This window comes from Cololabis saira, chromosome 24, assembly GCF_033807715.1.
Source record: "Cololabis saira isolate AMF1-May2022 chromosome 24, fColSai1.1, whole genome shotgun sequence".
Lineage (NCBI taxonomy): Eukaryota > Metazoa > Chordata > Actinopteri > Beloniformes > Belonidae > Cololabis > Cololabis saira.
Window position 1 is genome coordinate 21,296,378 of NC_084610.1, and position 60,948 is coordinate 21,357,325.

Consider the following 60,948-nt stretch of genomic DNA (forward strand, 5'->3'; position numbering starts at 1 on the left):
TGAATTACCGGGGACTATTTTTGCTGATGCACCGGTGTTTTTTACGTGAGAGGAGAATAAGAGGACGTAAGTGAAAAGGAAGAAATAAGAAGAGCGAAGAATAAGAAGAACAACGAACGAGAAAATAAGTTAAGAGGTTAGTGTTCAACGTCGCTACGTGTAATTTTTAATGTGCAACACCGGTGCATCGGCAAAAATAGTCCCCAGTAATTCACTTCCGTTGTGGCTTTTTTATTTGCGTTGTTTTTTTATTTTATTTGCAGCGTTTCTTTTATTTGCAGCAGCGTTTCTTTTTGTTTGCAGCATTTATTTTATTTGCAAAGCATTTATTTTATTTGCAGCAGAGTTTGTTTCTGTTTGCAGCGTTACTTTTATTTTCAGCAATGGCGGGTCTCGGCCACTGTACACAGCAGCTTCACAGCAACTCCAACCTCCCACTTCTCATCTGGGTGTCTAGAAACAAACGAGGACAAGGCGAGACAAGTCGTGCTGAGAAGGTACTAGTGTAAAAGCGCCATAAGGTTGTAGCTGGGGACGGATCAGGTGACCTCCCATGATGCACCTCTCCTCTCTCCAACTCTATTTATGACATCATGGTTGTTGTGAACCCGTGATCCAGATCTGTGGTTCTTGTTCTCTCCTCTCTCCGGTCCTCTCGGCCTCCAACCGGTCCAGGTGGATCTGGTTCTGGTTCTGGTCCTGTCGGAGGTTTCTCCTGTTTCTCTCCACAGTCCCGGTGCTGGATCAAGACGGGGGATCGGGTCCAGGAGAAGTTCTGATGCGATCCGTTGGTTTCCTCGGCGAAGCGTTTAGCGTTTAGTTTTACTTGGTGTGACGTCTGTTTGTTACTGATCTTCTGCCCCCACTTATGTGAATCAAACGTCTCTGCAGGATCCACCGGTGTGATTGGAAGTATCGACTGATCCATATTTTACATTTAAGCTCCTTTAATGATTCAGAATTTTGAGTTTTCCACCTAAATGTTTCCGAAGCTCCGTCTGAAATGTGTTTATTTCGTCTTCCACTGCTTCAGGGTTTTATTTCGTTCTCCAGGATTGAACCAACGATCTCACTTCTACATTCACTTGATATTTTCTTTGTTTTTATGTGTCTCTTATGATGATTTTTGTTGTTGTTTTCATTTGATTTTAGGTGTGAAGCATTTTGGTCGACCCTGGTTGTTCAAATGAAGATTGATTGATTGATTATAATAATGAACTACTCATTAAATATTTTAATTCATCTACTTTTACCGTCCCTGCAGTTTTCTTTGTCCTTCGCAGCAGCAGCTTTTTTGCACTGAATATTACAGGACTAGATCAGAAAATTAGAATATTGCGATAAAGTTCTTTATTTTTTGTAATGCAAAAATGTCATACATTCTGAATTCATTACAAATCAACTGAAATATTGCAAGCCTTTTATTATTTTAATATTGCTGATTATGGTTTACAGTTTAAGATTAAGATTCCCAGAATATTCAAATTTTTTGAGATAGGATATTTTAGTTTCCTTAAACTGTAAGCCATGATCAGCAATATTAAAATAATAAAAGCCTTGCAATATTTCAGTTGATTTGTAATGAATCCAGAATGTATGACATTTTTGCATTACAGAAAATAAAGGACTTTATCACAATATTCTTATTTTCTGAGACAGTCCTGTAAGTGTCATGGAGACAGACGGGCGAGGGAACGAGCAGCGCAGAAAGACCGGAATTAATTTAAAGCGGAATGAGTGTAAACATGGTCGCGGAATTATTCTATTCTGATTTAAAATCGGAATAAACCAGCCACTTACTAAGGAATTAAGTTTAATTCCGAATGGCCATTTTCATTCAATTGTTTACCAGTGTTTACATGGTAATTTTTACTCATTTTAAATCGGATTTCATTTTAATTTTGAATTAAACTTCCCATGTAAATGCACCCAACCACACGGCTTCTCATATCACTGCTATGCAGATGATTCTCAACTCTACCTCCGTCTGTCTGTGTGGGGGGAGGATCCTACGGTGGCCGAGACCCCCCATTGCTCAAAATAAAAGTAACGCTGCAATCAGAAACAAACGCCGCTGCAAATAAAATAAACGCTTAGCAAATAAAATAAACGCCGAAAATATAAAGAAACCCTCTTGCAAATAAAATAAAGCCCGCTGCAAATAGAATAAAAAAGCCACAACGGAAGTGAATTACTGGGGACTATTTTTGGTAATGCACCAGTGCCAAACACATTAAAAATTACACGTAGCGACGTTGAACACTAACCTTTTCACTTATTTTCTCGTTCGTTGTTCTTCTTATTCCTCGCTCTTATTATTTCTTCCTTTTCACTTACGTCCTCTTCGTCTTCTTCTTCTCCTCTCACGTAAAAAACACCAGTGCATCAGCAAAAATAGTCCCCGGTAATTCACTTCCGTTGTGGCTTTTTTATTTGCGGCGTTTATTTTATTTGCAGCGGGGTTTGTTTTTATTTGCTGCGTTTTCTTTTATTTTCAGCAATGGCGGGTCTCGGCAACCGTAGGATCCACACCTCCAACTCCACTCGTCCAAGATTCAGGTATAAATGTATTTTTTAAATACATTTATGGAATTACTCTGTGTCTATTTGTATTGATTATTCTATTACTTAATACATGTAGAATAACTACAAATGCAAATCAGAACAACATGATCGATTTCACTAGTTATTATACACTGCAAAAACTCAAAATCTTAAGAATATTTGTCTTATTTCTAGTTAAAATGTCTAATTTTTAGTAAAAAAAAATCTCATTACATTTAAGACAAGACTCAAAAACAACCATTTTCACCTGTTTCAAGTAAATGTTCACTTAAAATAAGTGAAAAAATCTGCCAGTGGAACAAGATTTTTTTGCTTGTAATGAGAAGATAAATCTTGTCCCACGGGCAGATTTTTCTACTTATTTCAAGTGAAAATTTACTTGAAACAGGTGAAAATGGTCAAATAACAAGTTATTTTTCTGGTGATGACTCTTGTTTTAAGTGTAATGAGATTTTTTGACTAAAAATTAGACATTTTAACTAGAAATAAGACAAATATTCCTGGTAAGATTTTGAGTTTTTGCAGTGAGCGAGACTTCTGTGATGAGTATTTGCTGGACGTGTTGATTGATACTCTAGTTAAATTCTGTGACTTGTAACCTTGCCATACCTTAGCTTCCACTGAATTGACGCCACTGCGCTGAAGCTTGGTTGTTTAAGCCGCTTGATCTCAGTGGAGTTCAGCTGCTTGTTTGGGGGGACGGCCCCCCTGTGTCTCATTTATCAGCCGACCGCAACGACCTTGTTTGATTACACTTACAATAAAATTCATTACAGCGTCCCTGAGCACATGCAGACCCCCGTCCTGGTCCGGATCTGACCCCCCCCTGCTCCTCTTGGGGGTTGGGGGGGATCAACTCTTTACATCAACATAAATCTGAACATCTGAGGAGATGAAGCCTGACGATGTCTGAAGAGAAACCCAATCGTGTTTACGTTAGAAACCACTGAAAAGATCACAACTGAGCTGAGAATTGATCTTCTTTAAATAGTTAAGCCACATAAATAAAACTGTGTTGATGGCAAATCAAAATATACAATTTTAAAATAGAAAATTGAATCTAAAATACATTAATTGTGGCCTGTGGTGGACGGGTTTTATGTGTTATTGGTTTAAAGCAGGGGTCGGAACCCAAAATGTTGAAAGAGCCATATTGGACCAAAAACACAAAAAACAAATATGTCTGGAGCCGCAAAAAAATGAAAAGTCTTGTATCAGCCTTAGAATGAAGGAAACACATGCTGCATGTTTCTATATTAGTTATAACTGGGGGAGATTTTTTTTTCATTATGCACTTCGAGAAAAAAGTCGAAATGTCGAGAAAAAAGTCGAAATATTGAGAAAAAAGTTGAGAAAAAAGTCGAAATATCGAGAAAAAGTCGAAATGTCGAGATTAAAAAGGAAAGGAAAAAGGAAGAGAAAAATTGAAAAAAAAGGAAAAAAAAGGTCAAACATTTTTGAAAAAGCTCCAGGAGCCACTAGGGTGGCGCTAAAGAGCCGCATGCAGCTCTAGAGCCGCGGGTTGCTGAACCCGGGTTTAAACTAACGGCTGTGGCCTACAGTTCCCACAATGCATCTGTTTTGCTTCAGAAATAAATGGTGGAATGTCCTTTAAAATTTATAATCACCTGTGTATTTGAATGTTTTTCTCTTTTGTTCAACTGAAGCCAGAATATCCTGATAGATCAGAGCCAGAACTAGAAAGATAGAACGACCAATCAGAGCAGTGAGCAAAGTGATTCCCTCTGATTTGATTGGCTCTCCAGGACTTTTGGGCATATTTAATGAGCTCCAAATGACGCTAGCTACATACAATTTGTCTAGATTTTGCAGCTAAAACTCAAACTCAGTCTTAACTGGTGTTTCTTTCAGATAAATACAATAATTGATTTAATTTATCAACTGGTCAAAATGTTTGCACTTTTTAAAAATATATTCTAGCTTGAAGAATGTAAATTGGCCTAAAATTGACGACATGCTCATGCGTGGAACGGGGTCCAGGTAGGTGCGGGTTTCTGTCGATACTAAACAGTATATACTAAAAAGTATACTTTAGTTCGGCACACTTTTGAGTAAATATCAGTATTATGCATTAATTGGGACGTAGTACTCAGAGCCACACGGCACTTGCTGCGAGGGGGAGTTGTTACCATGGTAACCACTCCTGTCACAGCAGCAGTAGCAGCTCCGCTCCGCTCTTTCCCGTTTATCCTGGCCCAAACAAGATGACTTTATATTATTATATAATAATATTATTATACTTAATATTATACTTATGACATTTACGTATCACTTAGCAACCAAACACCGTTGCATTGCATTGTTGGAAGTTTCTGCTTAGCTAGTGTCATCAATCCACACTAATACATTTCTCCAGAATGAGTATGGATAATACATACTATTGAGTACGTACTAATGTTCCGGACGCACTAAAAAATCTCACATACTGTTTTTGCAAACTCATTAGGGTGGAAGTGTGAAATTGCGGACGCAGCCGTAGTGGTTCTGGTTCCAGGTGGTTCCAGGTGGTTCTGGTTCCAGGTGGTTCTACACCAACACCAGCCGTCAGGTGTGTTGGAGTTAATTTACTTCAAGAGGAAAATCAGATGCATCTTCTTTTTTCCCCTTTTAGTTTAAAACCTTTTTTTAAAATGTTATTTTCTTTAGTTCTGAGGTTTCTATATTTTAAAACCTTATTTTGTCAGATTAATCGGTGATTTAACGAGACAAAGATGTCTGCAGAGTTTCAATTTAAGAAGGAATAAGCTCTTAAAAAAAGCAAAATAAAAACCCTCAAATGCAACAAAATAGATCCTGTACAAAACACGTTTTTTCTTCTCGAACCATTTTTTTAAAGCTTTTTTTTTATAATTTGGGAAATGAAGTTAGCAAAGATTTCAAGTACTTCATGTACTCCAAATTTAAATTCATTAATGTTTGTAGCAGTATATTTTTGAAAATCTGGTGGGTTTTTGTGTTCTGTGTGTGAGAAATTAATTAAATTAAATGATGCTCTTCAATAAAAAAAAAGATTAATTTCAGGTGAATATTTGGAAACAGTAGTGTTTTTTTTTTGTTTTTTGTTTTTAATATATATTCAGATTTCAAGATGTGAGGCCTTCAAAATAAAAGCTAAAACATCTGGGCTTTAATTCTGCCAGACAGTGACAACATGAGCAGCCCGGCGTTGAGGCTGGTGTGTGTTCAGGAGGAAGCAGCAGGAAACAGGAAACATTTCCACCTTTAATTCAAAAGTGACTCCACCGCTGCTGCACATCTGTCCAGAAATAACTTAAGAGTTTATATTTACACGTGTCTCCGTCCTCCTCTCCCCTGCAGGACGGAGGGGCGGACCGGAAACGCGTTTCCCAAAACCACAGCGAGGGAGGGACGCAGGTGAGACGCAGGTGAGACGCAGGTGAGACGCAGGTGAGACGCAGGTGAGACGCAGGTGAGATACAGGTGAGACGCAGGTGAGACGCATGTGAGACTCAGGCGTTTCCTGAGTCTGGAAACAGGAGGAAGCTGCTCAAATGTTTCAGAGATTCATCCATTAATGTGGAGACGACGTCTCGCCGTTAGTCGTTATAAATATCAACTCATTCTTTTATTAGAAAAAAAATAACAAAATGAATCAAAACCTAAATAAATAAAAACACAAATGGGGTAAAATAAAGTAAAAGAAAATGAAATGATTATGATTAGTTGGTGTTTAGATGTTCTCCAGCTGTTGGAATCTCATTTCTTATCTGAGGAAAAACGTAAAATAAGAGGCTGCAGATATATTCTCCTTATTCGTAGATATTAAAATGTCCTCTGGTTCCAAAAGCTCGACAGAAACGTCTCGTAGCGTCGTGTGAATTATGGAAAAGGGAAAAAGATGATGAAGTGACCCGTCAGCTGATTACGGACGACGGCGGCTCGTTAAACGTTCGCCACGCCGGTGCTCGTTCCATCATTGTTGTAATTTTGATCATTTTATTCACAAGATGTGACTTTAGTTGATAATTTTGAGGTTTTATAAATAACTTAAAGTACAGTTATAAATGATGAAGAGCTTAAAGCTGCAGCTGAAACATCTGGGATGTTGCTGATCCGTCCGACGGACCTGGAACCGCGACTGGTTCTGAAAACGCTCCGTCTGCAGAAGCTCCCGGGGCCAAACCCCCGCAGATACAAGTCTGAGCTCAATATCAGCAATTTAGAGGAATAAAAGAAGCGTCTCCATTCAAGCTGAAGTGATATCCAACGCTGGATGTTGATGGGTTTTTTTTTAATGACGTCTGAATTCAAGAATTCTTAATTTTCTCTTGCCAATTTTTTTCATTTATTTCAGATTTTGCAAAATTTGAAGTCTATAAATGCCAAGTGTGAGTTTTCTCTCAAATGTATACGTTCAGAAATTCTGAATATTTATTTATTAGGTCACAATTTCTGAGCTTTCCTCCTAAAAACTGTGAGTTTTTAGTTTTGACACGAGTATAAAACGGAGTTTCCCCGACGGCTCGTCTGCAGGTCTGACCTCCGACCTTTGACCCTTCGGGGAGCCGCTAACGTCCTGCTCTGCAGGTTTCTCTTAACCCGGATCCTGAAGTGGACCGTTGAGACCCGACCAACCTGATCACAGTCAGATAAATTAAATTCACACATCTGATCTTCAGTCATTCACAGATAAAAGTCCCTTTTGTTTTTTTCTTCACTTGATCAAAAGTCCGTCAGAGTTGAAAAAAGTTCTGGGCTTTTACATCCCAAACCAGATAAACGCGGGTTTGGTCCACCTGTCTGGTTTCAGTTCTTGAGAAAGTCCGAGCCAGGAGTTCCGGGAGCCGGGCCGGCTCTGCCCCGGGTCCGGGGCTACGGCCGGTTCTGCTCCATCTGCTGGTGCTGGCTCCGGATGGCGAAGCGGCTCACGTGCACCGGGATGGGCACCACGATCTTGGGGTTCCGGTTGGGCTCCCCGGACTTGCTGCTCACGTTCCCGGCCTTGACCCGCTTCCACTTGGCGCGGCGGTTCTGGAACCAGATCTTGACCTGCACCTCGCTGAGCTTGAGCGCGTGTGCGATCTGCGAGCGCTCCGTCAGCGACAGGTACTTCTTGCAGTGGAACTCCTTCTCCAGCTCCAGCAGCTGCTCGCTGGTGAAGGCCGTCCGCCGCCGCCGGTTCTTCCCCCCGCCCGAGCCGGAGCCGCCGCCGGCCGGGCCGGGCGCGGGCCCGCCGTCCCCGGGGCCCCCGCCCGGCCCCCCGCCGCCGTCGCCGTCCTCCTTCTGGCCCCCGGGGGGCAGGTTGTCGTCGGAGCTGTAGTCCAGGTCGCTGTCCAGGAAGGCGTCGTCCCGGCGGGAGCCGTCGGCCTCGGCGTGGTCGTCTCTCAGGGCCCGGACTGAAACAAAGAGGGGGGGACACGTCAGATTACAGTTACTCAGTTCAATAAAGTTCAGTTCGTGATATAATTGCACTGGACTTTTTACCAACTACCTGTAAATACTTCCATACTCATGTGAATGCTGCAATCACCCATATATATACTGTAATTCAAAATCTGTGTAAATCATATCTGTTCATAATATATATTGTCATTCATTCATGTCTGACCTGCACCTTATAATAATAGTTATTTATTGATCTGCACTATGTACATATATATATGTGTGTGTGTATATATACTGTGCATCGTGTTTATTTCCCTGCATAAGCACTTCTGGTTGCCCTCTACTTTTTACATGTGCAATGACAATAAAGTTGAATCTAATCTAATCTAATCTAATAACCAAGATTCCCAAGTGAAATCTTTCTTTTTTTCTTTCCCCAAATCAAAAATGATCAGGAAACAAAAATATTTCTAAGCTTGTAATTTCTACAAGAGACTCAGATTAGGAAATAAATGTTGGTTTTTAACACAGGCCTCAGAAATAAATGTTGCTTTTTAACACAGGCCTCAAAAACTGGCTGTTTTTAGGTAAAAGCTCTCAGATAACAGCAATAATCTTGAACCTGAACTGCTCCTCTCTGATTATTTCCTCCTCTTCATATTTATCTCCTTAGTTTTTATTTCTCTTTGTCATTTAAACTGTTTTTTTTTCTTTTAACACAAAAATGGCAGATTTTTTTTAATCTTCAGTTTTTCATTCAGAAATGTAAATTTAAGAAACTCTGATTTAAAATAAAAACATATATATATAATTATTTATTGAAATAGAATTAATGTTGAAAGAATAAAAATGATCCACGCAGGTTTGAAATTAGACAGAAAACCGCAAAAGGTGTTGCGTCCGTGGATAAATCACGGAGGGTTTTATCCCCCCCGCCCCCCCCCCCACACACACACACACTCCAGCAGTGCGTGTTTCCGTGACCAGGTCCGTGTTTGGATCAGAGGATCAACGCGCTCCGCGGGGACCTTTTTGTTTTCACGCGTAATTACGCACGAAGGGGCCGCTCCGCGCGGCCTTTCCCCGTGTGTGTGTGTGTGTGTGTGTGTGTGTGTGTGTGTGTGTGTGTGTGTGTGTGTGTGTGTGTGTGTGTGTGTGTGTGTGTGTGTGTGTGTGTGTGTGTGTGTGTGTGTGTGTGTGTGTGTGTGTGTGTGTGTCTGTGTGTCTGTGTGTGTCTGTGTGTGTGTCGGAAGCTGAATCGCGGAGGTTTTGGAAGAAGAGGTTGTTTTTCTCCGATCAATATTTTCCTTTAAACACAAACTTCAACAAATAAAACGTTTTATTTTTATTCAAGAATTCGAGTTAGATTTTTTTCTTTTTTTTGTAAAACATAAATGTAATTTTTAATTGGTTTCTTTCTATATTGCGCGCGTGTGTTTAGATCGAGGCCTCTTTTAGCGCGTGAACGGAAAACAAATCCACGGCGCAGTCTTTAGTCTGAACTTAAACTTGAGTGTTTTTCATGTTTATTTGAATTTGATAGTTTTATGCATGATTTGATTTTTGATGAGGAGAATGCGTGTAATTGTTTCTTTTTTTTAGTGCCTATAAACAAACGGAATTACCTGCATTACCGTGTGTGTGAGAGCGTGTGTTTCCCTGGATAATTCTGTAAGGTTTCCTTTCTTTTATTCTAAATTATTGCCTGAGACTTAACTGTTTTTATAAATAATATCTTCTCTTTAATGTGCTTCTCAACTTATAAACTAGCTCAAACTGAATTAATAGTTTTTATATTTAATATAGATTAAATAAAACTAGGAAGAGCAGGATCTGTGTTTTCTCCTCCGGAGCCCCGGGCTCCGCCGCCGCCTCTCCCCGGGCTCCGGCGCCTGATTCCCGGCCACCTTAGCTCCATCCCCGGCCCCCCGTCCCGGAGCTTCCTACCTGCGTTGGCCTGCAGCGCCGTGTCCGTGTCGTGGGGGGGCTGCAGGGGGGGCTGCAGCCCCGACTCCCTCCCCGAGAAGCCCTTCCCGTCCTCGGCGTGCAGCGCCGCGGCGCCGAACTTCCTGGCCGGGTCCTGGTGCTGCCGGGGCGGCGAGAATCCTCCGGGCAGCGCGGCCATGAGCGCCAGCCCCCCCTGGGCCAGGCCGGAGCAGAAGCCGCCCTGCAGGGGCCCCGGGGGCCCCGCCGGCAGCTGCTGCAGCGGCGGCGGCGGCGGCAGCACCACGGAGCGGTACGGCACGAACATGGGGTACCAGGGGGGCACCAGGGGCCCCGGGCCGGGCTGCGGGGGCCCCCCGATCAGGGCGTCGATGCTGAAGGGGGGGGCGCTTCCGAGCGGCCGCTGCATCACCATGAAGGACGGAGGGGGCCCGCGGGGGCCGCCGCCTCTCTGGGGGAACCGGAGCTTCCGAGGGCCCCGGCGGACCAGCGGTCCATCGGTGGGGGTGTGGGGGTCCGGGGTCCGGGGGGGCGGTGGAGTCCGCAGATCAGCCCCGGCAGAGAAGGTCGGAGCCGGTGCGGGAGTGTGCTGTCAGTACGTGGGGGGGTCTGGGTGCTCCGCGGCTCCGCAGCTGATTGAGGTTTAAATTGCGCTCCCCTCGGTTTAACTGCGCTGCCGCCTCCCCCGGCCGCTTATTGGAGGAGCCGGGGTGACGGTGTCTGGGGGGTGGAGGGGTGGAGGGGTCACGGTCCTCTCTGAGAGCCGGGAACTCTGCACTCATACAAATATTCTGCTTGATCTACTTAAAAATATCAACTTTTTGCAGGAGATTATTATGTAGATCAAGAAAGACTAGTCTTTGTATAAACTACTTAATTTGTCAACTTAAAGGGGACCTATTATGGCATCTAATACCTATTTTAAACAGGCCTTGAATGTCTTAAAAACAAGCTTTTTATTGTTTTTTCTTAATAAATTAGAAATTCAGCCTCTGAGCCATGTCTTTATCTTCCCATTCTCTAACCTCATTATCTATGAGGGATTCTGAGTGGGCGGGGCTATGATAATGAGGCTGTGTGCTGATTGGCTGCCTGAATGACGCGATACACCGCAACGGAAAAATGGCGGAAGCTCCGGCCGGCAGATGTATTATTACACCGTGTCCTAACTGCATGCGATGTGAGCGTCAGCGACAACATTAATTCCATTGCTTTATTTTCTATGGACTGTCCTAACTGGCTGCAGCGACGCAGCACTGCGCAGCGCGACGCAGAGCGACGCGGCACGACGCAGCGCGGCGCAATTCCATTGCTTTATTTTCTATTGGACTGTCCTAACTGGCCGCAGCGATGCAGCGCAGCATTTTGAGCTGAACATTTGTCGGACGCCCTGCTTCTTTTTTCCTCCTTTCGCTCGCGTTGAAAGCCGGTTGAAAACGCTGTAGGAAACAGTCATGGATGAGGAACAGCTGATCCAGTTAGTTGAAATGAGAAGTTATCTCTATGATTCCTCCTCATTTCACTACAAAAACCTCAATAACGTGGCAGCTGCTGGAGGGAGATGGACAGAGAGCTGGAAGTTTCTGACCGTTATTTTTGTGTGTTTTGTCAGGATGCTGAGCATTATGCTGAGTTAGCTTCTGTTAATGTACTCTATCTACTGTTGAACCATTGAGGGAGGGTAGTTAGCTGTTAGAGTTGAACAACAATTAATAACAGAACTGCATATTAACGGTTTCAGTGTGGACAGAGAGCGTCCAATGTCACGCAGTGCGACGCGATAGTCGGACGCTCGAATGCAGTTACGCGGTGTTTAGTTGTGGGCGTGGTTTCACGCATCGGAGGCCAAACTATGTAAATCACTCCCGTTGTTACGTAACGACGGGAGCAGAATCTTATTGGCTCGTAGATCCACATCACACTGGACGGCTCATCCGGGCAGCTGTACAGACACTGCAGAATTTGGTTGTTTCCTCCTTCTCTGAGTTGGCAGGCTGAGGGGAGACCACTTTATATATGTTAAAGCAAGAAAAAACATGTTTTTTATAATAGGTCCCCTTTAATTGTGTTAAGTTTACTTTATTTATCAAAATTAAGTTGACTTTACTTGCAAATTAATTTTGTACATACTAAAAATTAAGTAGTTTATACAAAGACTAGTCTTTCTTGATCTACATAAAAATCTCATGCAAAAAAGTCGCCTTAATTTTTTTTAAAGTAGATCAAGAAAGATATTTTTTTTACTGTGGAGTTCTACTGAAACAAATAAAGCATGTTTCATCTAAACGTTGGTCAATCTGCCCAATAGATTAAAGTTGTTAAAGGAAAAGTAAATACAACAAGATCATTGCTTGTTGTTTGTGTGTAAATGAAAAGATTGCCTGGGATTCACATAAATACTGCTTGTTAAGGAAAAAATGCACAATGTCTTGTTTTTTGAACAAATGCTGATTAAGTTCAAAACTAGATGTTTTCATGTAAAGCAACAAACTTCATTTTTAATTTTTAATATCACAGATTTAAATATGTTATATTTACATGCGCTTAGATATATTTTTTTCAGTGGGAGCTGAGCTGAGCAGAACCCGATAGAACCCGGATCGCAAAGGAATCTTGCATATTTGCATCAAAACAGCTTCAGATTTGAGACATTTGCAGGTAAATAAACACAGAGATGAGCTGCGAAGTTCAGGGAGCCCCCTAGTGGCGGCGGGGCAAACTGCATCATCTAAAGGTAGAGACTAGGGATGTTTAGCATTAGGAATTTATCGATACCGATACAATACTGATACTACTTATCGGTACCGATGTGTGTGTGTGTGTGTGTGTGTGTGTGTGTGTGTGTGTGTGTGTGTGTGTGTGTGTGTGTGTGTGTGTGTGTGTGTGTGTGTGGACCTCCAGGTGTGTGTGTGTGTGTGTGTGTGTGTGTGTGTGTGTGTGTGTGTGTGTGTGTGTGTGTGAGGACCTCCAGGTGTGTGTGTGTGTGTGTGTGTGTGAGGACCTCCAGGTGTGTGTGTGTGTGTGTGTGTGTGTGTGTGTGTGTGAGGACCTCCAGGTGTGTGTGTGTGTGTGTGTGTGTGTGTGTGTGTGTGTGTGTGTGTGTGTGTGTGTGTGTGTGTGTGTGAGGACCTCCATGTGTGTGTGTGTGTGTGTGTGTGTGTGTGTGTGTGTGTGTGTGTGTGTGTGTGTGTGAGGACCTCCATGTGTGTGTGTGTGTGTGTGTGTGTGTGTGTGTGAGGACCTCCATGTGTGTGTGTGTGTGTGTGTGTGCGTGTGTGTGTGTGTGAGGACCTCCATGTGTGTGTGTGTGTGTGTGTGTGTGTGTGTGTGTGGACCTCCAGGTGTGTGTGTGTGTGTGTGTGTGTGTGTGTGTGTGTGTGTGTGTGTGTGTGTGTGTGTGTGTGTGTGTGTGTGTGTGTGTGTGGACCTCCAGGTGTGTGTGTGTGTGTGTGTGTGAGGACCTCCAGGTGTGTGTGTGTGTGTGTGTGTGTGTGTGTGTGTGTGAGGACCTCCAGGTGTGTGTGTGTGTGTGTGTGTGTGTGTGTGTGTGTGTGTGTGTGTGTGTGTGTGTGTGTGGACCTCCAGGTGTGTGTGTGTGTGTGTGGACCTCCAGGTGTGTGTGTGTGTGTGTGAGGACCTCCAGGTGTGTGTGTGTGTGTGTGTGTGTGTGAGGACCTCCAGGTGTGTGTGTGTGTGAGGACCTCCAGGTGTGTGTGTGTGTGTGTGTGTGTGTGTGTGTGTGTGTGTGTGTGTGAGGACCTCCAGGTGTGTGTGTGTGTGTGTGTGTGTGTGTGTGTGTGTGTGTGTGTGTGTGTGTGTGTGAGGACCTCCAGGTGTGTGTGTGTGTGTGTGTGTGTGTGTGTGTGTGTTAGGACCTCCAGGTGTGTGTGTGTGTGTGTGTGTGTGTGTGTGTGTGTGTGTGTGTGTGTGTGTGTGTGTGTGTGTTAGGACCTCCAGGTGTGTGTGTGTGTGTGTGTGTGTGTGTGTGTGTGTGAGGACCTCCAGGTGTGTGTGTGTGTGTGTGTGAGGACCTCCAGGTGTGTGTGTGTGTGTGTGTGTGTGTGTGTGTGTGTGTGTGTGTGTGTGGACCTCCAGGTGTGTGTGTGTGTGTGTGGACCTCCAGGTGTGTGTGAGGACATCCAGGTGTGTGTGAGGACATCCAGGTGTGTGTGAGGACATCCAGGTGTGTGTGTGTGAGGACATCCAGGTGTGTGTGTGTGAGGACATCCAGGTGTGTGTGTGTGAGGACATCCAGGTGTGTGTGTGTGAGGACATCCAGGTGTGTGTGAGGACATCCAGGTGTGTGTGAGGACATCCAGGTGTGTGGATTTCTGGACTCTTGAAGGTTCAACTTCCGACGTGTTCGTCTCCACTTCCTCCTCCGGTCATGAGGACCTGCTTTTACTTTTCTGGTCAATAATCCTGCAGGAATCTGAAAATGTTGTCCTGGTGGTTCCTCAGGCCAGGTCTGGGTTCCTCTGGGTTCCTCGGTGCAGCAGAGCAGACTGAGTCAGGGTTCCTTTGGGTTCCTCTCGGTTCCTCTGAGTTCCTCTGGGTTCCTTTGGGTTCCTCTGGGTTCCTCTGAGTTCATTTGGGTTCCTCTGGGTTCCTTTGGGTTCCTCTGGGTTCCTCTGAGTTCCTTTGGGTTCCTCTGGGTTCCTTTGAGTTCCTCTGGGTTCCTTTGGGTTCCTCTGGGTTCCTCTGAGTTCCTCTGGGTTCCTTTGGGTTCCTCTGGGTTCCCTCGGGTTCCTCTGGGTTCCTCTGAGTTCCTCTGGGTTCCTCGGTGCAGCAGACCAGGTCTGGGTTCTTCACAGTTCAGTTCTGGGTTCAGGTTTCCCCCCAGGTTGGATCATGTGGGGTGGGGGCGGTGTTGCCGCGGCGACGCCCCTCCAACATCTCCAACATCCTCCATGGATGTATCTGTCCTGCAGCCGCCGGTCCTGACGGCTCACAGGTAACGGCCGGTTAGTGAGCTCCATTTAGACCCCCCCCCTCCCAACCCCCCCCACTAAACCCTGTAATGGATGGCGGCGGCGGCGCCGGCCTGCATGCAGGAAAGGTTTAATTAAATCACAGTCCAATCATAATCCATGCTGTTAATTAAACTGGATAATTTATAAGTAGGAAAGAGGGAATTTATTAGCTGCTGGTGGCAGCGCTGCACGTGCACGCCCCCCGTGCACGGCCCCGGCGCTCACACACCCGCTGCCCCCCCTCGCCGCCTTCCAACCTTTTACTATTGATGCCCCCCATGATTGATAATGAGACGGAGAGCGCTGCACTATTTGTCTAATGGAGGTGCAATTAAAGGCCTTGTAAATGAGCCGAGCCTCATTTCATCTAATCTATGGAGCTTTGATTGAATTTGTCAGCGCTAATTGAAAAATACTGCTCTTTAATGTCTGCATTGCAGTTGCGGATCAAGCCGCCTTTAATGAGATCGTGTCCCAGTGACCCTGGGGGGGTTGGAGGGGCCGGCCATGCGTGTCCTTGACTCATGCGGGGGGGTCGGAGGTCATCGGCTTCCCCCTGGAATCAGATCCAGACCTCTGAGTCTCTGACTGAACCAACTGCAGAGGAAACTGTGTTTAACAAGACTAATAACGGGGTGGGCAGTCCCAAGTACCCCCCCTTAGTGCTTCAAGTCGGTAGCTGAGCTTTTTATTTATGTAGCTCCAAGTCCAGATAAACGCCGCCCCCCGTCATGTGTGCTGGTCTGCTAAGGAGACCAGGAGACGATCCAAACTCCTTTGTTTCTGTCAGCCTGTTTTAGTTTTAGTTTTAGTCTAGTCTTTGGGTCAAGCTATCATTTTAGTTTTTATTAGTTTTAGTCACGTTCATTCTTCTTTTAGTCGTGTCAAGTTTCAGTCGACTAAAAGTCTGAGCATTTTAATCTTATTTTAGTCAGAATTGTCCAGGTATATTTTAGTCTTGGTTTTATTCCTCTACGATATTGCATTATATATTTAATTATCGTTATCGTCACATGACCAGCATGTTCGTTGCGTCTCGTCTTGTTTTACTCAGGTGATAAAGGTTCGTTGACGACGATATTTAGTCATCATTTTCGTTGACCGAAGCAACTTTAGATGGATGTACGGATTGATGAATGGATGGATGGAAGGGTGGAAGGCTGGTGATGGATGAATTGTGATTTTAGTCAGAATTGTCCAGGACCATTTTAGTCTAGTTTCAGTCAAAGATTGTATTTAGCCAAACCCATTTTACAATTCAAACAAGGTTATCTTATTATTATATTATTGTTACCTTATAGACTCAAGAATACATTCATGCCAGATACAGAAGACTAATTTGAGCATACCTGTCAAGTTAGCTCCATTGGCTACCTGTAAAATTCAGAATCCAATTTAAAATTTTATTACTTGCATATAAAGCCAAAAATGGCTTAGCTCCGCATTATTTGCAAGACCTGATAGTGCCTTATGTTCCTGGCAGAGCTCTCCATTCTCGGAGTGCAGGTTTACTCGTAGTTCCTAGAGTATCCAAATGTAGATTTGGAGGACGGGCGTTCTGCTATCAGGCACCGTTACTATGGAACCAACTTCCAATCTGGGTTAAGGAGGCTGACACCACCTCCACCTTTAAAACTAAACTTAAAACCTTTCTGTTTAGTAAAGCCTATAGTTAGTGTTTAGTAAACCTCTAGCTGGTGTTGGTAAATCTCGAGGTAGTGTAAACTCTAGTGTGTTAGAGTCAGTAGTCATAGTTGCAGCTAAGAACAAGACTATAATAGTTAGTCTCAAATATAGCTTTGTGGTAGATATGCTGCTATAGGCTTATGCTGCAGGGGGGCACCGACATGATCCACTGGGCGGTGCCTCTCACCCTTCCTCTCCTCTCCTCTTCCCTTCCTCTCTTCTCCATTTCCACTTTTTATTTATTTTAAATAGCTATAATTTTTGTCCATCGCTCCTGTAGTTTCTTGTGCTGGCCCCCCTTTTTTCTCTGTTGTGCATGTTTGCAGGCCGGAGCTTCTGGAGCTGCGTGCTGGCCTGCGGTCCCAGTTCCGAGTTTGCTCCCGTTGTCGCCACTAACCTCGCGAGAACTTCCACCCAGGCGACAGCAGGTGGCAGTTCTCGCGAGGTTAGTTACAATTCAGTTTGCAGTTTCAAAATCATTATAATATTATAAAACTGGAAATTTACGGGAAAGAGGGTTAAAATACGTTAGTTTCCCAACCAAAACAGGAGACTTGACAGGAATTTGAGTTTACAACATATTTATTTTTCCACATTTCTCCCCGTCTTTTTCTTTTTCGACGAAACATTGCGTTTTCTTTTCCACGTCTATGTAGGAAAGTGGATCCAAAGATGGTTCTTCTTCTTCTTCTCCAGCCCCAGAGCAGATCCCCGCGTTTCTCTATGTAACTTTGTTTTTAATTGACGTGAACTAGAGCTCTGCGTTAACGGCATCAGCCTCTAACTCTGCAGCTGCATCTTCTGGATCTGATTCCCCGCTGCTAAAGGTTTGTTGACGATGATATTTAGTCATAATTTTCGTTGACAAAGCAAAATCCGTCCTGATTTTTTTTTTTTTTTATAAATCTCTTAAATCGTGTCCAGATTTTAACCTCTAAAAGCCCGTTAAGGCCGCAGGTCGACCTGCAGCGGTGGGAGGTTGGACCCCCGTCAGGTCCTGGTTCTCCGGTCCCTGACGGGAGTCCAGGTCCCGGACCATCATCCCTCCACCGCCGAGCCGGAGTCATTAACATTCAGAGCATTGATTGGATTTGTGATTATTGGAGCTGAGAGGGGGCTGGATTGATCGGCGGGCGAGGTCAACCCCCCCCTGACGGGGCCGACCCCCATGAAGGGATGAGTTTCTGACGAGGGCCAGGCGGCCAGCAGGGTCCGTATTGATCCTGACGAGCTGTTGCTTTCCTGTTTCTCAAGGTAGGACACGGAAAATAATCAGACCCTGTCGGAGTCTGCCGGCTCCAGATGTTTGTTGTCATAACTTCTTATTACAACAAACGCTTGTTTCTGCCCAACACTTTAGGGAGTCGACCTTCTCAAATCCTTCGTTTCCTCGATGCTGATCTTGTGGCCCGTTGACCTTGGAAGTTGATCAAATACGGCACGCAGAGCTTTTCTGAGGTTCGGTGGGAGTATTTGTTGTGAATTTAAAGCTGCTGAGGTCAAAGATGTAACGGATGGAGCCTCGATACCGTCGTTTCAGAGTAAAGTTGCCTTCGTCAACGAAAATTATGACTAAATATCGTCGTCAACGAACCTTTATCACCTGAGGAAAACGAGACGAGTTGCAACGAAAACGCAGGTCATGTGACGATAACGATGATTAAATATATTATGCAATCATAATGGAATAAAAACGAGACTAAAATGTAGATTACAGAATCAAAACTCTCTGGTTTAATGTCCATGTTTTCAGTAGTTTCTCTGGTTTAATGTCCATGTTTTCAGTAGTTTCTCTGGTTTAATGTCCATGTTTTCAGTAGTTTCTCTGGTTTAATGTCCATGTTTTCAGTAGTTTCTCTGGTTTAATGTCCATGTTTTCAGTAGTTTCTCTGGTTTAATGTCCATGTTTTCAGTAGTTTCTCTGGTTTAATGTCCATGTTTTCAGTAGTTTCTCTGGTTTAATGTCCATGTTTTCAGTAGTTTCTCTGGTTTAATGTCCATGTTTTCAGTAGTTTCTCTGGTTTAATGTCCATGTTTTCAGTAGTTTCTCTGGTTTAATGTCCATGTTTTCAGTAGTTTCTCTGGTTTAGTGTCCATGTTTTCAGTAGTTTCTCTGGTTTAGTTCTGCTGGGTGACGTTAGTCCTCAATCCCAGTCGCTGCAGCGGGGAATCAGATCCAGAAGATGCAGCTGCAGAGTTAGAGGCTGATGCCGTTAACGCAGAGCTCTAGTTAACGTTAATTAAAAACAAAGTTACATAGAGAAACGCAGGGATCTGCTCTGGGGCTGGAGAAGAAGAAGAACCATCTTTGGATCCACTTTCCTACATAGACGTGGAAAAGAAAACCCAATGTATCGTCGAAAAAGAAAGACATGGGGAGAAATGCGGAAAAATAAATATGTTGTAAACTCAATTTAGAGTCTTCTGTATCTGGAATGAATGTATTCTTGAGTCTATAATGTAACAATAATATAATAATATGATAACCTTGTTTGAATTGTAAAATGGGTTTGGCTAAATACAATCTTTGACTAAAACTAGACCAAAATGGTCCTGGACAATTCTGACTAAAATAAGACTAAAAAGCTCAGACTTTTAGTCGACTGAAACTTGACACGACTAAAAGGAGAACGTGACTAAAACTAAAATGATAGTTTGACCCAAAGACTAGACTTAAACTGAAACAGGCTGACAGAAACAACACTCGTCCAACGGTCTGGAGACTAAAGCTGCAGGAATCTGGAACGAGGCCGGAGCGAGTGTCCTGGTTGCACCTGGATCTGGTCTGGGATCTGGTCTGGGATCAGCAGGATCTGGTCTGGGATCAGCAGGATCTGGTCTGGGATCAGCAGGTTCGGTTCTTCCAGCCTCGGCGGTTCCTCTCTGAAACGCTGAGAACAATAGCAGGCAGGAGGTTTTCAGATGAGCTGGTTTCAGCTCCAGTGCTCGTCCTCGGGCGGCGACAAACGGACTCATTTCACACTAATCAGCCCCAACGAGCCATTTGACTTGCAAAGATGATGAATAAAGATGAAGCCGGCGAGATCTGGAGGGAGTTTGAGGGGAACGGAGCCTGAGAGAGCTTGATTGACAGCTGGGGAGAGAGTGGACCGACCCGGTGCAGCAGCAGCCCCTGCTGGCGGGCCGGAGGTGAACGTGACACCCAATGAGGCGCAGGGATCTCCCGGGTCCCACCAGTAATATACAGAATGCACCGATTGATGAGCGGGTTTGTATGGTGGCCGACAAGGGCCAAACGCACGGCAACGGCCTAATGCGTCTCAGTTAAGGAAAACGGCTTCAAGTACAGAAACGATTCAAATTCACAAACTCAAAACGAGGTACAAAAAGAGGAACGTGGTGCAAATGAAAAAACGTGCTGCAAAAAACAAAGACAAATGCAGCATCATCAAACGCTGCAAATAGAGAAACGATGCAAAGCACAAAACGATATAAAACAAGAAACCATCTTCAAAAGAAAAACGCTTCATAACCGGTCACTACAACTGGAAATGCTCCAAACCTGCAGGGGGCGCTCTCGGTGTAACAGCTCAATGGACAGACACACAAAGTGTTTACATCAGCCCCCGGGTCTCCCACTCAGAAGGCGCGCCGATTTTTTCCAGTGTCCAACCGCGGTACTGCAACCAAAAATCCCATGCGGCCCAGAAAGCTTTTTTCCCATAGACCGCAATAGTAAAAGAGAAGCCTCTAAAACTGTTCACAGGAACCTCCAGCTGTAATCACCGGCAATTACTAATCTTTGTATTCTATATTTTTAAGTCATGGACTTTATATCCGTCAAAAATGTTTTATAACGGCCAGAAAAGTCAAAGAAAAGTCTCTTTCTGGGCGTGACGTCACGGCCGTGTCCGTGCATTCCACGGATGTTTATATTAATATATATTATGTAATTATATTATATTAATACATTAATAATATATGTAATGCTATACATGTAATAATATACATTAATTCATATATTATATTAATACATATTATATTAATATTTGCGTCATTGCCCCGGGGCATGATGGGAGGCCCCAGAGCATCATGGGAGGTGACTCAACTGTGCATGCTCTATGGGCCGCTGTATGCGGAAGTAAACCCGGAAGTCAGAGATTTTTTCAGCGTATGCGCTGGCTGAGCAGAATGCATTGAAATGAATGGGCGGCCATTTTTAGTGTCCCATCCAGTTTTATAATACATCCATGGTTTACATCCATGGTTTAAACATACAGCGGCAGCTAGGGTTGCCACCTTTCAGAAACAGAAATAAGGGACGCCCCGATTTCAGCAGCGCAGGCGCCAAAAAAAAAGGGACATCCCCAAAACTTCTAAATTGAATAAATATATATTAATAAAAGGTGAAACTAATACATTACATAGTCTCGTTACATGCAAAGCAAGATATGTTTAACCTTTATTTGTTATAATTTTGATGATTGAATTATCTATTGATTTCATAAAATATTCTAATTTTTTGAGACTTTTTATTTGAAGTTTTCATAAACTGTGAGCCATAATCACCAAAATTATAACAAATAAAAGCTTGAAATATCTCACTTTGAATGTAGTGGGAAATAATATATTTGTTTCACCTTTAGTTGAATTTACTACGAATGAAGTTTTGCAATATATTCAAAATTCCGACCATCACCAGGTATATTATGACATCAATAAATAAGAGCATAATGTCCATAACGCTGTACATTGTATCGTCTGGTGTAAAATATAATAAAGAAACAGCTATTCGGTCTCTCTCTACATCCCGTGTGTCTGTCCATAGAGCTGTTACGCCGAGAGCGCCCCCTGCAGGTTTGGAGCACTTCCGGTTGTAGTGACCGGTTATGAAGCGTTTTTCTCTTGAAGATGGTTTTCTTGTTTTATATCGTTTTGTGCTTTGCATCGTTTCTCTATTTGCAGCACGTTTGATGATGCTGCATTTGTCTTTGTTTTTTGCAGCACGTTTTTTCATTTGCACCACGTTCCTCTTTTTGTTCCTCGTTTTGAGTTTGTGAATTTGAATCGTTTCTGTACTTGAAGTCGTTTTCCTTAACTGAGACGCTTTAGGCCGTTGCAGTGCGTTTGGCCCTTGTCGGCCACCGTAGGTTTGGGCCGGATTGGTCCTGACCCGGGATGGCCAGTAGTGGAATCAGCTTTTGACGACTCAAATCCTTCTTTTTTAAAACCACGTGGAAAGAAAACTAGAAACCTAATTGTTCGTCAGCTTAGTCGCCGGGTCTCGACGACGCCGCCGGGAGAAGTCTGGGTTTCTCTGCAGCAAAACTCCAAGAATTCCAAAAATTACTCCAAGAAAACGTCCCAGACATCACTAAACCAGGACCCTCCAGGATCTAGGTCGGGGGTCGGCAACCCGCGGCTCTTTAGCGCCGCCCTAGTACTAGGCTCCTGGAGATTTTTCAAAAATGTTTGACCTTTTTTTCTTCTTTTTTTCCTTTTTTCTTTTTTTTCTTCTTTTCTTTCTTTCTCTAAATTTTTACTTTTTTCTCAACATTTCGACTTTTTTCTCGAAATTTCGACTTTTTTCTCAACATTTCGACTTTTTTCTTGACATTTTGACTTTTTTCTCGACATTTTGACTTTTTTCTCGACATTTCGACTTTTTTCGACATTTTTACTTTTTTTTGACATTTCGACTTTTTTCTCGACATTTCGACCTTTTTCTATAAATTGTACTTCAACATTAATGTCGACATTTTGACTTTTTCTCGACATTTCCAACTTTTTTCTCGAAGTGCATAATGAAAAAAAAAAATCTTCCTCCTCTAAAATATTATTTGGATTTTTCTCCTGCCTAACCCTAGTACTCTTCCATAGATTCGCGTAACAAAAAGAGTCATGTGGAAAGACATTAGAATGCTATATTTGCAGCCGAGGACCCAGTTCTAACTAATATAGAAATATGCAGCATGTGTTTCCTTCATTCTAAGGCTTATACAAGACTTTTCATTTTTTGCGGCTCCAGACATATTTGTTTTTTGTGTTTTTGATCCAATATGGCTCTTTCAACATTTTGGGTTGCCAACCCCTGATCTAGATCTACACAGATCCAGAGGTGCCGAGGCAGCAGGAAACTCCTCATCATTACTTGGTGACACCTTCACTGGCGCTCAGCACAAACATCTAAATCCTTGTTGGAACTTTTAAAACAAGCAAAAACTATAAACTGGTCACATGGGGACCGCAGGTCTGGATCTGGACCCTAGTGGTCTGTAGAGGACCTGCAGGTCTGGATCTGGACCCTAGTGGTCTGTAGAGGACCTGCAGGTCTGGATCTGGACCCTAGTGGTCTGTAGAGGACCTGCAGGTCTGGATCTGGACCCTAGTGGTCTGTAGAGGACCTGCAGGTCTGGATCTGGACCCTAGTGGTCTGTAGAGGACCTGCAGGTCTGGATCTGGACCCTAGTGGTCTGTAGAGGACCTGCAGTGGTTGTTTTCTTGTTTTAAAATGATCCGTGAGAGCCGCCGCTGCCGCTGACAGAAGCTCACAGGTGATAACTAGGTTAGCGCCGTGGGAGACGTTTCCTGCGAGGACGCGGTGTTTCTGGGGCGGCAGGCGTCCTGCAGACAGGGCCTCCGTTCACGAGGCAGGAAAACGGCGCTCGCAGCGGCAGACGGGCGCGTCGGGCTTCACGCCGCTAATGGGAGGCGACGCGGCGGAGCCAGAGGAAAGCCCGTTTTAGCCGCCGTCTCCTCGCATCCGTTTCACAGCCGCACCAGCAGTAATTACGGCGGGAAGATTAAATAACTGTCTCTTATCGTGTGTGGGAGGAAGGTGAACATCTCGCCTGATCTAATTAGCTCTGCACCCCCCTCACACACACACACACACACACACACACACACACACACACACACACACACACACACACACACACACACACACACACACACACACACGCTCTGGTTCTCTGCAGTGAATACTTACCTGCATACTTTCAAAGGCTGAGGTCAGAGGTCACATGTCTCAGGTGGGGGGGGGGTAATAATGGTCATTAGCTCTGTCCTGCAGGGGTGGGGGGGGGGCTTTGCCAGAGGAAAGCTCCCTGAAGAACCCAGACCTGCAGGTCCTCTACAGACCACTAGGGTCCAGATCCAGACCTGCAGGAATTTTTTTTTCCTATTTTGTCCTCTTTTTTTCCTGTATTCTTTTTCCTATTTTTTTTCCTTTTTTTCCTTCTTTTTTCCTATTTTTTTTTCCCCTTTTTTCTTCTTTTTTTCCCCTTTTTTCTTATTTTTTTCCTTTTTTTCTTCTTTTTTCCTTTTTTTCCCTCTTTTTTCCCTCTTTTTTCCTCTTTTTTCCAATTTTTTCCTCTTTTTTCTTCTTTTTTTCTTCTTTTTTCCCATTTTTTTCTCTCCTTTTTTTCCTTTTTTCCCTTCTTTTTTTCCTCTTTTTTCTTTTTTCTTCTTTTTTTGCTCTTTTTTCTTTTTTCTTCTTTTTTTCCTCTTTTTTTCCTTTTTTCCCCTTTTTTCCTATTTTTTCCTCTTTTTTTCCCCTCCTGCAGGTCCTCTACAGACCACTAGGATCCAGATCCAGACCTGCAGGTCCTCTACAGACCGCTAGGGTCCAGATCCAGACCTGCAGGTCCTCTACAGACCACTAGGGTCCAGATCTAGACCTGCAGGTCCTCTACAGACCACTAGGGTCCAGATCTAGACCTGCAGGTCCTCTACAGACCACTAGGGTCCAGATCCAGACCTGCAGGTCCTCTACAGACCACTAGGGTCCAGATCCAGACCTGCAGGTCCTCTACAGACCACTAGGGTCCAGATCCAGACCTGCAGGTCCTCTACAGACCACTAGGGTCCAGATCCAGACCTGCAGGTCCTCTACAGACCACTAGGGTCCAGATCCAGACCTGCAGGTCCTCTACAGACCACTAGGGTCCAGATCCAGACCTGCAGGTCCTCTACAGACCACTAGAGCCTAGATTTCCATAGTTAGACCTCCCATCCATGAAAGCTGTAGCTACTTGTCCTGAGTTCTGAGTGTGTGGGGGTCCAGGGTCCCATTCAGGACTCGCTTCCTCTCAAACCACAACAACGCTGGATTCTCGGCGCCGAATTTCGTCAGTGGAAAATCTGCCCTTTCTCGGCGTCTTCTCTGGTTTGCTGTAAACCTGGACGGGAAACTGCCGACGCGTCTTTGGGTCTTTCGTTAAACATCAGGACTGTTTAGTTCTGCGTCTGAAGAGCTGCACATCTTCCGGGTCTGCAGAAGGAAACAGTTTCCGCCCACTTAGGAAAGACTTTGTGGCTCTAATTAAGATTGAAATCTTTGGATTTCATCATGTTCCACACGGATATGCTGCCCCCGTGTGGCCGGGAGTGGTATCACCCGCTATCTTTTCTAGAAAAAGAACTAAATAGGTTGTCATTATGTTCAACTTTCACGTAGTGGTTACAGAACATACCTCTGATTATGAACAGATTTTATTTAGCTTTTTAAATGTTGGACACATTGACGTAAACTCCGCTAACGAGTCCGCGGCAGTTCCTAGATGAAGACGGAAGTGGAGAGCCGCGTTAACCTCCGAGCACTCGGACCTTTGAAGCGGAGAGTACCGCCTCCTCTCCGCCGCAGATCCAACATCATTAACCGGGAGAGAGACAGTATGTTCCGCCACACACCGCCGGTAATGAGCTCTTACCCATCATCCCTCACGCCGTAATTAGCGGCGGGGGCCGCCCTCGACTCCGGCTCGCAGCTCATGCTCTCAACTCTGCTGAAAGTGAGTACTTTCAAGGCCGGGCAGCAACGCCAGGAGAACCAGGACGGACCAGGCCGACCACGCTGGAAAATCTTGGTAACAATCAAATCTTCATTATGGAAGAGCTCAGGAAGATGGACCGGAGCAGTAGAGCAGTCTTGTATTGAGTTCTGGAGGAGACAAGGAGCCAACGCAGGGATTTGAGGATGGGGGGGTTCATCAGGATCCTGGTGGCGCTGGTTTGGACACGCTTGCCGGGAATCTCGATGAGAGATGCATCGCAGTAGTCCGGTCTGAGGAAACCAGGGTGTGGACACATTTCTCTGCATCAGATAGGTGAGGGGGAGGACGGGACGGGGTTTGGCAAAGTTTCTGAGGTGTGAAGTTTCTCATCCATCCCTTTATCGCCTCCAGGCAGGTTGGCAATGGCGGTGAACAAGACCGAGCTGTAAAGACGGTTGTGTCATCAGCATAGCAACAGAGAGGGATTGCATGCCGGCTGACGTTGCCGAGGGGGAGTATATGTAAAATGAAAAGGGGTCCAATGACAGAGCCCTGGGGAACACCACAGGCGGCAGGAAGGGACTTGGCACCCCCCATGCTGACACATCCCCTGCCAGACAGACGGGATGTCCAGTGTCCTGGTGGAGCCGGTTTAGGAGAAGGTGGTGATCCACGGTTCGGTCCAGAACAGGGGTCGGCAACCCGCGGCTCCCTGGAGCTTTTTCAAAAATATTTTACCTTTTTTTTCCTTTTTTTCTTCTTTTTTTCTTTTTTTTCTCTTTTTTTATTATTTTCTTCTGTTTTTCCTTTTTTATCTTTTTTCTTCCTTTTTCCTTTCGACTTTTTTCTCAACATTTCGACTTTTTTCGACATTTTTACTTTTTTCTCAACATTTCTACTTTTTTCTCGACATTTCAACTTTTTTCTCGAAATTTTTACTTTTTTCTCAACATTTCGACTTTTTTCGACATTTTTACTTTTTTCTCGACATTTCAACTTTTTTCTCGACATTTTTACTTTTTTCTCAACATTTCGACTTTTTTCGACATTTTTACTTTTTTCTTGACATTTCGACTTTTTTCTCAACATTTCTACTTTTTTCTCGACATTTCGACTTTTTTCTCGACATTTCGACTTTTTTCTCTAAGTGCATAATGAAAAAAAAAATGTTCCTCTAAAATATTATTTGGATTCTTCTCCTGCCTAACCCTAATACTCTTCCATAGATTCACGTAACAAAAAGAGTCATGTGGAAAGACATTAGAATACTATAGTTGCAGCCGAGGACCCAGTTCTAACTAATATAGAAACATGCAACATGTGTTGTCTTCATTCTAAGGCTGATACAAGACTTTTCATTTTTTGCGGCTCCAGACATATTTGTTTTTTGTGTTTTTGGTCCAATATGGCTCTTTCAACATTTTGGGTTGCCGACCCCTGTTCCAGAAGAACTAGCATCTGCCATCATAAAGAGGTCATTTGTAACCTTGACCACAGCGGTTTCTGTGATCTGGGTGGAGCCAAATCCTTGGTTGTGTAGTGATTGGTCCTGAAGCTGAGTATCAGTATCAGAGATGTATTTCCTCTTTGAGTCTTAGGCCCCGTTTACACGTAGCAAAATCGGTGGCGTTTTCATGCGTTTTGGCCGTTTGTTTACATGAAAACGAAGCTCAAAGTCACCAAAAACAATCATTTCTGAAAACTCCGGCCAAAGTGGAGATTTTCAAAAACTCGGTTTTCACGTTTGCTTGTAAACGGAGGGAAACAGAGATTTAGGCTTCAGAACGTCACATTATGAGACAGAAACGTCACCAGCATCATTTGTGCGACCTGTGTTTACAATTTGTTTGGCCACCGTCAATATTTTCTTGTATTTTACCTGTTTTATATTCTAAAGTCACACTTAAAAGTAACTCCACTTCTCTGTCACTCCAAACGAAAGACTCTCGTTCATCTTGGAAGTAACTGGCAGTCAAGGCTGATTTATGGTTCCGCGTTACACCAACGCAGAGCCTACGGCGTAGGCTACGCGGCGACGCGCGCCGTATGTAGCTACGCCGTCGATTTAACGCGGAACCATATTATTCAGGCTTCACACGTGTCATTTGTTGATGTTTTTTCCAGGATTCTGATTGGCTAGCATGACTTCACGCTTCTCGTTACACTTCCCCCTGCAGGTTTGGCTGCTCATAGCACCTTAACAGCATATTTATGCGGTTTCGTGTAAACGAGGATATTTTTCAAAACGTAGAGGGGGAAATATATGTTTTTGTAAATACCCGGCTATGTGGAAACGTGGCCTCAGACCAGAGTTGAAGGAGTTGACTGTCCTGATCCAGGACTGGTATTGATGGACATGGTGGTGGAGGGATGATGGTCTGTCAGGAAGTTCAGTTTAACAGACATAAAGAATCAGAGCTGGTTACCCCCGACAACCAGCTCCTCCACCACGATGGGCGCAATCCGGGGACGGTGTCCCGGTTGGGCGTCCAGAGTGGATCTGTCCCAGTGGACGCCAGGACCTCCAGTAAGCATCATTTCCCATCAGGCTTTGCAACGCCTCGGTATTGGTAGGAACCGGAGCAGGATCTGGTTGTCACTTCCAACCCCGATCTTCTAGTAATTAATCGCAAATGAGTTGGACTCACCGCCGGGAGGCGGAGCTTAGCAAATGTTTGCTCGGTTATTTAAACTGTCACGTTCACCAGAGTTTATCTGCATCCAGGCGGTCGGGTCCTGACGTTCCTGTCGCCGCAGATGAGCTTTTATTCGGCTGATTTTCAGCACGTAGCTGTGCTGTTAACCAAATTATCTCTTAAGGACTCTCTCTCTCACTCCGCCGCTCACAGCCTCCGCCTCCGCGTCAAAACGCTGCTAATTAGCCTGTGTGTAATTTTCCTTGTTACCAATTACAGCCGCGGGGGATGAGGTGTGTGTGTGTGTGTGTGTGTGTGTGTTTACACTCGTCTGCCTCGCCAAGCAGTTGACCCACTTCCTGGAAGAGGTCCCTGAGGACTGAACGCCCCCAACGCACACGAGGAGATCAGAGGGAGGCGTCCCTGTCAGCTGATCTGCTCCTTCAGAGACCTAGTTAGAGATCTCTGTAGACGCTGGAATAGTCCTGAAAAACCTCTTCTGGAGGACTGGAATCTGACTCGCTCCGTCCGTCAGTCAGCTGATGTCAAAGTCTGTGACATCACAGGTTTCTGAGGTCAGGACGGCTCGGACCAGAGCGACGTAACGTCCGGAAAGAATAAATGTGAATGTGAAACCTAAATATTGGACTGAATCGGACTGGAATTGTTTTGTAAAGTTGAACATTTGAACCTGGAGATCAACAGAGATGAACTCGCATTTGGAGCCGGGTCCTAGTGGCCATTAGAGGAACTGCAGGCAGTACTCGAGTTGTAAAAGAAAATCAGGGGGGATGGTGGATTTTATCATATGGGGACAGATAATTTGTGCTGATTACAAATAATATAATATATTACAAATAATAGCACTGACCAAAACACCTGCAGAAATACTGCAGGAATGACATAGCAGCAGTTAAATGCAGCCTTCTGTAAGCTTTAAATATCCACTGGGCTTACATCAAATACATCAAAACACAACAATAAAAAACTCTTTTCTGAACTTATCAATATGCCTCTGTCCTTCACAGGATAAGTAAAATGAATCACTGCAAAAACTCACAATCTTAACAAGAATATTTGTCTTATTTCTAGTTAAAATGTCTCATTTTAGTAAAAAAAAATCTCATTACACTTAAAACAAGACTCATCACTGGAAAAAACAACAATTTTCACCTGTTTCAAGTAGATTTTCACTTGAAATAAGTAGAAAAATCTGCTAGTGGAACAAGATTTTTTTGCTTGTAATAAGATAAATCTTGTCCCACTGGCAGATTTTTCTATTTATTTCAAGTGAAAATTTACTTGAAACAGGTGAAAATTGTCAAATAACAAGTTATTTTTCTGGTAGTGACTCTTGTTTTAAGTGTAATGAGATTTTTTTGACTAAAAATTAGACATTTTAACTAGAAATAAGATTTTGAGTTTTTGCAGTGTACATGAGACTTTAGATGTTAATTGACATTACTAAGAAAAAAGTCGAAATGTCGAGAAAAAAAGTCGAAATGGTGAGAAAAAAGTCGAAATGTCGAGAATAAAAGTCGAAATGTTGAGAAAAAAAGTTGAAATATTGAGAAAAAAATCGAAATTTTCGAGAAAAAAAGTAACCTTAACAAGAATATTTGTCTTATTTCTAGTTAAAAGGTCTAATTTTTAGTCAAAAAAAATCTCATTACACTTAAAACAAGACTTTTGCTTAATGCTTAAGGAGAAGATAAATCTTGTTACACTGGCAGATTTTTCTACTTATTTCAAGTGAAAATCTACTTGAAACAGGTGAGAATTGTCAAATAAGTTATTTTTCTGGTGATGACTCTAAATGTTGAAATAGCAGTAAAACCACATTTATTGATGAAATGACATAAGGGATGGAAAGGGGGGATGGCGGTTTTACAGGGGGGATGATTAGGACCGTTTTTATTTCAGGGGGGATGATTTGGACCGTTTTTATTTCAGGGGGGGATGCCATCCCCCCTCATCTCCAGTACTGCCTGCAGGACTGGATCCAGACCCTAGTGGCCAGGAGAGGACCTGCAGTTTCTCCATCTCCCATGACGGATCCAGATGTGCAGCAACAATCACCTGAGATCCTGGTGAAGCTCAGATTTACCAGAGTCTTTTTCCAAATGTTGATATCCTGGTGTAATGTTGGTTTCCCTCCTGAAGCTCTGCGGCTGACGTGGCGTCTGGGTCCTGCTCCTCCGAGGAGCCCTGGTCTCCGTCTCGGTCCAGGTGGGACCACTGGGTGGAACTAACTCCGGCACCTCCTCAGCCCTCCGCTGCTAATCCGATTACACACCAAGTGTGCTGGGAGGACGTCTGCCAGCGTCTGCTCCAGCTGTGGCCCCGGGGGAGCTGGCAGACCCCCACCTGGATCCAGATGTGGTGATCAGGGGCTGCAGAGCCACCAGGGTCGCCGGTGAGGCCTCACCAGAGGGCAGGACCCACGGCCCGGGTTCACGGCTCCAGAGAGGGCCGTGAACCGGCTCCCCCTTCAGTGTTTAACCCCCCGGCTGCCCTGACCTTCACCGGCCCCTCAGTAATTACCCCCCCTCAGTAGCTGTAATTGGGGGGGGCAACAGCTGCCTTTAACGGCAGCCTCACCTGTTTTGGACTGAGCTGCTCCACCTGAAGCCGGACCACTAATTAAGTGGGTTTAGCTCGTCCCCCCTGACCAGTGTTGGGGGGGACGGGGTCGTCCAGACCGGCGCTTACGTGAGCAGACCCCCCCCCCCCCCCCCCCCGACTCCTCGGAGGACTTTCTAAATAAAGAGCTGTGGGTCTCGTTATATCAGGGGTCGGCAACCCAAAATGTTGAAAGAGCCATCTTGGACCAAAAACACAAAAAACTAATATGTCTGCAGCCGCAAAAAATGAAGTCTTGTATAAGCCTTAGAATGAAGACAACACATGCTGCATGTTTCTATATTAGTTATAACTGGGGGAAGATTTTTTTTTTCATTATGCACTTCAGGAAAAAAGTCGAAATGTCGAGAAAAAAGTCAAAATTTCGAGATTAATGTTGAAGTATAATCTTGAGAAATAGTCGAAAAGTTGAGAAAAAAGTCGAAATTTCAAGAAAAAAGTCAAAATGTCGAGATTAATGTTGAAGTATAATCTTGAGAAATAGTCGAAAAGTTGAGAAAAAAGTCGAAATGTCGAGAAAAAAGTCGAAATTTCGAGAAAAAAGTCGAAATGTCGAGATTAAAAAGGAAAGGAAAAAGGAAGAAAAAAAGGAAAAAAAGAATAAAAAATGAAAAAGAGAGAGCCGCGGGTTGCCGACCCCTGCATTAGATAAATGAGAAATGTCTGGAAACGAGATGAAACACGCTCAAATCATTGATCAAATCTGTCCCTAAAGGTGGACATAGATGTCCCAACACGTGGCCCGCTGGGCACTTTTCCACTAGAACCTACTCGGCTCTACTCATCTCAGCTCGGCTCGGCTCAACTCGGCCTGGTTTCTTTTCCATAACAATTCAGCACCTGGATCAGAAGTAGGAGGTTGGAGAAGCTGCTGTGACGTATTAGATTGTGTATCTAAACAGAGAAGACAACACTAAAGATGTAGAACATGGAGGAGATGATAGATGTGCTGCTGGATCTGTGACTTGTGTTCGATACCAAGTTAAAAAATGAGAGTGAAAGAAGCTTCAAGTGGTGACGCTTTTTTTTTTGTTTGTTTGTGTCTGTGCTGCTGAAAAGTCAGCTGGAGCCGTGAGCAGCTATGAAGAGACAGAGTTCCTGGTAGATCTGGTTGTTCCTTATCGCCGTCTAGATCCCTTTTTTAATTCTCTCCTCAGCACCAGGTTTATGAACATCTGCACCTCAGAGTTGGATCAGAAACAGACTTTTGATGCCATTGCTGGTGGAATAAAATGAACAAGAATCTCCATCAGAGTCTCTTTCTCTGATGTCACATTTCTGACTCCAACCCCCCGACCAATCGGTGGCCTGTAGTGTGATGACATCACAGCCCGACTCGGCCGCTTAGAACCTCGGCAGAATAGAAACAGAAAAGTATCTACTTGGCACGTTACACCCCTAGTGGGAAAGAATCATAGAGCCGGGCTGAGTAAGTTCTAGTGGAAAAGCTCCACTAGTCCTCGTTTCAGAGGTCATGAGTACAGTTAACTACACAGCAAGATGTATTATCTTTTACTGAATAGCCCCCCCTCAGGCAGGGCCTTTAAAATGCTAGAAACAGCCATGAGTGGGTGCGTTTACATGGGAAGTTTAATTCCTCTTTAATTCAGAATTAAAGTTAAATCCGATTTAAAATGAGTAAAAATTACCATGTAAACATCTAATTCCGAATGAAAATGGCCATTCCAAATTAAACTTAATTAAGTAAGTGGATGGTTTATTCCGATTTTAAATCCAAATAGAATAATTCTGCGATCATGTATTCACTCATTCCTCTTTAAATTAATTCCGGTCTTTTCGTTCCCTCCCCCGTCTGTCTCCATGACCTTATATTCCGCGCTGGGCTTGTTTTCCAAACAAAGTTTCAAGATGGCAGCACGCAGTAAACGGTGGTCAAGAGCAGAGACCATTTATTTAATAAATAGCTTGGAGGACCTGGAAATAATTAAAAGAACAGATGGAAACAGGAAACATAAAAATTGTGAGCTTTTCAAAATTGTAGCGGCTAAGTTTGTTTTTCTTCTGGTAGTTTAACTTCCGGTCCCCCCCCCCTATCCAATCAGAACCTTCCCAACCCCCACACCTGGAGAGGAATTGGATAAAGCCGATCAAACGTGTTTTCCATGTAAACCTGAATTCAGAATTACTATTTCCATGTAAACTCAAAGGAAAATAGTTTAATTCTGAATTATTTAATTCCGAATTAAAAAACATAATGCAACCGTGGCCATTTCAACTTTATTCATGAAATGTTTGCTTTTTTTCTCGACATTTCAACTTTTTTCTCAACATTTCGACTTTTTTCTGAAAATTGTACTTCAACATTAATCTCGACTTTTCGACTTTTTTCTCGAGATTTTGACCTTTTTTCTCAACATTTTGACTTTTTTCTCAACATTTTGACTTTTCTTCTCAACATTTCGACTTTTTTCTCAACATTTAAATTTTTTTCTCGACATTTCGACTTTTTTCTTGTTTTCCTTCTGGTAGACGTAACTTCCGGTCCGCCCCCCTAAGGTAAACCTCAATTCAATTCAGAATTACCATTTCCATGTAAACTCGAAGGAAAATAGTTTAATTCTGAATTATTTAATCCGGAATAATTAATTCCGTATTAAAAAACCTCATGTAACCGTGTTCCACTGCTGCTGGTCTGCAGAGAGATGTTCCTCGTTGGGTCGGGGGTCCCGGGTCACCGAGGTCTTTCACTCAGACCAGCTCTTCCATCTTTGACCTCATTTGCATTTCTGCTGAATTAAATCTGTTTAAATGTGCTGCATCGCTTCCTAGTTGGATGTTTGGGGGGGCTGTCAGATCTGGTTGCAGGGGCGGGGGATTTGCTGTGGACTCCGGCCGGCCTAGCGAAGGGAAGCATCTGCGGCGACGGTAACTCCAGCCGACAGCCGGGACGACGCAGCAACGAAGACCTGAGACTTGTTTCCAGCAGCTCCCTCGTGACTCGGTGACGTAGCTCCCCCACATCGCTCCCCGGAACGCCGAGCCTCGCAGGGCGCCATCAGGCCGAATTACTCGTGGTCCAGATGTTGATGTCACTGCAGCAGCTCCCAGGAGTTTGTTAAAGATCCAGATCCGTCCGATTAATCTCTCGTCATCAGATTCACTAAAGAGTCGTCACAGTAATTAGCCCCTGATTAGCAAATGATGTGGAATTGCTGGAAATTTGGCTTATCAGCGTAACGTTAATCGCTTTGTTTCATAACAGCCAGCTGGCTAATTGTTCTGTTCCCCAGAATGCTTTAATTGATCCAGATTGTAGAGCTCTGTGTGTGTGTGTGTGTGTTCTGTTTTTACGACCTTAGCAGGACCTTCTTTGGTACAATCGCCCGTCTTTTTCCGGTGAAGTAGATCTTCTTCAGACCAAACCTCGGTCCAAATTGAGCTGAATGTTACTTGACGTCCACCGAGGTCCGATTGGGGTCAGATTAGTACTTTTTCTGTAACTATTCTGCCGAGGTTCTAACAGCTGAGTCGGGCTGTGATGTCATCACACTACAGGCCACCGATTGGTCGGGGGGTTGGAGTCAGACGTTTGAATCAGGAAGCGGGAATCAGCGCAAGAGCAGCTGCGGCTTCTTCATTTTATTCCACCAGCAACGGCAGCAAAAGTCTGTTTGGTGATCCAACTCTGAGGTGCAGATGTTCATAAACCTGGTGCTGAGGAGAGAATTAAAAAGGGATCTAGTCCAGGGATCGGCAACCCAAAATGTTTTAGAGCCATATTGGACCAAAAACACAAAAAACAAATATGTCTGGAGCCACAAAAAATGAAAAGTCTTGTATCAGCCTTAGAATGAAGGCAACACATGCTGCATCTATCTATATTAGTTATAACTGGGGGGAGATTTATGTTTTCATTATGCACTTTGAGAAAAAAGTCGAAATGCCGAGAAAAAGTTGAAATGTCGAGAAAAAAAGTTGAAATATCGAGAAAAAAGTCGAAATGTCGAGAAAAAAAATTGAAATGTCGAGAAAAAAGTTGAAATGTCGAGTAAAAAGTCTAAATGTCGAGGAAATAGTCAAAACTTTGTGAAAAAACTCGAAATGTCGTGAAAAAACTCAAAATTTCAAGATTAAAAAAGAAAGGAAAAAGGAAGAAAAAAAGAGAAAAAAGGAAAAAAGAAGAGGAAAAAAAGAAAAAAAAGAAGAAAAAAAGAAAAGAAAAAATTAGAAAAAGGAAAAAAAAAGTAAAAGTAAAAAAAAAAAATGTGTGAATGTGTATGAATGTATATGAATGTTGGTGGTGGTCGGAGGGGCCGTTAGGCGCGATATGGCAGCCACGCTTCCGTCAGTCTGCCCCAGGGCAGCTGTGGCTACAATGTAGCTTACCACCACTGGTGAGAATGTGTATGAATGAATAATGATTTCTGTAAAGCGCTCTGGGTGCCTTGAAGGGCGCTATATAAATCCAAGTCATTATTATTATTATTATTAGTCCCCAAACCTCTTCAGACCGACCTGAACCTTCCAGACCAGCAGCACAAGACATGTCTTTACATTAAGACGACGGTATCTGAGCTTGAAGTGGGGATGATTGCTTTCCTGCTCAAAACGCTAGTTCTGAGGCCCATTTTAAAATCCTTAGACTGGCTCCCTGTTAGTTCTCGTGTTGATTTTAAAGTTATTTTATTAGTTTATAAAGCGCTACATGGGTTTGCACCAGAGTATATTTCAGAGATGTTTTTATTCTATGGAAACGGGAAGGAACTCAGATCCTTTGGCTCTTCCTCTTTAGCTGTTCCACGGAGTAGAACTAAAACATTTGGTGACGCTACTTTTAGCCTCGATGCTCCAAAACTGTGCAGCAAAACAGCCTGCCGGAGGATCTGAGAGGAGCTGGAAATGTGGACATTTTTAAACTAAAAACTCATCTCTTTGGTCTGGCTTTTATGTAGCATCAAATTTTATCGTTTTATTCTGTTTAACATTTTTTAGAGGTATTTGTTTCATTTATTTATCTATTTCTTTTTATTTCTTTTATTGTTGTGGACTGATTATTTTTAGCCTTAATTCTGGGATTTTTATCATTATTTCATTTTAATGAACTATATTGTATGTGAGTGTACATTGGTCTCCCAGTTTTTATTTCATTTTAATTTTTATTCTGCTTATTTTTCAGTCAAAACGTTAAGCACTTTGTATTTCATGTACTTGGATGAAAGGTGCTATATAAATACAATGTGATTGATTGATTGATTTGATATCTCTGCTGTTTTACAGAACTATATTGATCTTTTCAGACCTGTTGGATCCAGCTCCAAGGAGGAGGAACTTTCTTCCAGTAAGTCAAACAGCTCTTAAATATGTTAAACAATATGGATGTGTTTGTGGAACAAACTTCCTGTAGACCTGAGGTCTGCTCCAACTGTCAGCTCCTTTAAATCAGGCCTAAAAACGTTACTGTTTACTGAAGCGTACTCTTAAATTAAATACTTACCTGCTGGACTACTGCGCTTATTTTTTAACGACTTGTGCTTTTTATTATTTTACCTCTTTTCTCATCATTTTATTTCATTGTATTTGTTATTTACTGTTTAATTGTGTCTTGCCGCTTTTAATGTTGATGTAAAGCACTTTGAATTACCTTGTGTTGAATTTTGCTACACAAATTAACTTGCCTTGCCTTGCCTAAACAAATACAATAAAAATCGATTATAAAAAAAATTTAAAAATCAGATTAAAAAAAAAGTTAATTACACTTTAAAAAAGATGCTTCAGCGGTGGTTTCTAGTCTGAACTACAGAGAAACAGCGCCCCCGTGTGGCCGCAGAAGAGAACATCATCTGTGGAGACCGACGCATTACAGGAGTCTCTAACTTTAAATGATCATTTTAGGTTTTTTTTTTGCACATGTATAAGATTTCTTAAGTGTTTCACATCACCTCCTTTCTTATTTAATTCCTGATCACTTTTGTTTTTAATCCTCCACCTGCTTGAAGTTAAATCCTGGCCAGCAGCGCTAAGAGTTCAGACATCCTCCTACAGTGTTCTGCTGCCTCCTGCTGACGGATTATTAGGATTTCCCCGTTCTCCTGTCTCTCCTGGATATTTATTTTACTGTCTTTTTCATCCAAATCAGTCCTGAGCCAGTCTAAAGTTGTATTTCTTCTTCTTTAGTTTTAGTTTAAAATCAAAACTAGACCAAAAGCACTGGAGCGTTTCTAAGAGTAAACTAATGGACCTCCACATTCATGTGAAATTAAAATAAGATAATATAAGATAAGATAAGATAAGATAATCCTTTATTAGTCCCACAGCGGGGAAATTTGCAGTGTACAGCAGCAAAGGGGATAGTGCAAAACAAGAGGCATCAATAGAAATAATAATAATACAGTAATAATATCAGAGTATGACACACTGTAAACAGTACTGGTACAGTATATACAATAATAATAATAATAATAATAAGAAGAAGAAGAAGAAGAAGAAGAAGAAGAAGAAGAAAAATAAATATTAAGAAATACTGGTATATAAAAAATAACAGACGGATATTTACAGATGGATATTTACATACTTGCACGTTGCAGTGAATGATATTGCACATTATTTTCTAGTATGTACATTTATTGTCAGTTGTATGTGGTCTACTGTGAGCAGTGCTGGTTGTGTAGTCTCACAAATTAATGTTGATTTAAAAATATGCAAACCAGTAAAAGCTTAAAATGTTCCGACTGAAACCTGTTGAAAATATTGTTTTCCTTTTATGACGGATATCAACTGCACAGAGATCACCTCCTCCAAGCTTTACATAGAAAGGAGAGATTAGATTAGATTGTCCTTTATTCCTCCTTCAATGAGGAAACTCACTTTGTGCAGCAGCAGTACACACAACACACACACATGCAGGGAACGGGTAAAAAAAGTAAAAACTATATAATTACAAAATATAAACAGTATACAGGGCTGTCTCAGAAAATTAGAATATTGTGATTTTCTGTAATGCAATTACAAAAACAAAAATGTCATACATTCTGGATTCATTACAAATCAACTGAAATAAAGGCTTGCAATATTTCAGTTGATTTGTAATGAATCCAGAAGGTATGACATTTTTGTTTTTAATTAATTAATTGCATTACAGAAAATAAAGAACTTCATCACAATATTCAAATTTTCTGAGAAAGTCCTGTATGCATTGGAATGAAAATAAAAGTAAATATAATGGTGTAGATATATTTCATTCGAGACGTGGGGTCCAAATTTCTTTAGCAAAACTGCATGATGAAATCAATTATACATTTTTAAGACAATTGAACCAACTGGAATGCTGCTTTAAGCCGAGCAGGAGGACAATGTCTTTAAGAATGCTGTACGCTCTTATTCTGAAAGGGAGATATGTTGAAATTGGCAAAAATTGAAAAATGGCAAAAAAATTGACAAGAGGAATAGAAACTGGACAAGAATCAGACTGGATTTGAGTTCTGATATTCTCCACTTTGTCTATAAAACTAAAGAAGGATTTTTCAGGCGGTTCTGGATCAGATTATTTAGAGGAAGATGGGGAACCATTTATAACCGTGTTAATCCCATTAAACAGCATTCTGGATATTAGTTGAGAAGAGTAGGCTGATCTTACATCCTCCACTGCTTTCCGATCGATCATTTGATTCCTGACGGATTTGTGTGCCTCAGATTTGCTGACCTTCCATTGATTATCAGGTTTTCTTCTAAGGGCTCGGATGTGATCATTGATCCAAGGTGCATTATTGGATTTTTTTTGTCTTCTGATTTTTGAGTGGAGTGATTTGGTCAATGATGGAGAGGCACTGGTCGTTGCACAGCTACGATAGAACCTCTGGTCCGAGCGACGTGTCCTAGTGGTTGGGGAAGAATTAAAGGTATTACAGCATTTAAAATGCAAGAATGATGAAGAGGGACTTTAAAGGAAACACCTTTACGGTCAGAAACAGGCACGTCTAGGTGACACCAGGTGGGTGGACCGAGTCTAACAGGTGACCTTTCTCAGACCGTGAGGTCAAACTGGGCTAAAAGGTCTGAGAATTCAGAAACAGGGGAACGAGAGCGGCAACGTACACGGATGTTCAGGTCTTTGGGTATTATGATGTTTTATTATGAGTTCAGAAAACTGGGACACTAATGACAACGGTGTCGCCAGGAGATTTGGAAGAAATCCAATTAATTGTCCACAATAAAGGATATGGATTTGAAATTATGTAGAACCTTAACTTTATTTAAAAAAACATTGAAAAGAAGGATGATTTCTTTATATCAAATTAATGAGTGGTGATGCTTGCTATGTTGAGTTGGGTATTTATTTAATTGGTGACTTGATTTGATTTTTTAAGGATGAAGGAAACATGTAGACTGCACCTTTATTTTTATTTTTTTTATTTCTTGAGGAATTTTTGTTATCCCCATGGAGGCAATTTGTTTTACTGGCAGTCTTTTCTCTTACTTCTTGCTTTTATTTAATTACTTTAATTAATCTTTTTGAGGGTAGGCAAATAATAAGCTTTGCTTCAGCGGACACCTTTTTCAGTCTAGATGTTATTTGTGTATTGGAAACTTTTTTGTAATGTTTTCTTTGAACAGTGTATTCGTTTTCTTGTTGTCATTTTTATTCTTTTTTTTGTGATGTCATGACCGAAATAAACCAAACTAAACTAAAAAAAAACAAAACAATAGAATAAAAATGTGATTTATAAAGTGCCAAATCAGCATCTCAAGGCACTTCAGCAAACAGTTTATCTCATTCTAAGGTGGTCGAATTAATACAAGGCCAATAAAACAACAATGTTACATCTAGCCTGGCTAAAGGAAACCAGGGACTCCCAGGTGACCTGAAACAAACCCTGAACCATTCCTGAACAAACTCAAACTATACGTTTGATCAAACAGGACGGTTTTTGTTTTGTTTTTTAACTTATTCTTTATTGGATTTTCAGCAACAACATTCAGTATTTACACTTTTCTCTATCCAGCTCTAGATGACAATTATATCCAAATTAAGGTTCCAAGCAAATGAGAAACAAACTTAAAAAACAAAACAAATATCTACTCCCAAATTAGGACATTCAATAAATTAAATCAAATAAACACATTAAAACTTTCAGCACACATACAAATAAATAATCAGAAACCAGCAGGACACTAAAACATGGTGAGGCTCTCTCCAGTCTTATTGTAGTAATAAAGAAATTCCACTGTTTAGTAAAGCTGGACTTTTGGAGCCTTAATAGGACGGTTTGAATCTTCCAGACGATTATTTCTGTGTAAATAGTTGCAGCTCAAGGAATTTGGACATTAAAGGGAGATTAGAGACAACAGTCCTGGATCATGAGAAGGTTTCCTAAGTTGTCGTTTAATTTGTAATCTATTTATTTATTTCAAAACAGGGACAGTGCACAAAAAGACATTAATCTTGTACAAGAGAATATGCATTGTGCCAGGTTGTAGCAGCTTGCTATTTTCCACCTGTACTCCCTGGGCAGGTTAATACTACATAAGAATTAGTATAGAAAAATAAAAAAAAAGTAAAAGAGCAGAACAAAGCAAAAAGACCAGAGATAAAATAGATAAATAAAACATGGAAGCAGATTCAACAGAGCATGGGATCTGTCGGATGTTGCCACCTAAGATTTAATGACAGCAACATTAAAACTTTGAGCACATAACTGGTAAAAGTTGAAGGCTAGGAGGGAACATTCTTGCATTCCTCCCAAATGTATAACTAAATAACTATTCTTCACCTTCAATCATTTCAATTATAATTTTTTTTTCAGTTTCTCTCCAAAGATTGCACTTCAACCCTTTCCCCTGCAGTGAGTAGGACAGGTTCCACTCCCCCATGACGGATGGATGACAGGATTAAGCAGGTGGAGATACTGATGTTTTTTGAATACGCGCTCATATTTATTATGTAATTTCAGTCGTATGTTCAGTTCAAGCAAACGGCAAGATAACTCTCCGCTAACTGTACGTTGCCATGGTGAATCTCAGGTATTGGGGCTCCTCTGGTGACGGCTCTTTCTAGTCACAGTAAGTCGGAGTCGGCGTTCTCAGAGACTGGAGCAACTCTGAGACCCACACGGGCAGTGATCCGAATGTGGGCCTGGTCACAAGTTTCTGGGGTTAGACATGACTGCTGTTGGTGCACAAAAGGGGTAATTAAAGTTCAGTGGATCAATGTACTATTGATAATATTATTAAAATATTATTTATAAAGTAATATTGAAAATATTATAATAAATATTATATTAAAAAAATATTAAATAAATATTGAATACATTTTATTTTATTTATATAATAATATTAATTAATACTAAAATAATATTATTAAAATCTTAATATTTTAATAATATGTATATTTTTATATATATCTATTTACCATCAAGATCAAATGGACACCTGAAGTTCAGTGGATCACCACAAAAAAGGATCTAAATTACAAATAATAAAATATTATTAAAATAATATGTATGCATTAATATTAAATATTATATTGTAAAATATATAAAAATAATAAATATTAAATAAATAAAACATAATATTAAATACAATATATAAATATATTATATTAATTAATATTGAAATATTACTGCAATATTTGTAAAATAATAAAGATATTATAATAAATATTATATCTAAAGTAAATATTAAATAAATATTATTTTATTTACATATTAATATTAATTAATACTTAAATAATATTATTAAAATCATTATTTTAATAATATGATTATTACGTACGGTGACACCAAGGTCGTTTGATGACTGTGATTATAACATTCCTATCGGGCCTCCTGATGTTGTGTCATGATTTCTGTGAAGTACCCCAACCCGTTTCTATAAGCTTTGACTTCATCACGACACAAATCCCCTCAGCCGCAGCAGTCCTACGCCGTCATCACTGATCATCACTGATCTCACTAGATCTGTTATGGCCTGGTATCCGTGTCGGGTCTTCAGTCCTCCGAAGTCAAAGTGAGATGCCCCTCACTTTGACAAGGTAGTCACACTGCAAAAACTCAAAATCTTACCAGGAATATTTTTCTTATTTCTAGTTAAAATGTCTCATTTTTAGTCAAAAAATCTCATAACACTTAAAACAAGACTCATCACTGGAAAAAACAACAATTTTCACCTGTTTCAAGTAGATTTTCATTTAAAATAAGTAGAAAAATCTGCCAGTGGAACAAGATTTTTTTGCTTGTAATGAGAAGATACATCTTGTCCCACTGGCAGATTTTTCTACTTATTTCAAGTGAAGATTTACTTGAAACAAGTGAAAATTGTTAAATAGGGGGCGCTAGGGTGTCGCCCATCAAATCAAGAGAAGAAGAATAAAAGAAAAATAAAAAATAAAATAAAAAACATGCTGTAAAATACAAATAATCATTAAAAGAAGGTGTTATTTCAGTCTATGGGTCTGTCTGTCAATAGTAATTAAATGTAGTTTAAATATTTATTGGTTTCCAAAATGTGTGTTATTTTATTTTATTTACTAAGTAATGGGCGCTGGTCAAACAGAATCCAGTGTAATCTCTCTAACATTTGATAATCACCGGATCTTTTAATTGGTTTGAATTAGATTCATAAAGGGACGCAGTCGTGTTCGTCCCAGAAACTCAGTTATCAGCAAACAAATCAGCGATCAGTATCGTGTGATGTACTCATATGTTGTTTTAATCTAATGTGATTGGACAATTCATTGCCCGTCTTTTTTAGAAAATCAAACTGAACTACACAAACCAGATTTTTATGTTTGTTTTAAATCGGTTAAATAACACTTGCTTCTGAAATAATATTTGTTGATCAAATACATGTATCTGAAAGAAAGGAATATTATCCTTTCAAATAATATAAATTCCAGACAGAACAACGGAAATGTTCATGTTTTTCTTCTCTCTAATGTGTAAAAATAAATTGAACCCAAACTAGGAAGAAAAAAAACTAAACAAAATAACAGTGGACTTGTTGGAATTAAACCCCTACTTTATGTTCAGTTTTCTGTTTCCACTGCAGCAGAACTGAACTGCTTCACTAAAACTTAGGATCTATAAGCCACTGTTGGATGGTTACATTTGTCAAACTTAACCAAGGACCAAAATATGATTTCATACCTTTCTTTTTTCCCCATTGTACCAAGCTTGTATCTAACTGTATCATTACACCCCTGTGTATGCCAAGGTAAATTGCGCCCCCCCCAAAAAAGTTTAGCACCAGCCGCCACTGCTTTACACTGGCCTGCAGTTGCTGCCTCAAGGGGGGTAGTTTAAGTCTGATGAGGTCTTGTTTTATGACTGAATGAATGATGGAAATGCAAAGAGGTGGATTGGTGGAGCATCCGTGGTAACATGTGAGCTAACATGAGGTATACTGGCAGTGGTGGACAGTAATGGAGTAAATTTACTTGAGTACTGTACTAAAGTACATATCCAGAGGATTTGTACTTTACTTGAGTATTAGATTTCTTTGGTACTTATTACTCTTACTTGAATACATTTCCAAGACAAATATTTTTACTTTTACTCAAGTACATTTCTAGGAAGGCTGAAAAGTACTCGTTACTTTCAGGTCTGCTCTTTTTCTTCTTCCCTAAAATCCTATTGGACACAAGCTGATTTTGTCAAAGGAGGAGACCTATCACAGTGCACGCTCTCCACTGGGATGTACGTAAAGCAGAAATATGTCAAGCCTCCTCAAAACGATACCGCCAAAGTAGCCTGCGTTTGTCAAGACAGAGCCGCATTTGAGTTATTGAAAGCAGAGATGTAGTTTTTTGTAAAGCAGTGGTCTTTGAGGGGGATCCAGACTTAGTTGGATGGTGCAGGTTCATTTGGTTTCAGTTCATGATTGTTAATAAACTCTGCATTATCTGCTGTCCTCTTATGATCCCATTCATTTGATTTGTTTTTGGTGTTTCTGCAGGTTTTATATAACATTGTGGTTCTAAAAGCAGCACATCAGTGCAGCTGGTTTCAAAGAGTTAATTCTCAGAAACAAGAGTTAAAAGATCCTTAAATTAATTTATAAAAAATATAGTAATTTACTGATGTGGAAAATAAGAAATTTACTCTTACTCTTACTCTTACTTTTACTTAAAGTAAATTTAAAAGCATTTACTTTTGGATACTTAAGTACCTTTAAAAGCAAGTACTTTTCTACTCTTACTCGAGTAATATTTTGACTGAGCTACTTTTACTTGTAACGGAGTAAATTTGACCAGTAGTATTTGTACTCTTACTCAAGTACTGGGGTAGAGTACTCTGTCCACCTCTGTATACTGGTCTGTTGGGGTTAGAGAGAGCTGAGACAAAAGGCAAGAGCTTCCTCTTGGTCTTTTATACATGTTACATTCATTTCATACCGTCATGCTGATAACGAAGCCGTCTATCTGATCCACGTGCTCATTCTGAGATTTCTGCCTTGTTTGATGAAAGCTGACAAGTTTTTTTTCATTCATTTCAAACAGATAATCGTGTTTAGCCTGAGGGGAAGCACTGATTCATACACTTAAAGTCTGAATGTCTTCGTCTGCCTGCTGGAAACACAAACACTGACTTGGACTGCAGTCCTCTGCTGATGCCGCGTCATTTAAACGTCTTTTCTTCGACTTGGGCCCAGCCGTGCCCATTACCTCCTTGTTCCCCGAATATGTGTGTTTGTGTGCAAGTAATGGCTTGAATAGCGGTCCAAGGTCGCCAGAGTGGTCTAATGGGTTTATATTTACCTGCCCGCCTCGGGCCATTAGGAGAAAACAGATAAATAGCTTTTGGGAGAAGCGACTTTAGAGCATCTGAAAGAGGTGAATTGATGGCATTTCAATTCTTCTAAAGAAGATTCACAAACCTTAAAGGCTTTTACTTTAGGACTGACAATACTGACCGTTAATAATGTGGATGAATTTTGGGAGGAAGATGAATATGATGTCTATTTATTAAAGAAGATATTCTGACTTATCAGAGCAAAAACACTGAGACCCCAGTTATCAGACTGAATATTCCAGTCTTTATGTGTTTCCTCTGGCTCCTGACGGCTCAGGTCTCTGCAGGAGCTGAGCTCAGCGGGTTCTGACCGTGGAAGCTGGAGCTCCAGGTTCTCCACAGGCCTGAGATCTAGACCTGCAGTCCTTTCTAGGACAGTAGTCCCCCCCCCCTTACACTGTTTTCTAAGGTCCACGCTGGCTTCCTTCCTGTTTGGCATGATGATGTAATGATGCAAAGGAGAAAGCGGGTATAGAAAATGAATGAATGGATGGATGTCACTTAAGAAGAATCGAAGAGTATTCTCTCTGGGATTGGAGGATGCTGGTAGAAGGTTACCTGCATTATTCCAACGGTGAAGTTTGGTGGTGGAGGGATCCTAGGATAGGCGGTGTTTTAATCTAATTTAATTTAAATAATGATTTGAATCACTTTATTTATATATATATATATATATATATATATATATATATATATATATATATATATATATATATATATATGCAAGGCAAGTTTATTTGTGTAGCACATTTCAACACAAGGTAATTCAAAGTGCTTTACATCAACATTAAAAGCAGCAAGACAGTAAAATGAAATAAAATGATAAGAAAAGAGGTAAAATAATAAAAAGCAAAAGTTGTTAATAAGTAACGGCAGTAGAGTACAGCAGGTAAGTATTTAATGAAACAGTAATGTTTTTAGGCCTGATTTAAAGGATCTACAGTTGGAGCAGACCTCAGGTCTACAGGAAGTTTGTTCCACCGGTGAGGAGCAGAATAACTGAACGCTGCCTCACCTTGATTGGTTCTGGTTCTGGAACCACAACAAACCAGATCCAGATGAAGCTCAGGGGTCTGGGAGCTTCATAGGAACTAACAGATCAAGTATTTTGGTCCAAGACCATTCAGGTCTTTGTAGACCAGCAGTAAGATTTTAAACTCTATCCTTTGACTCACTGGAAGCCAGTGTAGTGATTTCATGACCGGTGTAATGTGGTCCAGTTTCCTGGTGTAATATGGTCCAGTTTCCTGGTGTAATGTGGTCCAGTTTCCTGGTGTTTGTAAGGACTCTGGAGGCAGCGTTCTGGATCAGCTGCAGCTGCCTGATAGATTTCTTGTTAAGGCCTGTAAAGATGCCGTTGCAATAATCCAACCTACTGAAAACGAATGCATGAATAAGTTTTTCCATGTCTTATTAGGCGGGTGCAGTTATGGTTTGACCCCAAAAAAATTGCAACAAAAGGTTTCTCAATGGTTTATTGTAGTATCAGGTGTACTTAATAACATATCAAAAGTCTGCCAAAGTCTGACCACTAGAAAGGTCAGATTTTCAAAATGGCCGCCGCCAGTCTCTAAAAATACCATTATTCCCTCATTATTCATCCTAGACAAGCAATCTTGGTGTCTAACCCCATGATTTGATTATCTAGAATTAAAATAAGCATATAGCCTACAAATCATAGTGAAGTGATCGAAGTACAATTATGTATAAAAACAATTGACTATAAGCGAATATGTAATGAAATATGCAGTACATAGACATGAAAAAAAACAAAGAAAAACATTTCAAACATAATCTCCTTTTTCCACATGCCATAAAAAAAGATGTCACAATGCATGGGGAAATGAGGTTTCTCTCAATTCACGAAAATAAAGGCCTCTATTGCTCGTCTCACCATAGTAAAGAAGAAGAACAAGTAAATCTGTATCTTCCCCTATCAAGGTTGTGGGCTGATGTTGTGACGCTTGGACTGCAGCCTTGACAATGTCCACATCTGCATCCCCTGGTGCATTGATGACAGCACAGCCCTTCTTCTGCAGTTCCTCAGTGACAAGAAGAATAAGCCCTTGTTTGTTACTGGATCTGGATAGGAATTCATCCTTTCTTCCCACAAACTCAGTATTTGCATCCAAGCTAATAACCGGGTGTGCATGTTGCCCGCGCCGCTGATGTGTATTGTCTTTGATAGAAGGACCTTCACTATAACCATCAAAGACAACAGTTGCTTTACCATAATGCTTTATCGTAAAGTCTGCATATGACTGTGCAATGGCACCATAACTGTCACCCCTCTTCCATGGCAAGCAATGAATCAGGGAGCCACCATCAAGGACATACTGTTCAGTTGGTGGGATAGAATCCAGGACACTTTTCTTTGACTTCTTGCCTGTAAATTCAGCGACAGCCTGTGCCAGTTGGGGCTTGTCGGCTTTACGGAAGATTTCTTTGGCTTCGAACAGTGCTGCAGGGAATGGACTGAGCTCATAGCCCATGACATCTTCAAGTGAAAGTTGTCCTGTTTTTGACATAATCAGAAAACGTTGGAACAACAGAGCAGGATCAATGGTTCGGTCTTGGGTGATTTTGATGCTGCAATCATCTGCAAGAGTTTTTGCCCTGTCATTGCGTTTGAATGAGATTCCAAAAACTGGTTTCCCAACCATTTTCCCAATGATCTCATTCCCAACAGACTCAAACTCATGAACATTGACATCAGGTTTGGCGACAACACCGGTAACAATGTTTCTCAAAGCTGGTTCTTGAGAGAATGGTTTGCAAAAGGAAAGTTTTTCCTTCATTCTCTCCAGGTCAGCGTGATCTCGTTTGATCCTTGCCTCTGTCGATTCCTTGTGTTGCTCACTGGTCGTGTAGGTCAGCTCATTGAATTCCTGCATGGCATCGTTGTACTCGGACATGATGGGTGTGGACATGGTCCACAATGCACGCATTTCCTCCGTCATTCCACTTCCATGAGTCAAGCCTCCACTGCCCTTCAAAGACCGCATCAAGGTCTGCTCAATGACAAGGTCAGAGCTAAGTCCTGCCCAGAATTGGTTGCTGCAGCGTATAACATGGAACCCCCTGGAAAATGTGTCATGTACATCAGGGTGTGTTGTTTCAAGTTGGCTCATTTCTTGGACATATAAATATGCTGATTTAAGATAATTATAGTGCCCAGCTGCAGCGAATATTGGCAGGCAGTCCAAGATTGCACGTAAGTGCAACAACCAAGATCCTGTGCGATCAGCTTTAATCAGAGTTTGTGCTGTCTGCAGCATTTTCTGGTAGCTTATCCACAGCTGACTGGTTTTTGACTTTCCGCTAAGTTCTGCCTTCTTTTCATCAATCTTGTCTTTGATTTGTCCCAATATCTCCGACCCTAGAGCACTGTCCAATGTATTTTCTTTTACTGCTAAAGATGAATACATTTCTCCTGCCTCGTCCACCATTGACTCAAAATGGGGATTATCATCCAGTAGTTGGGACACAATTTCGTTATGAAATGGGTGACCTTTTCAGATGGTTTTAATAGGGCAAATACAAAATATTGGATTTCATAATTATGTAAGTGTATCTCTGCAGTTTGGACAAGACCAGTGGATTCCCAGGCCTCATAAACATAGGATTAGACACCAAAATTACTTGTCTAGGGTATATAATAAAGGAGCTATGCACATTTTAGGGTGATTTTGACCATCTGGGACGCCATCTTGAAAATGACACCTTTCTAGTGGTCAGACTTTGGCAGACTTTTAGTATGTTATTAAGGACACCTAATGCTACAGAAAACTGTTGAAAAACCTTTTGTTGCAATTTTTTTGGGGTAAGGTGCTTTTTTTTCATATCTGCACCCGCCTATATTAAGACAGAAACCCCTTAATTCTAGCAATGTTTATACAGGACTGTCTCAGAATATTTGAATATTGTGATAAAGTTCTTTATTTTCTGTAATGCAATTACAAAAACAAAAATGTCATACATTCTGGATTCATTACAAATCAACTGAAATATTGCAAGCCTTTTATTATTTTAATATTGCTGATCATGTTATACAGTTTAAGAAAACTCAAATATCCTATCTAAAAAAATTAGAATAATCTGGGAATCTTAATCTTAAACTGTAATGAGCATCCTGGACCTCACGTGATATTTACTCTGGAGCATCCTGGACCTCCTCATGTGTGACTCCAGACATTTGATGATTTCATTGTTGAAGAACTGGACTGGCCCCAACAGAATCCCAACCTCAACTCCTTCCAGCACTTTTGGCATGAACTGAAGTGGAAACGGTGAGCTGGACCTTTTGGTCCAACATCTACGTTCCTCAGAAACACAGAAACAAGGCCAGGACCTAAAGTTTGGACCTAAAGCTGCAGAAGAGGACCAACTCCACATCAATGTGTCTAAACACCATGTTACGTCACTGAACAGCCCCACTACTTTGGTCCCTGTAGTGTAATTTACCGTCGGCAAATCATCAAGAGTTCTGAAAGGAAAAACCTCCCAAAGAAAAAAGATCAGCATCACCTGAAGGAAGTTTGCAGATGAATTCAGTTTAACCTTTGTCAGAGGACACGTGAAGCTCCAACGACCTCTGCGTGACCAAAGGAGCTGGAAACAGGGCCCGCTTTTCATCACAGCTCCATGAAATGAGACAAAACCGGAGCAGATTCAGATTAATGTCAACAAAGGGACGATGGGGAGTGGATTTGTAACTGTACACCTGCCGCGCCGCCTTCAATCCCGTCTTGCCCGCAGTGACGACATGTCGCCTCGGCGCTAAGCTCCCAAACCTGCCGTCTGACATTTAATGGATGACAACAACAAAATGAAGACCGACATGGCGCACACACACACACACACATCTTCAGGGGGTTTGGCTGGATTTATTGATGTAGTTATAACTTTTCTGATCAGAGGAGAGTTTCCTTTGGTCTCTTTCTGCTTTAAATCCTTGTAGTTGAAGGAAAACTGAAGTTTTCAGGCAAAAATGAGTCTTTTTGTCGTGTTTTCACTGAAAAAGTGTGTGTGTGTGTGTGTGTGTGTGTGTGTGTGTGTGTGTGTGTGTGTGTGTGTGTGTGTGTGTGTGTGTGTGTGTGTGTGTGTGTGTGTGTGTGTGTGTGTGTGTGTGTGTGTGTGTGTGTGTGTGTGTGTGTGTGTTGGGAGGAGGATATGCCATTGATTGTCTGTTTTCCATCTTCTGTGTTTACAAGCATGAATGAAAGCTAGTGGGGATGTGACCTGTGTGTGTGTGTAGGCGTGCATGTGTGTGTGTGTAGGCGTGCATGTGTGTGTGTGTGTGTGTGTGTGTGTGCGTGCACGTCCTCGACGGACAGAATATAAAGTCGAACAGCCAGCGGAAACATCAGAGGAGGAAAGGAGCGACAGAAATCTGAATCTCGCTGCCGAACAAGAAGAAAACCTGCCAGCAGAAGAAGTTAGACGACAGCGTTCAAGGTCTTTGTTCCTTATTCTCAAATTAATTTTCCTTTTCTGTTACTTTGGTTAAATGTTGTCTGAAACTCAACATATTCTTTCAAACGTACGACTAAGGCTGATGCTGTCTATGACTTACATTTATGGTGGTTTGTCTTTTTAACATCGAATTTATTGAAAAACTGTTTTCTTTTTTCTCTTTTTTACCGTTTTATGAGAGTGAAGTGACGTGTTTAAATCTTATAAATACCTATTTGTAAAATTCAGGGAGCATATGTGGAAGAATTGTAACGAGACTGAATCTTTCGCGCTCCTCTTCTCCGGGGTGCAATCAGCATCGAACACAAGTTCAGTCAACTGTTGGTTCAGCACCGAAGGACCTGAACTTCAGACGCTTTTTATAGCTGTAATAATTAATTAAGGATGCATAACCTTTTTAGTTAGAATAGATCATTGAATAGTTGAAATGAAGACTGGAGCGAACAACCTGCTAAATCCAAAAACAGAACTTTTATAACCTTTTTTCCTGTTTTGGATAAAAATTCTCGGTTTTGTTTTTTTACCAGATTAACACAAGATTGTTAATGAGGAATATTTTAAAACATACCACCCAACACCTGCAGCTTCTTCTTCATTTCAGATCCATCTTTACAGTTTTATTGTTTGTTGTTGCTCAGGTTGAGTCTTTTTACCCCCGACAGCCAGAGGTGTCAAGTAACGAAGTACAAATACTTCGTTACCTTACTTAAGTAGAAATTTTGGTTATCTATACTTCACCGGAGTAATTATTTTTCAGACGACTTTTTACTTTTACTCCTTACATTTTCACGCAATTATCTGTACTTTTTACTCCTTACATTTTAAAAACAGCCTCGTTACTCTATTTCATTTGGGCCTTTAAAATAAAACTATCCAGTTAAATTGCTCCATCCGGATAGAGTGAATTTGGTTGTGGTTGTTTCAGATGTTCTTGTCCAGTTTTGTTCTTACATCCGTTCCCTCAGATTCCTGCAACTAAACTTGGATGTACATTCCAATAAAGGTTAGGATAAATGATAACATGCCTCTGAAGTTTGACTTTTTGCACCATTACAATACTTATAGGCAACTAGTCATCATATCTCCTGCTCTCTGAAACACATGTTAATGCTCAATAGTACACATATATGCTTCTTTAATATATTTGCATTATACTAAGATGCATTCATTTTCAAACCAGTACTTTTATACTTTTACTTGAGTAAAAAACTTGAGTTGATACTTCAACTTCTACAGGAGTATTTTTAAACTCTAGTATCTATACTTCTACCTGAGTAATGAATGTGAATACTTTTGACACCTCTGCTGACAGCTTCGTTGTGTTTAAGTTGTTTAAACTTCCATTAGTTTGTCTTGGTTTCATCAGTTTCATTGCTTAATTTTAAGCTTTCAGTATGACTACTAACATGTGCTGCCTGAATGACTGGACCTCTGGACAGGATGTGTTCTGCGTGGCTACTGCTAGCCGTGGTGGTGGTGGGCGGAGCCAGGGGAGCTGTCAGTCAGTGCTGGGACCACCCAAGCTGCCAGGAGCTCAACTCTGAGAGCAGCATGATGGTAACCAACCCCTTCATCATTTCATGTTTTGTTTTCCTCGTGGTCACTAATCACCAACTGATCAGAAGTGTATTTAAAGGAGCATGAGGCAAGAATAAGAAATGAGACTCATTAGCGCCACGACGACCGTCGGGGTTCCTGCAGCAACAGCGAAGCCGGCACGGGAGCACGTGTGTAACCTCATGTGATTTTCAAATCAAGCTCTAAATATGACTTACAATGTTATCTTACCTGGTCAGTAGGAAATGAGCCATGTCAGCATCTCTTTTCAGTCCCAATTCAAGTTGAAGCTGCCTCCATGACTCAAACGCGTATCCAATGTTTACTTGCGCGCCGCCGAGAACGTGCATGCAGCGTCATGTGACGTCACATCCGCAGGACAGCGCGGGAAATTTGGGCCCGAATTGCAGCACATTTTGCAGCACACAGCCTGTTCAAGGCAACGGAGAGATACACTAGAGGGCTCATTCTTTTTGGTTTGGAACGCTTCATCTGACATTATTACTAGAAAACTTAAAACGTATACAAATTTTTTTCATAAATCCTGCCTCATGCTCCTTTAACAAATCTGAGAGTTTTTGTTTCCGTATATTTGGGCATCGTGTCGTAGCCTCTGCAGCTTTTAAGGACGACCTCTGTCTCGTTTGATGAAGACTGATCCACCAGGAAGACGGGGAGCTGTAGGGATCGGCCAGAACCGGCGTAAAACGGGAGGATGTGGTTGTTTTATTGGGTTGATGAAGGAAATATCAGCACCGCCCACGTCGATGGGTCGCCGTGGCGACGAGTGAGCGAGCAGCCGCTAACCCTTGGCGCTTCAAACTCGTCCCGATCACATCTCTGACTGATCACGTCTCTGACTGATCACGTCTCTGACTGATCACGTCTCCGTTCACATGTCTGATCACGTTTCTGATCGCATCTCCGATCACATCTTCACAGATTTCCTTGATCTCAAACGTTCTCACCTCCAGTATCCATCTCATTTCCTCCCCCTGTTCCCTGCAGGATTGCCTCCAGCTGTGCCGGTCCGACCTCACTGCTGAAACCCCCGTCATCCCGGGCCCCGTCCACCTCCAGCCTCTCCCTCCCCCGGAGCCGTCCTCCTTCCTCTCGTCCTCCTCTCCTCAGGCCAAGCGCTCCTACTCCATGGAGCATTTCCGCTGGGGGAAGCCCGTCGGCCGGAAGCGCCGCCCGGTTAAAGTCTACACCTCCAACGGCGTGGAAGAGGAGTCTGCGGAAGTTTTCCCGGGAGAGATGAGGAGACGGGAACTGGCCAACGAACTGATGGTGGCGGCGGCGGCGGCGGAGGAGGAGGAGGAACAGAAGACTCAGGGAGAGGAGCATCAGCAGTTCCTGGGGGGTCTGCAGGACAAGAAGGACGGTTCCTACAAGATGAAGCACTTCCGCTGGAGCGGTCCACCGGCCAGCAAGCGCTACGGGGGCTTCATGAAGAGCTGGGAGGAGGGGCGCCAGAAACCACTGATGACCCTCCTGAAAAACATCATCAACAAAGAAGAGCAAGAATGAGAGGAAGGGAAGAAGGAGGAGGAGAGAGAGAGACTTTGTACACAGCCGGTGGTAAAGAGTTCTCAACAGTGACCAATAAAAAAACTCTGAAACTGCCGTGTGGTTGGTTGACGGGAGAGATGTTTTGATATTCGTGGCTTGATGTAAATAATACTATTTAATATGAAAACAATGTTATTTGCAAGCAAAAGAAATGGTCTCTGTCTGTGTTTTACCTCAAACATGGGATACTGAAAACGTTCAGAGCGGAGGTGTCGTCGTAACTGAACGGTCCTGTCGCATCAGGTTGGTCCAGCTGAGGTCCCTGCTTTACAACCGCAAAAGTAAAACCTGTCCCAGGTCTGCAAGCACTCGTACAACTAAGATTCTTTATTTGTCCCGACGCAACGACATGCATCAAAAGGGGAAAACCTGAAAAACCTGCCACCTCAATCTTCAAAAACATTTACAGATCTGGCCCAGATCTGTGTCCACCATGACTTTATTTATCGCCACTCTGTGACACATCGGGCTGAATTTTCCGGAACTGGAACTAATTTTAAGGTAAAAGAAAAGGCCGCTCCTCAGACGGGGTGGAGGGAATCGTGTTGAGCGTTTGTCTCCAGCTCCCACACACAGTGCTCAGCATCTTTGTGGTATATTGTGTATATATATATATATATATATATATATATATATATATATATATATATATATATATATATATATATATATATATACGTCATCACCCTCCGCGCCTCTGATTGGTCGGGGGCGGGGCCGTCAGACGTTTGAATCAGGAAGTGGGAGTCAGCGCGAGAGCGACTGGCGGCTCGCAGTGATTTTATTATAAAGCGCAAACGTCTGTTTGGTGATCCAACTCTGAGGTGCAGATGTTCATAAACCTGGTGGCTGACGAGAGAATTAAAAAGGAGATGTAGATGGGCTGTTTTTTTCTCAGCCGTTCGCGGCTCCAGCTGATTTCTCATCAGCGCCGACAGAACAAAGCGGTTGCGCAATCGAGTACGTCACAGCAGCTTCACCCCAACCTGCCCACTTCTCACCTGGCTGTGGAAAAACACACGGGCACAAAACGGGTGGAGCCGCGACGAGCTAAGGCGGTACTAGTGCAAAAGGGCCATTATAGTACCAGTTGTAGTACCAGTTATACCAGTTATAGTACCAGTTATAGTACCAGTAGTACCAGTTGTAGTACCAGTTGTAGTACCAGTAGTACCAGTTGTAGTACCAGTTGTGGTACCAGTAGTACCAGTTGTAGTACCAGTTCTAGTACCAGTAGTACCAGTTGTAGTACAGATAGTACCAGTAGTACCAGTTGTAGTACCAGTAGTACCAGTTGTAGTACCAGTTGTAGTACCAGTTGTAGTACCAGTTGTAGTACCAGTAGTACCAGTTGTAGTACCAGTAGTAGTACCAGTAGTACCAGTTGTAGTACCAGTTGTAGTACCAGTTGTAGTACCAGTTGTAGTACCAGTAGTACCAGTTGTAGTACCAGTAGTAGTACCAGTAGTACCAGTTGTAGTACCAGTAGTAGTACCAGTAGTACCAGTTGTAGTACCAGTAGTACCAGTTGTAGTACCAGTTGTAGTACCAGTAGTACCAGTTGTAGTACAGATAGTACCAGTTTTAGTACCAGTAGTACCAGTTATAGTACTAGTTGTAGTACAAGCTGTAGTACCAGTACTATCAGTTGTAGTACCAGTTGTAGTACCATTTATAGTACCAGTTGTAGTACCAGTTGTAGTACCAGTAGTACCAGTTGTAGTACAGATAGTACCAGTTTTAGTACCAGTAGTACCAGTTATAGTACTAGTTGTAGTACAAGCTGTAGTACCAGTACTATCAGTTGTAGTACCAGTTGTAGTACCATTTATAGTACCAATAGTACCAGTTGTAGTATCAGTTGTAGTACCAGTAGTACCAGTTATAGTAACAGTTATACTACCAGTTATACTACCAGTTGTAGTACCAGTTGTAGTACCAGTTGTAGTACCAGTTGTAGTAGGTAGGATGTGTGTGACAGATGACAGATGTTTTTATTGCACATGTTATTGTTGTTATTATTATTGTCCGTTACTACGGTGATCAGCCTGGTTGTACAGTCTGATGACAGCGAGGAGGACCTGCCTCTCAGTGATGCATGGAGGGAGACGAAGCTGGTCCTGATGGAGCTGTCCATGGTGCTGATGGAGCTGTCCATGGTGCTGATAGATGTCCATGGTGCTGATGGAGCTGTCCATGGTGCTGATGGAGCTGTCCATGGTGCTGATGGAGCTGTCCGTGGTCCTGATGGAGCTGTCCATGGTGTCCAGTTATAGTACCAGTTATAGTACCAGTAGTACCAGTTGTAGTACCAGTTGTAGTACCAGTAGTACCAGTTGTAGTACCAGTTGTGGTACCAGTAGTACCAGTTGTAGTACCAGTTCTAGTACCAGTAGTACCAGTTGTAGTACAGATAGTACCAGTAGTACCAGTTGTAGTACCAGTAGTACCAGTTGTAGTACCAGTTGTAGTACCAGTTGTAGTACCAGTTGTAGTACCAGTAGTACCAGTTGTAGTACCAGTAGTAGTACCAGTAGTACCAGTTGTAGTACCAGTTGTAGTACCAGTTGTAGTACCAGTTGTAGTACCAGTAGTACCAGTTGTAGTACCAGTAGTAGTACCAGTAGTACCAGTTGTAGTACCAGTAGTACCAGTTGTAGTACCAGTTGTAGTACCAGTAGTACCAGTTGTAGTACCAGTTGTAGTACCAGTAGTACCAGTTGTAGTACAGATAGTACCAGTTTTAGTACCAGTAGTACCAGTTATAGTACTAGTTGTAGTACAAGCTGTAGTACCAGTACTATCAGTTGTAGTACCAGTTGTAGTACCATTTATAGTACCAATAGTACCAGTTGTAGTACCAGTTGTACCAGTAGTACCAGTTATAGTACCAGTTATACTACCAGTAGTAGTACCAGTTGTAGTACCAGTTGTAGTACCAGTAGTACCAGTTGTAGTACAGATAGTACCAGTAGTACCAGTTGTAGTACCAGTTGTAGTACCAGTTGTAGTACCAGTTGTAGTACCAGTTGTAGTACCAGTTGTAGTACCAGTAGTACCAGTTGTAGTACCAGTAGTACCAGTTGTAGTACCAGTTGTAGTACCAGTAGTACCAGTTGTAGTACCAGTTGTAGTACCAGTTGTAGTACCAGTTGTAGTACCAGTAGTACCAGTTGTAGTACCAGTTGTAGTACCAGTAGTACCAGTTGTAGTACAGATAGTACCAGTTTTAGTACCAGTAGTACCAGTTATAGTACTAGTTGTAGTACAAGCTGTAGTACCAGTACTATCAGTTGTAGTACCAGTTGTAGTACCATTTATAGTACCAATAGTACCAGTTGTAGTATCAGTTGTAGTACCAGTAGTACCAGTTATAGTAACAGTTATACTACCAGTTATACTACCAGTTGTAGTACCAGTTGTAGTACCAGTTGTAGTACCAGTTGTAGTAGGTAGGATGTGTGTGACAGATGACAGATGTTTTTATTGCACATGTTATTGTTGTTATTATTATTGTCCGTTACTACGGTGATCAGCCTGGTTGTACAGTCTGATGACAGCGAGGAGGACCTGCCTCTCAGTGATGCATGGAGGGAGACGAAGCTGGTCCTGATGGAGCTGTCCATGGTGCTGATAGATGTCCATGGTGCTGATGGAGCTGTCCATGGTGCTGATGGAGCTGTCCATGGTGCTGATGGAGCTGTCCGTGGTCCTGATGGAGCTGTCCATGGTGCTGACGGAGCTCTCCATGGTGCTGACGGAGCTGTCCATGGTGCTGACGGAGCTGTCCATGGTGCTGATGGAGCTGTCCGTGGTTCTGATGGAGCTGTCCATGGTGCTGAAGGAGCTGTCCGTGGTGCTGATGGAGCTGTCCATGGTGCTGATGGATGACAACTTAACCACCATCATCTTCTCCACCACCACCTCCACAGGATGAAGACTGTAGTACAGGACAGAGCTAGTACTACTACTACAGTACAGGACAGAGCTAATACTACTACTACAGTACAGGACAGAGCTAGTACTACTACTACAGTACAGGACAGAGCTAGTACTACTACTACAGTACAGTACAGGACAGAGCTAGTACTACTACTACAGTACAGGACAGAGCTAGTACTACTACTACAGTACAGGACAGAGCTAGTACTACTACTACAGTACAGGACAGAGCTAGTACTACTACTACAGTACAGGACAGAGCTAGTACTACTACTACAGTACAGGACAGAGCTAGTACTACTACTACAGTACAGGACAGAGCTAGTACTACTACTACAGTACAGGACAGAGCTAGTACTACTACTACAGTACAGGACAGAGCAAGTACTACTACTACAGTACAGGACAGAGCAAGTACTACTACTACAGTACAGGAAAGAGCTAGTACTACTACTACAGTACAGGACAGAGCTAGTACTACGACTACAGTACAGGACAGAGCAAGTACTACTACTACAGTACAGGAAAGAGCTAGTACTACTACTACAGTACAGGACAGAGCTAGTACTACTACTACAGTACAGGACAGAGCTAGTACTACTACTACAGTACAGGACAGAGCTAGTACTACTACTACTACAGTACAGGACAGAGCTAGTACTACTAGTACTACTACTACAGTACAGGGCAGAGCTAGTACTACTACTACAGTACAGGACAGAGCTAGTACTACTACTACTACAGTACAGGACAGAGCTAGTACTACTACTACAGTACAGGACAGAGCTAGTACTACTACTACAGTACAGGACAGAGCTAGTACTACTACTACAGTACAGGACAGAGCTAGTACTACTACTAAAGTACAGGACAGAGCTAGTACTACTACTGCAGTACAGGACAGAGCTAGTACTACTACTACTACAGTACAGGACAGAGCTAGTACTACTACTACAGTACAGGACAGAGCTAGTACTACTACTACAGTACAGGACAGAGCTAGTACTACTACTACAGGACAGAGCTAGTACTACTACTACAGTACAGGACAGAGCTAGTACTACTACTAAAGTACAGGACAGAGCTAGTACTACTACTGCAGTACAGGACAGAGCTAGTACTACTACTACTACAGTACAGGACACAGCTAGTACTACTACTACAGCCCAGGACAGAGCTAGTACTACTACTACAGTACAGGACAGAGCTAGTACTACTACTAAAGTACAGGACAGAGCAAGTACCACTACTACTACAGTACAGGACAGAGCTAGTACTACTACTACAGCCCAGGACAGAGCTAGTACTACTACTACAGTACAGGACAGAGCTAGTACTACTACTACAGTACAGGACAGAGCTAGTACTACTACTACAGCACAGGACAGAGCTAGTATCAGTTATAGTACCAGTAGTACAAGCTGTAGTACCAGTAGTATCAGTGGTAGTACCAGTTGTAGTACCATTTATAGTACCAGTAGTACCAGTTATAGTACCAGTTGTAGAACCAGTAGTACCAGTTGTAGTACCATTTATAGTACCAGTTGTAGTACCAGTAGTACCAGTTGTAGTACCAGTAGTAGTACCATTTATAGTACTAGTAGTACCAGTTGTAGTACCATTTATAGTACCAATAGTACCAGAACAAAATATAATCTAAAAGTATGGAAAACCACCGCGGAACAAAATATGATCTAAAAGTACGGAAAACCACCGCGGAACAAAATATGATCTAAAAGTACGGAAAACCACCGCGGAACAAAATAGGACCTAAAAGTACGGAAAACCACCGCGGAACAAAATAGGACCTAAATGTACGGAAAACCACCGCGGAACAAAATAGGACCTAAAATGTACGGAAAACCACCGCGGAACAAAATAGGACCTAAAAGTACGGAAAACCCCCGCGAAACAAAATAGGACCTAAAACTAGGGAAAACCTACGCGAAACAAAATATAATCTAAAAGTACGGGAAACCACCGCGGAACAAAATATAATCTAATAGTACGGAAAACCACGCGGAACAAATTATAATCTAAAAGTACGGAAAACCACCGCGGAACAAAATATAATCTTAAAGTACGGAAAACCACCGCGGAACAAAATAGGACCTAAAAGTATAGAAAACCACCGCGGAACAAAATAGGACCTAAATGTATGGAAAACCACTGCGAAACAAAATATAATCTAAAAGTACGGGAAACCACCGCAGAACTAAATATAAACTAAAGAAAGGAAAACCACCGCGGAACAAAATATAATCTAATAGTACGGAAAACCACCGCAGAACTAAATATAATCTAAAAGTATGGAAAACCACCGCGGAACAAAGCAGGAACTAAATGTATGGGAAACCACCGTGGAACTAGATATAATCTAAAAGTATGGAAAACCACCGCGGAACAAAATAGGACCTAAAAGTATGGAAAACCACCGCGGAACAAAATAGGACCTAAAATTATGGAAAACCACCGCGGAACAAAATAGGACCTAAAAGTATGGAAAACCACCGCGAAACAAAATATAATCTAAAAGTACAGGAAACCACCGTGGAACAAAATATAATCTAAAGTACGGAAAACCACCGCGGAACTAAATATAATCTAAAAGTACGGAAAACCACCGCGGAACAAAATATAATCTAAAAGTACGGGAAACCACCGCTGAACAAAATAGGACCTAAAAGTATAGAAAACCACCGCGGAACAAAATAGGACCTAAAAGTATGGAAAACCACCGCGGAACAAAATAGGACCTAAAAGTATGGAAAACCACCGCGGAACAAAATAGGACCTAAAAGTATGGAAAACCACCGCGAAACAAAATATAATCTAAAAGTACGGGAAACCACTGCGGAACTAAATATAATCTAAAGTAAGGAAAACCACCGCGGAACAAAATATAATCTAATAGTACGGAAAACCAACGCGGAACAAAATAGGACCTAAAAGTATGGAAAACCACCGCGGAACAAAATAGGACCTAAAAGTATGGAAAACCACCGCGGAACAAAATAGGACCTAAAAGTATGGAAAACCACTGCGAAACAAAATATAATCTAAAAGTATGGGAAACCACCGCAGAACTAAATATAAACTAAAGTAAGGAAAACCACCGCGGAACAAAATATAATCTAATAGTACGGAAAAAGCACCGCGGAACTAAATATAATCTAAAAGTATGGAAAACCACCGCGGAACAAAGCAGGAACTAAATGTATGGAAAACCACTGCGGAACAAAATATAATCTAAAAGTATGGAAAAGCACCGCAGAACAAAATATAATCGAAAAGTACGGGAAACCACCGTGGAACTAAATATAATCTAAAAGTATGGAAAACCACCGCGGAACAAAATAGGACCTAAAAGTATGGAAAACCACCGCGGAACTAAATATAATCTAAAAGTACGGGAAACCACCGTGGAACTAAATATAATCTAAAAGTATGGAAAACCACCGCGGAACAAAATATAATCTAAAAGTACGGGAAACCACCGTGGAACTAAATATAATCTAAAAGTATGGAAAACCACCGCGGAACAAAATAGGACCTAAAATTATGGAAAACCACCGCGGAACAAAATAGGACCTAAAAGTATGGAAAACCACCGCGGAACTAAATATAATCTAAAAGTACGGAAAACCACCGCGGAACAAAATATAATCTAAAAGTACGGAAAACCACCGTGGAACTAAATATAATCTAAAAGTATGGAAAACCACCGCGGAACAAAATAGGACCTAAAATTATGGAAAACCACCGCGGAACAAAATAGGACCTCAAAGTATGGAAAACCACCGCGGAACTAAATATAATCTAAAAGTACGGAAAACCACCGCGGAACAAAATATAATCCAAAATGTACGGAAAACCACCGCTGAACAAAATAGGACCTAAAAGTATAGAAAACCACCGCGGAACAAAATAGGACCTAAAAGTATGGAAAACCACCGCGGAACAAAATAGGACCTAAAAGTATGGAAAACCACCGCGAAACAAAATATAATCTAAAAGTACGGGAAACCACTGCGGAACTAAATATAATCTAAAGTAAGGAAAACCACCGCGGAACAAAATATAATCTAATAGTACGGAAAACCAC

The 60,948-nt window shown here is 42.0% G+C and overlaps 2 protein-coding genes across 2 annotated transcripts; one reads left to right on the forward strand and one right to left on the reverse strand.

Moving 5' to 3' along the window:
- Nucleotides 1-5,761: 5,761 nt before the first annotated feature.
- On the reverse strand, nucleotides 5,762-10,484 carry gbx2 (gastrulation brain homeobox 2). The gene is made up of 2 exons (XM_061716017.1): nucleotides 9,880-10,484; nucleotides 5,762-7,943 (listed from the first exon to the last, which is right to left on the reverse strand). The coding sequence occupies exons 1-2, from the start codon at nucleotides 10,289-10,291 to the stop codon at nucleotides 7,420-7,422; spliced, it is 936 nt and encodes a 311-aa protein (XP_061572001.1). The 5' UTR covers nucleotides 10,292-10,484; the 3' UTR covers nucleotides 5,762-7,419.
- A 39,061-nt stretch (nucleotides 10,485-49,545) lies between these two features.
- Nucleotides 49,546-53,037, forward strand: LOC133425269 (pro-opiomelanocortin-like). Its single transcript, XM_061716025.1, has 3 exons — nucleotides 49,546-49,754; nucleotides 51,212-51,329; nucleotides 52,338-53,037. Exons 1-3 carry the CDS (start codon nucleotides 49,561-49,563, stop codon nucleotides 52,857-52,859), a joined length of 834 nt encoding a protein of 277 aa, XP_061572009.1. The 5' UTR covers nucleotides 49,546-49,560; the 3' UTR covers nucleotides 52,860-53,037.
- The last annotated feature ends 7,911 nt before the right edge of the window (nucleotides 53,038-60,948 follow it).

Bases quoted from the DNA above. Each gene is read 5' to 3' on its own strand.
- LOC133425269 (XM_061716025.1), top strand. From the start codon at position 49,561: ATGTGTGTGTGTGTAGGCGTGCATGTGTGTGTGTGTGTGTGTGTGTGT. The intron at 49,755-51,211 runs GTCTTTGTTCCT...ACCTCTGGACAG, and splicing joins GTTAGACGACAGCGTTCAAG to GATGTGTTCTGCGTGGCTAC. The intron at 51,330-52,337 runs GTAACCAACCCC...TGTTCCCTGCAG, and splicing joins ACTCTGAGAGCAGCATGATG to GATTGCCTCCAGCTGTGCCG.
- gbx2 (XM_061716017.1), bottom strand. From the start codon at position 10,291: ATGGTGATGCAGCGGCCGCTCGGAAGCGCCCCCCCCTTCAGCATCGAC. The intron at 7,944-9,879 runs GTAGGAAGCTCC...TCTTTGTTTCAG, and splicing joins GGCGCTGCAGGCCAACGCAG to TCCGGGCCCTGAGAGACGAC.